This window comes from Camellia sinensis, chromosome 3, assembly GCF_055761805.1.
Source record: "Camellia sinensis isolate YWXY chromosome 3, ASM5576180v1, whole genome shotgun sequence".
Taxonomy (NCBI): Eukaryota; Viridiplantae; Streptophyta; class Magnoliopsida; order Ericales; family Theaceae; genus Camellia; species Camellia sinensis.
Genome location: NC_138963.1, coordinates 54,224,726 through 54,296,814, shown reverse-complemented (window position 1 = coordinate 54,296,814; position 72,089 = coordinate 54,224,726). Strand labels below are relative to the sequence as shown.

The 72,089-nt window shown below is 34.8% G+C and overlaps 3 protein-coding genes across 5 annotated transcripts; 2 read left to right on the top strand and 1 right to left on the bottom strand.

Moving 5' to 3' along the window:
- The first annotated feature begins 25,734 nt into the window (after positions 1-25,734).
- Positions 25,735-29,999, top strand: LOC114270467 (heat shock cognate 70 kDa protein 2). Its single transcript, XM_028211982.2, has 2 exons — positions 25,735-26,091; positions 28,053-29,999. The coding sequence occupies exons 1-2, from the start codon at positions 25,878-25,880 to the stop codon at positions 29,783-29,785; spliced, it is 1,947 nt and encodes a 648-aa protein (XP_028067783.1). The 5' UTR covers positions 25,735-25,877; the 3' UTR covers positions 29,786-29,999.
- An 11,314-nt stretch (positions 30,000-41,313) lies between these two features.
- Positions 41,314-42,126, bottom strand: LOC114270504 (uncharacterized). The gene has a single exon (XM_028212037.2). It carries the CDS (start codon positions 42,124-42,126, stop codon positions 41,314-41,316), a length of 813 nt encoding a protein of 270 aa, XP_028067838.2.
- A 5,062-nt stretch (positions 42,127-47,188) lies between these two features.
- On the top strand, positions 47,189-52,190 carry LOC114292814 (KH domain-containing protein At4g18375-like). 3 transcript variants are annotated; one of them, XM_082919755.1, is made up of 6 exons: positions 47,189-47,458; positions 48,260-48,499; positions 48,596-48,680; positions 48,750-48,862; positions 50,405-50,649; positions 51,866-52,190. In XM_082919755.1, the coding sequence occupies exons 2-5, from the start codon at positions 48,263-48,265 to the stop codon at positions 50,552-50,554; spliced, it is 585 nt and encodes a 194-aa protein (XP_082775881.1). In that variant the 5' UTR covers positions 47,189-47,458; positions 48,260-48,262; the 3' UTR covers positions 50,555-50,649; positions 51,866-52,190. The 3 variants fall into 3 exon arrangements, with proteins under 3 accessions (XP_082775881.1, XP_082775879.1, XP_082775880.1); XM_082919753.1 differs by having other exon boundaries at positions 47,191-47,458; positions 48,596-48,862; positions 51,866-52,186; XM_082919754.1 differs by lacking the exon at positions 51,866-52,190 and having other exon boundaries at positions 47,191-47,458; positions 48,596-48,862; positions 50,405-51,256.
- Positions 52,191-72,089: the final 19,899 nt, after the last annotated feature.

The window sequence follows — 72,089 nt, the reverse complement described above, 5'->3', positions numbered from 1 at the left end:
CACACTCAATTAGCAAATCCTTCAATATCGTTTTAAATTTTTAAAAAAAAATGCATATGATATTAATTTTGGCATAAATTTTTATTTATTATGTCCTTACTATAAAATAAATAAATAAATAACTCCATTAACGCAAAAATTAAAAAATAAAAATATTCCCCTTATTTGTGTGCTAACATTTTACACCAACCCCATCTTAATATATTTATTGGAGATGGTCCTAAACAACATCATGATTCTTGAAAAATTATTTAATACTCTTAGGTCATGTTTGTTTGAGCAGACACACTACAAGAAAAAACACCTTTGGCGACTAAATTTTTAGTCGCCAAAGGTCCTATTTTAGTCGCCAAATGTCAGAATTTCACTTTTACCGACTAAAAAGTTTAGTCGCCCGTGTTGTCGCCAATAAACGGTCGCGAATGCCTTTGGCGACTAAAACACTGTTAGTCGCCAATATATATGTCTTCAGCGACTAAATATTTCGTCGCCAATAGTCAATTTCTTTATTGGAAATTATACTTTTGCCGACTAAAATGTTAGTCGCCAATAGTTCATTTTTATTTTATTATTTATACCTTTGGCGACTAATAACTTTAGTCGCTGAAAGTATTTTCAGAAAAAAAAATTTTTTGCCTCCGTTGCTCCCAACAGGTTTCAAACTTGCGACGTCCCTTTGCACACGCCAAACCCTTTGCACAACACTCCCTCCACTATGCCAGTACATCATCACATGATTATATATGCAATATATATTATTTATATACTATATTAACCGCAATTAATACAAAATAATATTTATAAATATAATTTTTTAATTCAATATAATTTTTGTCAAAAAATAAATTATTTACTAAAAAAAAAATTAGGCAACTTTTGGCGACTAAAACCATTTTTTAGTCGCTAATTGTATTATTTTGGGCTACTAATTAGTTATTTGTCGCTAAAAAAACAAGTTCTCAAATAAAAATCAGCACTTTTGGCGACTAAACAGAAATTTCGTCGCCAAAATCACTACTTTGGGCGACTAAAATGGATTTTGGTCGGCAAAACCCCCACTTTCAGCGACTAAATTGTTTTTAGTCGGCAAAACTGCTATAATCAGCGACTAAACCTGTTTTTAGTCGCCAAAACCATACCTTTTCGCTACTAAATTATTTTAGTCGGTAAAAACCGTGACTTTTGGCTACTAAACAAACTTCAGTCGCTGAAAACCCTATATTAGGCGACAAAACTTCCTTTTAGTCGCTAAAAACATGCTGTTCGGCGACTAAACCATTTTAGTCGCTAAAAACCTCCTTTTCGGCGACAAATTCCAATTTAGTCGCCATTTCATGCACTTTCAGCGACGAAATTTCATTTTTTGGTCGCCAATTCTGTATTTTGTTGTAGTGACATGTGCTTGGGATTGGACTAATAGTTCAATAAAATTATTAATCCAATGTTTTGTTAAAAAATTAAAGTACAGACTAATAATTCATAAATCAAAAGGAGATGGAGAGAAGAGGTCAAGGAAGTCATGGTGGATGGATTCCGGTGCTCAAGCACAGAGGAAGATATGGAAGTCAAGGTAGATGGAGGAGGGAATCGAAGGCAGGGATAGTCACAGTATTTGTGGATGATTTACCAGACTCAATGAACCCAAAGAAGTTATTCGATATGTTCAAGAAGTTTGGTGTGGTCAAAAATGTTTTCATACCACAGAAGAGGAGAAAAGTGAGGAATACCAGATTTGCTTTTGTCAGGTACAATTGTACAATGGCAGCTAAAGTAGCAGTGCTGAAGGCAAATGGATTATGGGTGGACAATAAGAAAATAGTAGTGAAGCATGCGGATTATGGTAAGGAGAAGAGCGAAGCAAAAGGTTACCGTAAACCCATGACAAAAAGCCCATTTACTAAGGGAAGAAGAGTTAACAATGTTTGGAAACCAGTAACAGGTCGGAGATCTTATGCAGAGGTAGCCAAGACCATTACTACCAGGGGAGGAGGAACTGTTACAGTGAAGGCAGAGGAAATAGATAATTGGTGGGTTTATGAGAGTGTAGTGGTTCGTCTCAAGCCATCGTATGCCAACATTAGCTTAAAAGTAGAACTGCAGAGAAGAGGTTTGAAGGATGTATCCGTGAGGAATGGAGGGGGAAGAGATGTAGTGCTATCATTTAACTCCAACGAGAAAAGAAATGCTCAGCTGGAGATTATAAAAAAGTGGATAAATGATTGGTGTTAAGAGATAATTGAGTAGGAGCCTGGCTTATGGGTTCAGCAAGAACGTAGGGTATGGTTAAGTTGCTATGGGATACCATTAAATTTATGAAACAGGACTACCCTAAATAGAATTGGTAATATATGGGGACAAGTTATTTGTTTTGAGGGAGATCTGTGCAATCCAGAGTCATTTGTTAGTGGAAATGTTCAAATAATGACCACATGTATGGAGCCAATCAATAAGGTTATTAATCTGGAATACAAAGGAATATCTTATCCAGTTAGAGTGTGTGAGCACCAGATTGTCATAGCAAAAATAATTGTAAGCAAATGCAGCTGCAAAAAAAAGTATGAAGGGTTTGAGAAAGGTAGTTCGAATATAGACGAACAACAGAGAGGAGAGGAAAATGACAGAGAGATGGAAGATGATGATAACAGGGATAAGGAATCAGCAGATGAGCTAGAACAGATAGTGGAGGTGTCAAAGGAGGATTTGCCAGGTGGGAAAAGAATTAGAAATAAAGAGGATATGGAGATGTCTTGGAGAAGTGAAACGTTTGTTGCAGAGTCGGCTGAGTCTGTGGAAAATATGCCTGAGGGTGGGGCAGAAGGATTAATAGAGGTAGTTAGGAGGCCAGTTGACGGCTATACTAGGGAATGTCAGAAGAATGATGATCATGCTCCCACGCCTGGGTTTGTAAGAAGTATAAGTGGCTCAAGTGTTCAGAAACCTGGGGTGGACTTGGAGGTGGTGTTGGGCCCTAGCCCAAAATGGGAGCAAAGAGTTGGGCTTGAATGTAAGAATAGTGGATTAGAGGTAGTGAATGCTTAGTTGCTTTGTGGGACTGAAATGTTAGTTGGGCCTGTTCTAATTAATTCAAATTTATCCCAGACCCAGAAGGTTGAAGTGTGTTCAAAGTCAAAACTACAGAGAAAAAAAGGAAAGGTAAAAGAGAGAAAACAAGTAACAGGGAAGAAGCATGAATTTCTAAGTAATGGGTATTTGAAACTTGCAAGGAGGTATGGACAAAAAGGAGCTTCATCAAGTAAATCAGGTCCGAAAGGGGCAATTTGGAGAGCAGCCGCTGCAGCAATCTCTGTCTCAACATCAGTTGAGAATGGAAAAGATAGAAGGAGGTATATGCTCAATAAAGCTCAAGCAACATTACAGATGGGGAAAATCTTGGGGATAAATTATAAGGGCAAAGAAGAGGAAGTTGTGTCCAAAATTATGGAGCTTGAAGAAAAGGATAGAGAAAGGATAGGAGGGGAAAGTAATGCTGCTGTATAAGGTGCAGTATTTAGACATGGAGTAAAGTGTATTGTGTTTTCAATGAAGCTATTATCTTAGAATGTTAGAGGTTTGGGTAGGAAGGAGAAAAGAAAAAAAATCAGAAGGATTTTGAAAGATAAAGGAGTAGATATTGCATTGTTTCAGGAAACAAAGAAATCATCCATTTCAGAAGAGGAGGTGAGGGCCTTATGGAGTAGAGAAATGATGGATTTTATGTCAGTAGATTCTGAAGGAGCAGCTGGTGGTTTACTATGCATATGGGATCCAAGAGTCTTTTAGATTTCAGGTTGTTGTTGTAGTAGAAGATATATCCTTCTGTTAGGTACTTTATTTTACTCTTTTGAATGTGTTATTCTAAATATATATGCACCAAATAAAGTGGGAAATAGGGTTAAGTTTTGGGATAGTTTGGTGAAGCTTAAGGAGGAGTTCCCTGAACCCTGGTGCCTAGAAGGGGATTTTAATGAAGTTAGGACCATTGGAGAGAGAAGGGGATGCTTTAGAAAGGATAAGGGTATGAAGGAGCTAAATGATTTCATTGATAAAAGTGAGGTTAATGATTTACCCTCACTAGGAAGAAGGTATACCTGGTGTAATTCAAGAGAAGGGGAAAATGGAGTAGAATTGACAAGGTGTTAGTGGATCCCAAAAGGCTAGAAATGTTCAATCTCAAGTTGTGGAGGCTACCTAGATCAATTTCTAACCATTGCCCTTTACTTATGATGGAAGACGGTAGAGATTGGGGCCCTAGGCCTTTTCGGTTCTTAAATGCATGGTCATTACGTCCTAATTTTCTACCCTTTGTAGAGAAGTGGTGGAAGGAGCATGAAGTTAAGGGTTGGACTGGTTTTAAACTTTTTAGAAAAATGAAGGGATTGAAGCTTGCACAAAAATAGTGGAACAGTGAAGTGTTTGGGAATGTAAACACTAAACTGAAGAAAGCTGAGGAAAAGTTACATGAGATTGATCTTGTTACTGAGGTAAGGGATCTTGAAGAAGTCAAAAAAGTAAGAAGAAGAGAGGTTAGAAAGGAGGTGTGGAGGCTCAATAGAATGGTGGAGTGGATGTGGTTGCAGAAATCAAGACTTAATTGGGATTTAAAAGGGGATCGAAATACCAAATATTTTCATGTCATGGTGAAATATAGACAAGGGATGAATGAGATTAACTCAATAACTATTGATGATGGGATTATTGAAGAACCTGTCAGAGTTAAGCAAGAGGTACAAGCCTATTTTCAAAGACATTACTCAAAGGATTGGAAGTCAAGACCTGTACTAGGAGGGGCTTTCAAGTTAGTAAGCAGTAGTCCATTCTTTGATGGGCTTGAGGCTGAGTTTGTAAAGGCAAAGATAGAAGCTGATGTATATGACTGTGACGGGAACAAGGCTCCAGGCCTAGATGGTTTTAATTTGGCATGTATTCAAAAGATGTGGAAAGTAATGAAGAAAGAGGTGATCAATTTCATGAGAGAGTTTCATAGTAATGGAAGGCTTGTAAAAGGGATTAATAGCTCTTTTATCACTTTAGTGCCTAAAAAGGAAAATCCAGTAGGCTTATCTGATTATAGGCCTATTAGCTTGGTGGGTTCATTGTATAAGATTTTATCCAAAGTGCTCTCCTCCAGGCTAAAGGCAGTGCTGCCCTACATTATCAATGAAAACCAATCAGCATTCTTAGGAGGTAAAAATATTCTAGATGGTGTGTTGGTAGCAAATGAGGTGGTAGATGGGTGGAAGAAAGCTAGAAAAAAGGGATTGATCATAAAGTTAGACTTTGAGAAGGCCTATGACTCAGTGAATTGGGAATTCTTGCTTTCTATGTTGTCAAATTTTGGTTTTGGTGATAAGTGGATGGAATGGATCAAGGAATGTATTACTTCAACTAGAATTTCTGTTCTTATCAATTGTTCTCCAACTGGAGAATTTAGTCCACAAAGAGGCCCTAGACAAGGGGACCCGTTGTCTCGTTTTCTGTTTAATATAGCAGCAGAGGGGCTAAGTTTATTGTTGTCTGGAGCTCTTGAATTGGAAATAATAAAAGGGGTGAGGATTGGTTCAGGTAGTGTGGGTCTTACTCACTTAATATTTGCAGATGATTCAATATTGTTTTGTGAAGCTGATTTAGTTGAAGTAAGATACTTGAAAAAGATATTGAGGTGTTTTGAAATTCTTTCAGGATTGAAGATCAATTATCATAAAAGTGTAGTGTGTGGAGTGGGAGTGCAAGATCATTTAATGAATGAATATGCCTCAGTACTCAATTGCAAAGTGAAAAGCTTGCCATTTCAGTATCTTGGGTTACTTTTAGGGGCTAATCCGAGTAGAAAATCAACATGGAGACCTGTTTTGGATAAAGTTAGAAGCAAATTAGCAGGTTGGAAGAGGAGAGTGCTCTCATTTGCTGGAAGGCTTACCTTAATGAAATCTGTAATGTCCTCCTTACCTTTGTATTATCTATCTTTGTATAAGATGCCAAAAGGGGTAGCAAGAGAGTTTGAAAAAATTCAGGCAGCATTCCTTTGGGATGGGTCTAAGTTGAGAAAGAAATTACATCTAGTTAATTGGAAGGATGTATCAAAACCAGTGGAGCAAGGGAGTCTGGGGGTTAGGAGAGTGTTGGAGGTTAATAATTGTCTTTTATTAAAATAGTGGTGAAGGTTTGGTACTGAGTCTGATGCATTGTGGAGAAGAGTTATTTGCAGTAAGTATAAGGTTGAGGAGGATAATTGGATGCCTAAAATAAATTCCAGTAGTAGTAGCTCAAAAAATTAGAAGGACATTGTAGATGGCTGTCAACAAAATAGCAGTTTGGTGAGGACTTTCCTGGAAAACTGTAAGATAAAAGTTGGTAATGGTCACAGAGTTAAGTTCTGGTATGACAAATGGTGTGCAAATCTGTGTCTGAAGGAGGAATTCCCACTCCTCCATAGATTGTCTCCTAATAAGGAAGAATCTTTAAATTCAATGATGGTAAGGAAGGTGAATGCAGGACAGTGGGAGTTCCAGTTCAGAAGGGAGCTTTATGACTGGGAAATGGTGGAGGTTTCTAGATTGCTAACTATATTAGAGGCAGCCCCTACATTAAGGTTAGATGCAGAGGATATTCTGGTATGGGTAGATTCAAAATCAGGAAGTTTTTCAGTCTCCTCTGTGTACAAAAATTTGGCAACTGGTTTTGGTAATAAATGTCCAACAAGTAAGTTGGTGTGGGTGAAGTACATTCCTCCTAGAGTGCGATTCTTTGGTTGGCTTACATGGAAGGGCAGATTGAAGACTATAGATTTCCTTCGACGTATTGGTGTTCTTGCTGATAACGTTTCGGCCCTATGCATTTTCTGCAAATTAGAGGATGAGTCACTTAACCATGTGTTATTGCATTGCCCAGTGGCATGGAGAGTTTGGACAGAAATTCTAAAATGATGGGAGGTGCAACGTGTACTACCAGGCTCGGTGGAGTCACTACTACATTGGTGGGATGGGGTAAGACTCAACAAAAAGGAAAGGTTAATATGGAAAGCTCTACCTATTACTGTGTTGTGGGCATTGTGGAAACATAGAACTGATTGCACTTTTAAGGATGTTGCTCCAAATGAAGAAGGAGTCTGTGAAATAATAAAAGTCAAGACTGCTCTTTGGTTCAAAGAGGTGTTCAAGGATCATCAGTTCTCTACCAATGATTTCATTTCCAACCTGAGGCAGATTAGATTTTGTCTGTGTACTGGCAGTAGGCATATATATTAAGGTTGAAGTTGCAAAGATGTCCCTGTTTCCTTCATTCTTGGAGCTATCTGCTGCATATAACGAAGGTGTTAATTTTTTCCAAAGACCTATTCAGGGTTAGGTGATTGATCTGAAGACATAGTTGTAAAAGTTTTGAAGAGATCTAAAGTATTAATAGAAAACTTAGGAGAAGAGGGAGCAGAGAAACTGAGATCAGTAGCTGTGCATTTCATTAGCATTGGAAGTACTGAATGTATGGGTGGTTATTTGGGATCTTGTCACTAGCAATTCAGATGGAGGGGCTTGTTGCTTGGAAGTGTTTGTTGGGTGGAGTTTCATGGAAGCAGGGCCTCTGGTGAGTGTTCTTGAATGTTGGTGACTTGCTGATGTATTGTGCAGAAGTGTATTTGCAGCTGTGGGTATCTTACTGGTTTGTTTTGGTGGTGGTGAAGAAGGGCTGTTTGTTGCTAAAGAGCTCATGCTGCTTGTTACTGGTTGCTGCTGCAGTGCTATTCTGGATTCTACTGAGTTAGTGATGGTGTTTTGCTGCTTCTATTGCTTGTGTGCTCTGTTTTGCTGGATTTGTCTTTGCTCTGCTTAGTTGGTTTGCTGCTACGGGTGGGGTGGGTGTAGGTGTGGGCTGTTTATGCTTTGTTTATTGTTGATGTTTTGGTTGATGTTGGTGTTGGTTGCTGGGTGGAGTTTAATAGGTCGAAGGGGTGTTTGGTTTTTGGTTTATTCCAAAATATGGTAGTTTAGGGCTTTAATTCTTTGGGGGTTTTTTTTCTTGTTGGGTTTGGTTTCTCACCAACCCTTAGGGTCGAGCTTGCAAATGATTGGGCTCTCTGTTCGGTGTCAACTTAGTTGGGATTGAGTAGTTTGCTATGATGCTTTGTGCTCTTTCCCTCTTTTATTGATGTATTTGCATATGTAAAGTATGTGTTGTCTTCAATAAAAATATATATTTTATTTTTATTTTTATTTTTTTGCTGATAAAAAAAAAACGGGCTAATAATTCATTTGGATATGGTGTTCTACATATGATAGACTATTCAATCTCATATAAGGGATGAGATATAAATTGGGAAGTCAAAGTTTTGACTAACTTATCAAATGACCATAATATGGTTAATATATTGAATGTCTCATGTCCTATCCATTCTAATTCCCTATAAATATCGGATTGGATAATATTTTGTTAATCTCTCTTTATAATTCTAACTCAATCCAAACATAGGATAGGATATATAATCCAAAGGGGTTCGTAGTCTTATGACTATTAGTCATGAAAATATTAATCCAACCTAATCTAGTTCGCTCAAACAAATATAACCTTAGAATAATATTTTATTTTATTTATAAATTGACACTTAATATTTTATCTTTTAAAATTTTAATACAAAAGTGACGGATCTCATAATTTAGATCAATAATTTCTCATTTAAAACAATATCTAAACTTGCTCGAAGAATACATGATCCCTTCTTGACTCGTTATTATCTTCATTTCTCGATGCACCATACCCCACGCGTGCATATTAACTATGTAGTACAGATCCAAAGATGATTATGACAGCCCACATAAAAATCATATGAGCATGAATTTGTTGACATCCTTGTGTAAGAACATAATCTAAACTTTGATTAGTTTAAAATAACATATATTCCAAAAAAAAATGTATTATCTCATTTGAAAATATAGACTTCACTATTTCACACTAAAAGAAAATTGGACAGTGTTCAGTTCGGGCTTGTTGGCCTATCATGAATTTTATTTCACGAGTTTGATTTGATTCATTGATATTTTAAATTATTCTTTATAAATTATTCATACAAAAAATTAAATTAATCTGATAATTATGACTGTATTATTTTATTAGTTTTACCTTCAAAAAACTAGATAGATTATTTTTAAATATACACTTATCGTTTATTTTTAAAAAAATAAATATAATTAAATCATGTGATTAGAATTATTAGAACAGATTGAATCATTGAAATAGAAACCATGGTGTGGTGAGCCAACATGCTTAAACTAGACATCCCAGTCTAACCTTCTAAAAGTTTATATTTTGCTACACATTAATTAAATATGTGAATGTGTGAACAAAATCAAACTTCAATGATACACACAAAAGCAAACTATTTTAGCATTACCCTCATATAATGGACTTGGCATGTTAATTAACCAAAGTTATGCTCCTTATATTTTGGATTGACATATTATAAACATGGGTCTATTCTCATTTGATTTATTTAATTGTGAAATTAAAAGCTTATATCCAATTAATGTTGGTGGTGGTGGGTGGGTGCGTGGGAATCTAATTCCTTACTTATCTTTGACCTTTGCTCATTTTCATGCTAAAAGCAACTCCCCATGAACAGAGTAGTGTGTGTGTGTATATATGGATTATATAGTTGGAAAGGAAGCAAACATTGCAGCTTTAATTTCATGTACTAGCCTTTCCTCTCCCAAAACAAATGACTCGTATGTATATGTCTTTCATGCATTACTTTTTTTTATATCTTAGATCAACAACATATTAATGAGAGATGGATGATTGGAGAGGAGTCCCACTTTTTCTGTTACGTATACAGCTTTGCATTTGCATGGATCCTCATGTTGGCTGGGGGGGTTGTCATTTTCATCAGAAAAATGATTCATGACCATATGGAAGAACCATGTCTGTCAACCAACACACACTATATATATTGAGATATTAGTGGTGGTGGGGTGCAACGTTATGCATTTGTAATTTTACATCTAAATTTTTTGATGATTAGAGAACATATAAATTATATTTGATAATTGTTAGCAATTAACAGTATGCAGTATTTATTTTTTATTTTTTTTTTTTAAAAAAAAGTGTTACAAAATTTTAAATCTTGAATTGTGTTTATATATATATACATTAATTAAGGTAGTCACAAATTATAAAATTGTTAACCCAACATGTGTATAAAAAGATTAAGACATTAACCAGAAATAATTTTATTATTCATACTTTTAACATGCTCCTACACTTTGTGGCTAGATTTTTATTCATAAGCAAGTCAACGCAATATTTATTGTTTGCTTTAATGTTATATTAAATTATTAACCACTAACTTGTTTGAAAATTTAAGTTGTTGGAGCAACTTCAATGACACACTAAATTTCAAAGTCAAAGTCATTTTTAGTTATACTGTCATAAAAAAATTTTAAAAAAAAATTAGCTACAATAGTGTGATAAATGTTATGTCAGTTTGATTTTGTCACACGAGTAAAGGGCAATCATAATCACTAGATGATTTCTGAAAATAGGTTCGATGGTCAAAAATTAATATGTAAGTTAATGGTGCCAAAATAATAGGGGTGATATAGTTAATAAAAATGTTTTATTTTTATTTATTTATTTATTTTTCTAACATTACAAAAGTCATTTTAACTTTTACCACTAGTTGGTCTTAAAGTGAGAAACAACTTGATAGAATACAAAGAATATATTTAAAACACAATCATGTAATCAAAAAGTATATTGAAACTAGGAAATTAAAGTATTAAAAAAATTCTTGACCACAAGTAGATTGTCATTCATTAATTGGTGATAGCAAAACTTTTTTGCTAATAATTGCACATGCATCTGACATGAAAGTAGATGCCATACCATGAGCTTTGTTCACTACTTCACTTTATATAAACAAAGAAAGAAAGCAAAGGCTGAGTACAATTGTGAAAGAACAAGGCCACCGAGGGTAGCTCCTCCCTCTCATTCCTTCATTCAATTCAATCAAGTCTTTTAAAGATAGGTAAGTTTGCAAAATTGACATGTCATATCACCATGCCAAAGCAAAGTCATATATACAATTTAAAGCTGCATTCTTAGGCCACTCCTTGTTGGAAAATTCATCTACAAAAAAGTTTGGAAACTCTTCATCATTTACCTATATAGTTATGGTAGTTTTGGAGAATATTGGGTATGTACCCTAAATTTCTCCGCACGTAAACACCTCGTGATCGAATTTAGATCTTCGTGAACGACTACATAGGTGTGTGCTGGAAAAATCCTTCTGATACCTAAATTAGATTTAGGATCAATATCAAGAAAAAACACTAAAAAGTAAGTGTTTAGAATTGCACTATTCCTCCATAAGCTCTGAGGCTTTATATGTTTTCAATTTAATAGTCTTAATGAGTTTGTAATTCCCATTAAGAACACAACCCACTAGGAATATACTTCTTTAGGGATAAATTTTATCCTTAAGCACCCTAACCTTGTAGGTCATGACACTACAAAAAATTAAGGTTTTAAATATTAAAATTTAAGGATAAAATTATTTTTTAGAGACTAAATAATTTTGTTGCGAAAAGTGTCATTATTATATTTTTAGCAACAAAAATTAGATATTACTGATGAATTATTATCTTTTTGGGACCAAATTTTTTGTCTCAAAAAATAAATCATTTTGAGATTAAATTATTTTGTCCCTAAAAATCTATTTATTAGTGATATTTTCAAAATTTTGTCACTAAAAGCCTTATTTTTTACTTTTTAAGACAACCTTTCAACTATTATTCTTATGACGATGGAAATTGGTCTCTAAATGTCTTTTGCAACAAAATTGTCATTTTTTTATCTCTAAAACTCTTATATATTGTAGTGTGAAGTTGAAGCCTATCCACTTCTCTGACGACAATAGAGTTAGGCTAACTTGTTCATCCCAGTTGCTCCTACTACGCTTAGCCATTTCTTACTTAACTCGGGCCAAAGACAACTAAGGCCTCGTTTGGGAATAGATTATTTTAATAACTTTTTGATTTTTTAACTAAAATATGAAATAAAAAAAAATAGTTTAGTGAAAAGAAAATAAAATGTTTGACTTTTTAGTAAAATTGTTGACTTTTTAATTTTTTTAATAATTTTTTGGTTTTTAAACTAAAACAATCACTTGTCAAACGAGATCTAACTAACTGGCCGAGGTTCTGTGCTAAGCTTTATTCAAGCTAAATACTTTTTGACCTGGCATAAAACTTGTCTGACCCAACATCATCGCCGATCACCCATGTTTGCTTGGCCCATCACTTGTACTTCTAAGTTTGTGTGATGCCCTTACGGTACCAGATCCTAAAGCCCCTACCAGATCCTAAAGCTTTGGGCCTTATTGGGCTCTGGCTAGCCCAGTCCGATGAAAGTCTCCCTCTCGAGGCATAACGGCATTATTGCATAATAGTATTAAAATTTTCATAATACAATACTATTTGGTTGGGTTAGCAGGAGACAATGAATGTCTACTTAATTTTATTTATGGTCTTTCATTGATAAGTGACAAGATAGTATCACTATTCTACTCAATATTTATTCATATTTAGTGAGAGTGTATGATTGAACATATATATATATATATGTCGTTTGTGGTTTAAATTTCAATTTAAATGTAAATTTTACTCATATAAAAGTTAAATTGCACATTTTTTTTCTGACAAATAATAGTCTACCACATCCATTGGAAGAAAATAGTCGGTACATAATGGGTTAAAGAAACCTTTGTGCATATATATATATATATATATATTTGATCTAGTCCATATATAACTTTGATTGTTCTAAATGTAATTAAAAATTAACAAAAATTAGAAATTTTAAAAATTTCTATCAAAATTTCTATCAAATGTCTCATACGTGTTAAAAATAAATTGATGTATATTATTGATTGTTTTTGTGTATTATGTATATTACAAGGATTCCTATTATATAGGAGAGGATTTGGGAGTAGGTGAGGAGTAGGTGTAGGTGGTAGTGGAGGTGATAGGTGGAGTGGGTGGTAGTGGAGGTGGTAGGTGGAGTGAGTGGTAGTGGTAATTTACATTTACACAATTTACATTAACAGCCCCCCTCAAACTCAAGGAGGATAGGCACTAGCCAACTTGAGTTTGGAGAGAGTCACAAAACAGAAAAATAAAATAAAACAGGATAGGAGACACGGTATGGTCGTGTCAGACCGTTGTAGGAGACACAGTGTGGTCGTGTCAGACCGGTGTAGAAGACAGTTTACGGGGTCATGTCGGACCGTTGTAGCAGGACAGCTTACGAGGTCATGCCGGACCGATGTAGCAAGACAGTTTACGAGGTCATGTCGGACCGATGTAGCAGGACAGTTTACGAGGTCATGTCGGACCGATGTAGAAGACAGTTTATGGGGTCATGTCGGACCGTTGTAGCAGACAGTTTACGGGGTCATGTCGGACCGTTGTAGCAGACACTGTGTGGTCGTGTCAGACCGTTGTAGAAGACAGTTTATGGGGTCATGTTGGACCGTTGTGGGAGTACGCCATGAGTGACTTATACATGATACTGTGTATAACCCCCCCTCAAACTCAAATAGGTGTGAAGATAGAAACCTATTTGAGGTTGAAACAAAGGGATTGATAAAGCTGACCGGTGTAGAAGACACTGTATGAGTGTGTATATAGGCTGCCCAAAAGATATACATGGATGTAGATATCGAGCCCTCAAAAGTAGTGCCCTCAAAAGGTGTGCCCAATCTTTCAAAAGGCGTGCCATCAAAAGGCGTGCCATCAAAAGGCGTGCCATCAAAAGGCGTGCCCAGTTTGTCTGGCGTCAAGAGGCGCGCGATGCGCGTAGCTGCCTCGGCTATTTAACCAAGACGGAGCCTGAGGCCGAGGCAGAGGCAAAAAAACTTGCGAAATCCTCTGAAAAACTCTTCGTTGTGCTGAGAGAGATAGTCTGTAACACTCTGTTGCGAGAGATATTCTGTAACACTCTGTTGCCCAGAAAATGGCTTCGTCGTCCCGTGGTCTGCTGACTCTCTTTCCCGACCTCAACGAGTCAACAAGAGAGATAACTGGCGCGGTGGCACTGGAACCTCAACCAAGCGCCCCGGAGTTTGCTCCGTTGAACTTTCCGATGCGGGCTGTGGAGCAAAGAATGGCAGTGCAGTCGAATGTGGAAGCCAATCAGTATACATTGAAGTCATGTGTGGAAACCATGACTGCGGTTACAAACTTGTCGAACCGGCTGCAGAGTAGGGCAAATGAGGTGCAGCAGTTAAACTCCCAGCTGGCTCTGCTCCAACGCATGTATAAGGATGCGCGAGCAGAGATAAGTGTGCTAAAGGCGGAAAATAAGGAGCTGAAGCGGAAAGCCACCGTGATGTTCCGTTTTGGAGGTCCGCCATATGCTGCAGTGGAGGAGCAGGGAGTAGTGATCATGCCCAGTGGAGTGGGAAACACGGAGGCAACACCGGCAAGGGCTGCCCAGGACGGAGGCAAGAAGAAGAGACCGGCAGCAGAGTAGAGAAGAAAAAATGCCACTGTTTTGGTTTGTTGTTGTGGTGTGTTTTTTTGTTTTTGTTTTTTTTTTTTTTTGTGTAAAATTGTGATCGGGGTGATCCCTGAGATGAATAAAATATGGGTTGTTGTGCAAATTTGAAATGTTTGTGTTTTTTTTTTTTTTTTTGGGATGGGAAGAATAATAAGAATAATAAAAAAAAAATAATAAGAAAAAGGTATTAATGGGAAAGCATGCGCTGGTGGGTGGAATAAAAAAAATGAGTGGAATAAGGAATCATAAAGTGCATGTGGGGCGGTGGGTTGGAAAGTAAAAAAAAAAAAAAAAAAAAAGAGAGAGAGAAAGTGGGGGACAAAAGTGGATGTAAATAGTAAAAGAAAAAGAAAGGAAAAGAGAGGGTTTAAAGTTTGGGTCCACAAATATAAATAAATCTGGTGGAAGCCGCTGCTGTGCAGCAAGTAGATCTCGAACTATACAACCATGGCGTTCTGGGTTTTTGGATACGGCTCATTGGTTTGGAACCCTGGATTTGAATACGATGAGAAAGTGATAGGCTTCATCAAGGATTACAGGCGTGTTTTTGATCTTGCATGCATTGATCACAGAGGTACACCTGAAAGCCCTGCAAGAACTTGTACCTTGGAACCCAGTGAAGGAGCCGTTTGTTGGGGTGCTGCTTACTGTATATGAGGAGGCCCGCAGAAGCAAAAGGCAGCAATGGAGTATCTGGAGAAGAGAGAATGCGAGTATGATCTCAAGACTTCTATAGACTTTTACAAGGAAGGGAGAGAGAGACAATGCCCGAGAGAGAGAGATGGGTTGAGAGAGAGAGCAAATCCACAGATTTCTCACAAGAATGACCCACAGAGGCCACCATTTCAGTGATCCCAGTTCGTGAATCTCGGCCAAGTGGAAGCTCGTGTTGTGTGAGGAAGAGTTTGAGCTCGTTTGCGATGTTGGGCGTGAAAGATCGATGCTTTCGTAGCCGAGAAGCTCGTTATAAATCATTATTTAACAGAACGGGGAGAGAAATGGAGAGTCGTTCGTCGATGAAGACGTTCCTGACATTGACAAAGCGGCGAGCCAGCATCTGAACCAGCGCGTCGGCGTTGTCGGAGGAGCCGACTCGGATGGTGGTGCGGTTCAGCCTAGCGAGGCCGAGCCATCTCTTGCAAACGAGAGAGCAGGCGTCGTGGCTGGGCTTGGAGTCCAGCTTGTGGAAGACCTCGAGGATCAACTCGTCCAGTAGGACTGGATTTATCCGATCACGACCTCTCATTTTCATACATAGATAGATAGATAGTGATATGTATATGTATATGTATATGGATGAGAATGATGATATACAGAGCGTGGGGGTGAGGATTGAGGGAGATGAGGGAAGTTCTCGGAGAATAAATTAAAAGGAAGAGAGAGATCAGTGCATGTGTGTGTATGCCGAGAGGGAGAGAGAGGGTTGAATTGGGTGAGATCCGACAGGCGGTCAAGGCAAGGTCGCCGCCCTCCCGCCGGAAGGCGAAAAACACCAAGATCTTTAACCTTGCTCTGATACCATGTTAAAAATAAATTGATGTATATTATTGATTGTTTTTGTGTATTATGTATATTACAAGGATTCCTATTATATAGGAGAGGATTTGGGAGTAGGTGAGGAGTAGGTGTAGGTGGTAGTGGAGGTGGTAGGTGGAGTGGGTGGTAGTGGAGGTGGTAGGTGGAATGAGTGGTAGTGGTAATTTACATTTACACAATTTACATTAACAATACGGATGTGGGACTTATATAAGACTCACATGGTGTAGGTGTTACATTCATATAAAATATTTGATTAAAAATTTTTAAATTTTTAAATCCATAACATTATTTTAAAGTTAATGTTAGCGAAGTAAATAGGGGAAATAAATACAATGGCAAATAGCATTTAAAAAATAATAATAAAAATCTCGCACACCCATATCTCAATCACAATTCCCAATAACCAAATTCTTTGTGAGAGGTTAGGGTGGGGAAAAGGAGTCCAGATCCTCTGCCATACTTTCCTATGGGGTTTCCTGCAGTGCCCCAAAACGACGTCGTTTTGGGGCAAAAAAAAAAAAAAAAAAAGAAAACCGCAGAACAGAAGATAGTAAGCTTGCTCTTGCCTTAGAGCCAGCACTTTGGTGTCTTTATCATCGATTTCGGACTGCAATCAATTGAAGACGGTGTCCAGAGCCCGAAGCTTGCTCTGATTCTCTTGTACCTGAGCTTCCGAGCAAGACCCAATTGGGAAATCAAGAATGCAATTGGGGTTTTTGCGAAAATTCCTAAACCAATTCCTGAAATCAGACAATCTCTGAAGATGAGAGACCAGAGCTTTATCGGCAGCTTTAATGGTGTCTTCATTGAAAGGCGAATGGGCTATCTATAACTGAAGATAGTAAGCTTCAAACGATGAAATCGTAGCGAAAAGGGAAGAAATCAGAGTCTCTGCGAACTGGGTATCGATGGTTCGAATTGGGGAATATGGTTTTGAAGCAAAGGATTTGTGGGTTTGGTCTGGTTTGATCACAACGACCTTCTGATCGGTAATGAATTCTTCGACGTCTTCCTCGGCGAAGAATTCGAATGTTTTGGTCTTGAAAGCGAGTGCGAATTTCTGAAACATTTCGGAGATTTGTGGTGGCTTTGACGGACCTTCCATTTCTAGCATCTCTAATTCCCTTCCACTTTGCCTCTTTCAATAACTATATATATATATATATATATACATAGAGAGAGAGAATTCAACAAGTTCACCTCTGGTTTAGAGAGAGAAGGTAGACTCCAAAGCTGTGCGTGAGAGAGAGAGAGTTGGTCAAAAACGATGTCGTTTTTTGCCACGACAGGAACCATTGCAGGAAAGTATGGCAGAAGATCCGGACTCGGGAAAAGAGGGAGGCAAGAAGATAGTTTTCCCTTGTCCTGTCATATGGACAAAGAATGGAAAAGTTAGCATATCAGGACCACTACGATTGTTTAAATTACCCAATAAATGGAAGAATCGAATCAAATGGATCTCTTTAGCCCCGTTTGTTTTTGTTTGGGTTATAAAGAGGGATTTGGGATTGATAGTAAAATAGAATTTATTATTTTTGTGTTTGTTTTGAGAAATAGAAAGGAAATTTTTAATCTCTTCCGGATTATGAATCTCATTGGGGAGGGGATTCAGATGAGCCTCCAGTACATGGTATTAGAAAATAGTCTGCCAGATTATTTTTTTGTTTTTATTTTTTACATGTTGGGTATTTTTTTTTAATATTAATGTTTAATATTATTGTATTTTTTGTTAAGTAAAAATCATTGTTTTATTTTTATTTTTTTTTATTTTTTACATGTTGGGCATTTTTTTTTTTTTGAACATTAATGTTTAATGTTTTTGTATTTTTTTATTTATTTTATTATTTTATATTTATTTTATATAAAAATAATTTAACAATCTCTACACCAACAACTATTATCAAAACAAATACAATTTTACTTAATCCCCCTCACTATTAATCTTCTCACTGTGAATCACTTCCATTCTGAAAACAAACGAGACCTTTGAGTTGAGTTGATTTGGCTTTTAAATATATTGGTTTGATTTTGGTTTTTAAATCATCAAATCAATAAGATTGGATTAGTTCTTAATTTAGGCCTTATCTAAATTGAACCAATTCAAAAATTAAAATTATTTATATATGGGCGAATTATATCCTTATAGTTTGGGGCTCGTGTCACTTTAGTCCTTAACTTTTCAATTGTAACATATTTGATCCTGAATTTTGAATCTTGTTCCAAATAAGAACAATTAAAGATACCATACTCAATTTCTAAGACAAAGTCGTCAATTTAATAAAATATAAACTAATTTGACAAAAATAAATGTCAATTTTTTTTTTTTAATTTTTAAAACTTATTTTTACCCACCAAAGATAAAATTATGTAAAATTAATAAATATTTTACTTACACATTTATTTATTTATTTTACCAAATTAATTTTTATTATGTGTTAGGATAATGATCATGTAACAGATGATTGTAAGACTTTTAATATGTAATCGATATATTTAATAATGATATCAAAGTTGTCATCATTTTAACTTTTGAAAAAATAAAAACTAATTTAATGAAAATAAAAACAACCACCCATTATATGATCATCATCCAAACGCAGAATAAAAATTAATTTGGTAAAAATAAATAAATAAATGTGTAAAAGATTTATCAATTTTACATAATTTTATCTTTAGTGAATAGAAATAATTTTTAAAAATTTAAAAATATTTTTTTGACATTTAATTTTGTCAAATTAGTTTATATTTTATCAAATTGACGACTTTGTCCTTAAAATTGAACAATGGTATATTTAATTGTCCTTATTTGGAACAAAATTCAAAATTAGGATCAAATGTGTTACAATTAAAAAATTAGGAACTAAAGTGACACAAATCCAAAACTATAGGAACTTTTAGTGTAATTCGCCTTTTATAGATATTTATATTAATATGTTTTTACCTAATTGGTCTATTACAATGGATTTAATTGTACCTAATAATTTCTTACATATAAGAATTATTAGGTGAACTAAGTAAATTCTAGAAAATACTAAAACCTTGAGGGGAAATTATTGAATAATCCCGGAACACCACGTGACTATACTCCAAGTCAATCACTAATTATTTAACCCCATGTTATTTTCACACTCTCAACATAAATCGTGAGCCCTTACCCCTCTCTACCAATTAAAATCTTATGGAATACCACGTGTTCATACTCCGGGAATACTGAATAATCACCCAACCTTGAGTTACGATTTCGTAGTTGATTTAGAGGGTGTTTGGCATGTGCTAAAATAGCACATGTTATTTTAATACATTATTCTATTTAGGTCACAATTATCTTATTTAAGTCATATCATCTCTCTACCACATCACTTCAAACTCAACCTATATTTCACGTTTATTTGTAAAAAGTCAAAAAATATACTTATTTAAATCATCCCAAATACTCTCTTAATTTATATTGATTGTATTAATAGATTTAATTTGTATTAGTTGTGCTTATGTTTGAGTTAGATTTAATTTGGTGTGTTTGGTTGGACGGACTGGATAAGGGGGGGATTAGAATCCATCGGACTTGAGTCCTGGGACTGTGAATCCCCCGGACTATTTGGTTGGATTGAATATGTGTCCTGTGTTTGTTTTTCATGGGATTAGATGTCTGGAAAGGATTATTTTTAGTGAATCCAACGTTTGGTTGGACGGACTGGATAGAATAAATGAACAAAAGACTATTTTACCATTTTTCAATTGTTTACTAAGTAATAGCAATATTAAACATATCTTTAATATTTTAATTATTTTTAGCTAGATTAAATAAAAATTTATTTTATTTTATTTTTTACACAATTAAATAAATTTATTTTTTTTAAAATAAATAAATAAATAAATAAATAAAATATCAATAAAAATATATTTTTTTTAATTAAAATTTTAAATAAATTTGTTTTTAAAAATAATAATAATCAAACAATGAAATTAAATAAAACATCTATTAAATTTAAATAATGAAATTAAATAAAATATAAACAAAATTTTAAAATAAAATATCAATAAAATATCTATAAAAATTATTTAAAAAAATTAAATAAATAAAACATCAATAAAAAGTTAAATAAAATTATTTTATTTTTAAATTGAGACATTTAAATTTTATTGAATTTTATTAAATATAATACATAATTAAATAATAGAGGGTCAAAATGGTCATTTTGACCACCTAATCCCAACAGTGGATAGTCTCCCAAAAACTATCCCATACCCCCCCAGGACACAATAGTCCCCCATATGGGGGATAAGGAGTCCGGCCGGACATGGAGTCCGGAGGACTAAAAAAAAATCAAATGGCGGATAAGGAGCACTATTTGGATTACAATCCAAATAGTGGATAGTCCTCCCCCTTAATCCGGTGAATCAAACACTATTTGGATTACTACACTAAATAAAATTGTTTGTATGTTTAAATGTTTAGACTTGTTTATTTTAAATATTTATTATTGATTGATTTACTTATTTTTAATATAGTGAAATCGTAGGTCCAACTTAAACCAACCCGAGATACATTGGATTGGGTTGATTTGGTTCTGACTCCAAAAACTCAAAATCAATTATAACTGAATTGGTTTTAAATTTAGTGTCAAAGCGAACCAAACTAACCCATGAACACCTCTACTATAAACCATCAAAATCAAAAATAGGTGGAAGAGTGGAGGGAAAGTGTTATTTCAATACTTTAAACTATGAATTTATTTGTTACAGCCTTCAAAATTCGGCTACATACAATATAGCATCTTCAATGGTTGTTACTATAATACTATTACTATTGTTATAATTTGGTAATGAATAATGTTATTTTGCCAAATTATAATAATGATACTTCGATGGTCACTTGCTATTTTAGTAATTCTCAGTCAACTTTCCCTCTAAATTTGTAGGTGTTGTTTGGATATAAGTTTTTTTGTGATTTTATTTTTGTTTATTTTTTATCTTTTGTGACCTTTTTTTAACTATTTGTAAAAAAAATTATATATTTATATTATTTCCGACAAAACAAATATAAAAAATTAAAAAAAAAAAATTGGGAATTTTTTTTTTTAGTGAAATGGCATGTTTTTGTGACCTTAGTTTTCTTCTGTTTCAATTTTGTTTTTTCAACTGAATTTGGAGTCACAAATCTGTTCATATTTGCTAATATAGCATCTTTGGCAATTGCTATTCTACTTGCCAAATTTGAGAACAGAAATGACATATGTCATCTTTGGCAAGTAGAATAGCAAGCCATTGGAGACTTACTTTTTGTTACTCTTGCCAAATTATAGTTTTGGCAAATAATTTGACAGCTCCATTGGAGATGCTCTTAGTATTTAGGGTATATTATATCTCCTAAGATTTTTTTAATATATGAAGTAGTCCCTATAATTTTAGTAATTATATTTCGTCGTTTCAAATTTTAATTGCATAATAAATAATATCTTTTATTAATAAATTATAAAGTTAATTAATATTTTTTAATGATGTCATAAATAAATTTTAATTAACAATTTATATAATTGTCTTGTTTTATATGAGAGTAATTAGAAATTTCATTTTTCTGTTAATTTTGTTAAATAAAATTTTTTGACAAGGAATATTTGTAATTTACAAAATCACATAAGACAATTCATATTTTAAGCAAATTTTAGAGATATATTTATAATTTATTCGTAGTATTTAATAATAATATGTATATATATTAAATTATAGTTTTATTACTCAATAAGCTACTAATTTATTGTAAAAATGTTTCTTATTAAATATTATGTTAATGGTAGGTTGATTAAGGTATTGTTAACCTGTGCTTTTGAAATACATGATTAAAAAAAATTAAAATATTATATAATTTTTATTATATGCACTTTCATATATAATACATAATTTTTTAAAAAAATTTATAATATATTTTAAGATAGGGCACACCTTTTTTCTTTTTTTTTTTTTTTTGTTGTGTGTGGGAAGGCTGCGGAAAGAAGCCCAAAAAAGTGAAAGGCTTCCAAGAAGCCCAAGAAACTTGTTAAATTCATTATGCCACCTTGACTTATTTTCTTTCATTTTTTTGTAGGGGAGGACTATTGAAGCCCAAGACCGATGGTGACATTTGCCTTTCTCTTTGCCACACATAACAATGTAAACATACTCTTTCGGCCCAATTTTAGTGTAACCATACTTTTGAAGCCCAAGACCAACGGTGACATATGACTTTTGATATGGGCTTCTCCAATATCCATATCTATCCACCCACATGACATGGGCCGGATCCCCTCCCTTCCCTTCCAAAGGTTCACAAGCTATAAAGCTGAGTAAGGAATCTATGAAATTCATAATTTGATCCAGTTCAATCTAATCTGGTAGGTTTAGATTGGTTTTTTGAATCCGTGGTTCGGTTTCGGATTGAAGAATTAAAAATCCGTAGTTCACGGATTGGTTCCGGATTGAACCCCACGGTTTCGGATTGAAACCGATCCGGACCATATACGAATAGTCTATATTTTATTATACATCCTCCCTCATAATATCTTCTCTTATTCTATACAAAACCTAAACTCAAACCTAAACCCGCATAATATCTTCTTTTATCACCTTTGTTTGTTAGTTTTTAGTTTTAATTTGTAATAGTATAAATACTTATGGCGAAACTAGTTTTCTTATGGTTGTTTAAATTTTAGAACAGTATTTCGCTATTATAGAAAGACATGTTTCTATTGTGGAACTAATACAGCGCTATATTTATGTTTTTATGAAATTAAAGTGTTATATATATATATATATATTGTTATTTAATTATGTGAATCCGTAGTCCTAAACCGATTCAATCCGTATTTAAATGGATTGATTCGGATTGATTCCATGATTTAAACGAATTGGATTGGTTCCAATTTCCGTATTTAAATGGATTGATTCGAATTGATTCCATGATTTAAACGAATTGGATTGGTTTCAATTTTTTCAAGAACTGTAAATAACGAATTGATCTTGGTTTTATTCCAATTCGATTCAATCCGGGCCATACTCACCCCTACTATATACTTTAACTTTACATAATAAAATAAGGGTACCCTATGCGAGATATAATATTTGTGGGATTGACTTATAAATGTTATAATTAAATCTTTTAAATGTCATAACTTTAAAAAAAAAATTGGGTGCCTTTTAGCCACCAACAGCTTATATTAAAAAATGAGTCATAATAAATATCATATAAGGTAGAATTAAAAATATTTTTTATCATAATTAATATAAGAATAATGCTTGGGACACCTTTTTGGGGGTCACCCCCTCACCCCCTTTGTCACGTGAAGGGTGGTGATTGGAGGAGCAGGAAAAAAAAGAAAAAGAAAAAGAAAATATAACCAATGAGAGAGAGAGGGGGTCAAAGGGGGTGGGGGGAAAGGGGGATGAATCATTGTTCTTAAAATAATATTATAATTATCATCACAATGACCAATAGCTAATACCATAATATGTATAACCATGTCATAACCAAATCATAACTAACACTATAATAGGCTATAACTAAAAATCATAAGCAGTTAGTTATAACTAAAAATCATAAGCATTGTAACTGGGATATATGGTACACACCCATAGTCTAATTTTCCAAAATAGATTTATATTTTCTCATTTTTCTCGAAAAGGCAAACAACATAATCTTGCTCTAGATTTGATCTCCACCATACAATGGTAAACGGATCGAGTTGTACCTAGTAATCGACTATTCAAACTTGGATTACAAAAAATTAATTAATTTCAAAATGTGTTAAGCTTAACTTATTTATTTTAGTAAATTTTTTATGGTCCATACAAATTTATCGAGCCATGTAATTAGATTTCACAATTAACTTAAAAACTTAATAAATTTTAAAATAAATTAAATTTAGTTTGTTTAGATAACACACTAATTTCGTACAAAAATTTAAGAAATCGAATGACACAAATTTGCTTTAAAATCCTATTTTCTTACCAAAAAAGCCTTAATCCAAAAAATCACCCTTTGAAATATTTGACAAGTATAGAGATCTTTGTTTAATAATTAGTTACATTACATATTTTCCCCTCATGTTAATTCACAGTTAATTAGAGTAACACGAATTGTTGCCAAAAGCAAATAATATAAGTAATTATTTTTTTATTAATAATTCATTAATTATATAAATTGAAAGATAATTTATTTTTTTTACACTAACTTATATATTTTATCTTATTTATCTTTTTAATTTCACACTATCTGCATTATTCCGATCCTTGTAATTTTATTTCAAAAAAAATATCAATATAATTATATCAAAATTATAGAATTTTTTTGTAATTTTTTCAAATATGAAGGTGAATATAATTTAACCCAAATTCAATGCATTTTTCTAAGTGACTTGAGAAAGCAGGAAAAGTTATTGGTTGGTTTTGGAACACTGGAGGTGCCCCAATGGTGTTGTGATTGGTGGAAGAAGTAGAGTTCACGATTTTGTGTTGAATGATTGGAGAACAAATAGAACATGGAAATTTGTGATTGCTAAGGAGTACCACCACCTTATGCCCCTAGACCAACCAATAATTTTTCAGAAAACAATCAATTTGTTTGGTTTGCATTTTTAGGATGCACCTTTCAAAAAATTAAATTTTTTTATTTTTCATATTTTTTGATTTTCACTGAATTTTTTTCATATTATAGCAATTTTTTTTTTAATTTTTAGATATGCCTAATATAAATACATTTAAAAAGTATAATATTTGTATAAAAAAATTAGAAAATTCACTAAATACCAAAAATATTTTTAAAAAAAATACGAGAATTCAGTACATTTTTCCTATTCTTGTATATTTATTGATTTTTAAAATATTTTTTTTATAAATTTTTTACTTTTCGATACATCTAAATAAGGTACATTTAAAAAAAGTAAAAAATTATTTAAAATTTTAAAAATATTTACTTAAAAAAAAACATAAAAAATAAAATACTTAATTTTTAAAAAATTAAATTCAAAAAATTAAAATCAAACGATATTTCATAAAGACAATTAGTTTAATAATTGTTTAACACGGTAAAATTTCCGAATTCAATTCTCATGATAAAAAATTTAATTAGTGTATTTGGTTTGAGTTTTTTGGATTAAGTTTTTTGAAAATTAAGTTCTTTTGGTTTTCATATTTTTTTGTTTTTAGTGAATATTTTTAAAATTTTAAACATTTTTTTAATTTTTTAGATGCACCTTACTTAGATGTATCTAAAAAGTAAAAAAATTGTGAAAAAATATTTTAAAAAATTAATAAATTTAAAAAATATATTAAATTCTTGTTTTTATATTTTTGATATTTAGTGAATTTTTAAAAGATTTTTTTATAATTTTTTTACTTTTAAGTGTATCTAACAAAAAGTAAAAAAATTATTTAAAATATTAAAAAAATTAATAAAAATAAAAAAATATGAAAAATAAGATAATAGAATTTTTTGAAAAGTATTTTTGAAAAAAATGAAACCATTTGACTTGGTGGCCTGGCTAGGGGCGGTGAGTGTAATTTACACTAAACCATTTCATCCGAAAAGAATATTATAATTGGTCAAAACTGTTATATATCGTATCAAACGGTTGAGAAGAACATTCTTGAATAACTACAAACGCGGCAAGCAAGCCCGATTTAAACCACTCCCTCATTCTCTTCTCTCTATAACCGCCTCGATCTCTCTCCTTCCCTCTCTATATACCATCTTTTCTATAACCCTAGCTCTCGTTCTCTCTATCTCTCGCTCTCTCACACACACACTCATCGAAGAACAAGCAATGGCTGGAAAAGGAGAAGGCCCGGCGATCGGAATCGATCTGGGGACGACCTACTCGTGTGTAGGTGTATGGCAACACGATCGCGTTGAGATCATAGCCAATGATCAGGGCAACAGGACCACGCCGTCTTACGTCGGCTTTACTGACACTGAGCGATTGATCGGCGATGCAGCCAAGAACCAGGTCGCTATGAACCCCATTAACACTGTCTTTGGTAAGCTATTCACCCCTCTACATCTCAAATCTCTCTCTCTCTTTATATATATATATATATATATATTGTATGCGTAAATATGCAGTCAGTGTCATTGCAGATACGAGTTGAATGATTTTTTTATTTTTTATTTGTGATCGATCTTATTTTATCTTTGAGCGGTGTTTTTATGTAGTTTTTTAAACTTGTGAGTTGATAATTGTGTCCTGGTTTGTTTTAATCAAACTTTTCCGTGTTAAGTGCTAAATAAGTCATTTTCCTTTCTGAACTTTTTTTATCTGATTTTTTTTTTTTTTTTAATTTGTGTCCAAAAAAAAAATTCAGATTCGTAAGATTCTATCTATATAGAAGTGAAGTATAAAAACTTTTTTTGAAGGTTAATGTTTAAGGGATATCTACAGATACATTTAATGGGATTCAGAATATTAGCGAATCATATTTAAGCTGTTTTCTGTAAATTCTCTTTGATACACTAATAATTCCCATTGAAATCATGGATGCTATAGAAATCTTGAAAGCAAGGGGGGGGGGGGGGGGGAGAGAGAGGGGTTACCGTTTTTGAACAAGTGGAAGTGCATTTATTCATGATCACTCACCTCAGAGCATAGTTATCAGAATTTTGATTCGGATCTTACGATCCTATGATCTTACGATCTATTTAAGTACAATCGATCCGGATCGTGTAAAAAACTCCTTATAGGTAGGATCTTTCGATCCTGATAGTGGGATCTTATAGGATCGTAGAATCCCGATCCGAATCCGATCCTATCCGATCTAATTTACAAGCCTTATTTTGTATTGTATGACATATTTTATTGTAAATTTTATGTTTGTTGTCTAAATACCAATTTATGTGGTCAAAATAAATAATAAAAATTAAGTAGTATTGAATCAAATAGACTAAGAAAAACAAACTAGAAAACAAACATTCAAATATTGCGGTAATTTAAAAAAATTAAATAGTCGGAAAAACAAACATAGCTTTAGCAGAGTCTAAGGAGGGTAAGATGATTGCAATTTTATCCCAATTTTTGGAGAGATTATTTTTGTGACTTGAATCCGCTCCACCAGGGATGTTAACGACAAACCTTATCATTCGGTTAAGTTATTCTTTTGAGTTTTTAATATATTTTCATATCCAACTTTGTTAAATATTTTTTCTTCACTTTTTATGCATTATTGTAGATTGTAAAGTATTTTGTTATAGAATTTTTCTTCTTCTTCACCTTCTTTTTTGATGAAATACAATACTTTTGCCATCGAGTCTTCTATTGTATAATATTACATGTACATTTTACATAGAGTATTATATTTTTCATAATATCTTCACTTTTTTTTAATAGAATATAGGCTCATTTCGTGTATACTTTATAAGAAATATTTATTTAAATTAAATTATTATGTAATTTGTCCTTTTCGGTAGGATCTTACGATCCTCGATCCGATTCTACGATCCGATCCTATCAACACCTCCAACGATCCAACGTAGGATCCCGATTTTAACAACCTTGCCTGAGAGATTATCTGTGCACATATGATTTTCATTCAAAGGACATACTTTGGGTGGCCTTGTAGATTTTGTTAATGGAAAGCCCATATCAGCTTCAACTAGGTTTCTCCGTATTAGAGTAGGTGTTTGTGAAGTTGCTATTTTAGTATACTATTTTAGTAGGTTAAAATTTTTGTGTTTGGAAAGATGATTGGATTTTTTTGAAATTGGATTTGTTTGTGAGAGAAAAAATGAAATAATTGTAGGTTTGATGTAACATTTTGTCCTATTTTGTTCTTTTATGAATTTTAGCCTAAATTAAATTAAAATCTCACTTCCCAAACAACCCAGAGCATGGTTATCTTTGGACGGATAATTTGATGATTTTGAAAGCTTTTTTCTCTCGGTTGGTCTCACTGTAACTTGGTATTTTCAAGTTGTAATGCTTATGTTTATGTTTTCACATTGTCAGATGCAAAACGTCTCATTGGGAGGAGATTTAGTGATGCCTCTGTCGTGAGTGATACTAAACTATGGCCCTTCAAGGTTATACCTGGTCCTGGTGACAAGCCAATGATTATTGTCAACTACAAGGGTGAGGATAAGCAGTTTGCCGCTGAGGAAATCTCCTCTATGGTTCTCACAAAAATGAAGGAGATTGCTGAGGCATTCCTTGGATCAATTGTGAAGAATGCTGTTGTCACTGTTCCTGCTTACTTCAATGACTCACAACGCCAGGCTACCAAGGACGCTGGTGTTATTTCTGGGCTCAATGTCATGCGTATTATCAACGAACCTACTGCTGCTGCCATTGCCTATGGTCTTGATAAGAAAGCTACCAGTGTTGGTGAGAAGAACGTTCTCATCTTTGATCTTGGTGGTGGTACTTTTGATGTTTCCCTGCTCACCATTGAAGAGGGTATCTTTGAAGTGAAATCCACGGCTGGGGATACTCATCTTGGTGGAGAGGATTTTGATAATAGGATGGTTAACCATTTTGTTCAGGAGTTTAAGAGAAAGCACAAGAAGGATATTAGTGGAAACCCCAGGGCACTTAGGAGACTGAGGACTTCTTGTGAGAGGGCAAAGAGAACTCTCTCTTCCACTGCTCAGACCACCATTGAGATCGACTCTCTGTTTGAAGGAATTGACTTCTATTCCACAATAACCCGTGCTAGATTTGAGGAGATGAATATGGATCTCTTTAGAAAGTGCATGGAGCCTGTGGAGAAATGTCTGAGGGATGCTAAGATGGACAAGAGCACTATCCATGATGTTGTTCTTGTTGGTGGATCTACCAGAATTCCAAAGGTACAACAGCTTTTGCAGGACTTCTTTAATGGGAAGGAGCTGTGTAAGAGCATCAACCCTGATGAGGCAGTTGCCTATGGTGCTGCTGTGCAAGCCGCTATTTTGAGTGGTGAGGGCAACGAGAAGGTCCAAGACTTGTTGTTGTTAGATGTCACTCCTCTCTCCCTTGGACTCGAGACTGCTGGAGGAGTCATGACTGTTTTAATCCCAAGAAACACCACCATCCCTACCAAGAAAGAACAAGTGTTCTCAACCTACTCCGACAACCAGCCCGGTGTTTTGATTCAAGTATATGAGGGTGAGAGGACAAGAACCAGAGACAATAACCTGTTGGGTAAATTTGAGCTCTCAGGTATCCCTCCAGCCCCTAGGGGTGTGCCTCAGATTACCGTGTGCTTTGACATTGATGCCAATGGTATTTTGAATGTCTCTGCCGAGGACAAAACCACAGGGCAGAAAAACAAGATTACAATCACCAATGATAAGGGTAGATTGTCTAAAGAAGAAATTGAGAAGATGGTTCAAGAAGCTGAGAAGTACAAGTCAGAGGATGAGGAGCACAAAAAGAAAGTGGAGGCGAAGAATGCATTGGAGAACTATGCCTATAACATGAGGAACACAGTGAAGGATGAGAAGATAGGTGCTAAGCTCAGCCCATCTGACAAGAAAAAGATTGAAGACTCTATTGATCAGGCCATTTCATGGCTCGATAGCAACCAACTCGCGGAGGCTGATGAGTTTGAGGATAAGATGAAGGAGCTCGAGAACATCTGCAACCCCATCATTGCTAAAATGTACCAAGGTGGTGGTGGTGAGGGTGGTGCGCCCATGGATGATGATGTTCCTCCTGCTGGTGGAAGCGGTGCTGGGCCCAAGATCGAGGAGGTGGACTAGGTCAGTGGTTTCTGTTAGTGAAGTTACTTTTTAGTATCTACTACTAGTCTACTTCTATATGAGATAGTCTGATTGGGAATTTTGAATTGGATCCTGATGGCATTTTTATAATTAGGAGTCATCAATTTTGATTTTTCAAGGATGGTTTAAATTTTTGTTTTGCGGCTTTGCTTTTGTTTCAGACTTATTAATGAATAGTGATAAATTGGTGAAATAGTCTATTGTCTACAACTTGTTTTAGATCTTCAATATTTGAATATTATGCCTCTCTCTCAGTTTTTGGTAGTTCAGAAAATATATCCTTCTATGTCCTTGATTATGTTCTTGAACACACTGGATAAAGTTCTTACATGGAGTATTATTAATACCGTATTTGGTTATATCTGTTATTCTGAAAATTAAGTTTTTTTTTTTTTTTTTGGGGGGGGGTGTCTTTCTTTGTTTTTAGTAAATTTTTTTAATATTTTATGCAAAATAAATAAATAAATTAAATACACTTAATCTTTTTTTGAATGCGAAATACCCCTAATCTAGATAACTTAAAAAATATAATATTTTTGAGAAAAATAACTTTAAAAAATTCACCAAATACAAAAAATAACAAATACTTTCGTATTTTGTTGTGTTTAATGAATTTTTTAAAGATTTTTAACCAAATTTTATACTTTTAAGTATAAAGATTAATTGGATCTAAAAAGTTAAAAAAATTGATTAACATATTTTTAAAAAATCACTAAAAATACAAAAAATAGGAATTAAAAATTTTAAAAATTATTTTTGAAAACTTCAAATTCAATTGTTATATGCTAAAGATGGAGAAAGATACAACTAGTGGTGGGCAACGGCTCTTGTGGCCTGGCCAGTCTAGCCCAGCCCATTGGCCCTCAAGTTTGGACTAAATTGAGCAAAATTTTTAGGCCTGTTAGTTTTTGAGTTGGGTTTGGGACTCAACTTTATAGCCTGGCTCAGTCCAATAATAAATTGTTTATTTATTTATGCAATTAAAAATTTATATATACAAAAAAATATAGTAATTGTTTAATTATTTCAATGCTGACATGTAACTCCTACCATCTTTTACATTACTACAGTTTTTTTAAATCATTGTTGTATGATCAATAAATGACTATGTTTGGATTATATATTTAATGTATTTTGTTATTTTCTTTTATAAAAAAAGGCCTATATTTGTATTGGTTAACTGGGGTGGGCTTGAAAATTATATTTCGTTTAGGGCAAGTTTGGAATAACTATTTAGGCCCGATATTTGGGTTGGGCCAAACTTGAATAAATGTAAAATCTCTTAATAGGTAGTGCATGTCTAACCTAAACTTGGCTTGACTTGATTGATGTCCACCCTTAGATACAACACCACCACCAACCCCGACCTTTTTCACACTATCAGTTGTGTCATTCCCGCTCCACCCTTATTTGGCCACCAGAATGGGTCACAATACAAATCTAATATCCAAATCTGTCATTTCTTGAGAGTTAGGAAGAGAAGAGGAATAAGGCGTTGGGAAAATGTGTACAAAGGGTAAAATAGGTATTTTCAAAAATATAATTGCTAACATTAACAAAATTGGTTAATTGACCAATAACTGAATAAAGTTAAGGGGTTCTTGGTTATGTGGTTTAAAACCTCAGTGGAGAGATAATTCCCAAAACCAGATGCATAGGTAAGCTTCTATTTACATAAAACTTTATTTCTTATGTCTATTTTCTAATTGCACTCTTCTCCAAAATTCAAATTTTTTTATTTTATTTCATCACAGATTCTATATTTCCAAAAATACATGGGATGCCAAAAAAAAAAACTCTAACGCTGTGTTTGGTTGGGAGATTTGGGAAGGGAAATGAAAAAGGAAATGGAAATGAAAGGAAAAGGAGAAAGAATTAATAGAATTCCAAATCCCAACTATGTTTGGTTGTGTTGGTTATAAAATAGAATTGATGTCCTAAAAGGTATCCTATTTCTTTATTTATTTCTCACCCCCTTTCTTTTCCCATATATTTTTTTATTATAACCAAACATAAATAAGATTACATTTCTCATTCCTTTTCCAAATCCCACCTCAAAAACTCCAACCAAACACAGCATAAATGTCTATTTTGGAAATTCTTGTAGAATGAAACTATTCACATTCTAACATTATTTGAATCTCTTAATATAATCTTTTAAACTCTATTTTGTTAGAGTTTCATTCTGTGATAAGATATAAAAAAAAAAAAAAAAAAAAAAATACTTTATTCACATTTCACTTACTTTTTACTTTTTCTTTTTAAATTTTCTAATAAAATACAGTAGTAATTGGCCCTTTGTATATGATAGCGGGTTTCAATTCCTATGTTAATGTATTTAATAAAATGACAAGCCTATAGACTTGACCTAATGCATTTTTTTTATAATTTAAACAACAATAGTGTTGTTTGTTGTTATTGGCAAATGTCTACTCTATTAATTTTTTGGGGGGATAAAAACAAACTGTCATTTTTTACAAAGTTTCGTGCTAAAACTGATCCTATTTTTTGTCTATTTCTTTGTCCCGCTTGATTTGAGTGTTTAGACTATGTTCAGTGCATGCAAACTAACCATGTTATATTTGACTGAGAGAAACATCATTTATGCAGACAAAAAGTAACGCTATTTGTTTTCACAATAAAAATATTTTTCATAAAATTTTTTAAATAAATTACACTAACATTCATTGAATTTTTAAAAAAATACAACTAATTTCATAATTTTAATATAATTATATCAATTTCATTTTTAATAAAGATAAAGAAATCCATGCAAATGATGTGGCAATGCAAAGATAAATAAGGCAAAATATATACATTGATAAATAAGGTAAAATATATACATTTTAGAGAAAAATCAAATATAATTTACCAAAAAAAATTTAAATATTTTCATAAAAAATATTTTTCCATATATGGTTGCAATCTTGAAACTAATACACTAATAGTAATATTAATAGTGGTTAGGGCTGGGCAACGGGTTGTCCAACCTGCCCAACCCGCCTAAATCTGACCATACTTGCAACGTTTTGGTTGAGTTTTAGATATGAAAAAATTGCTAGTTGCAAGCGAGTTGTGGGTTACACTCAACGCACCCGCATTATTAAATAAATAAAAATTCTCTAACCTCCCACATAGGCTGTTCATTTTCTCAAATCTTTTTATCTCAACTTCATTACCTTTCCCCACTTTTATGAAGCCTTTGTGCCTATTGAAAGTACTAAAAAAACAATGTGGGATTAGGAATGGCAACAGGGCGGGAGATCACCTTCCCCGTCCCCGGTCCCCGATCCCCGATGGCCAAAACTTCCCCGTCCCCGTCCCCGGCCCCGATCCCTGACGGGGAACCTATCACAGTCCCCATCCCCGTCCCCAACGGGGATCGGGTTTCCCTGACTCCGAAAATTCCCCGATCCAACTCTATTTCAACATTCAACACCATCAACAGATAAAAAAAACAACACGAGATCATTATCAGCATCGATCATCAACATAGATCAATAAAAAAAACAACAGATAAAAAAAAAAAAATTACAGATCATCATCAACAGATCAAAAAAAAAATTGCAGATCATCATCAACAGATCAAAAAAAAAATTACAAATCATCATCAACAGATCAAAAAATCAATAACAGATAAAAAAAGAATAACAGATCTTACAGATCTGAGCTGATAAGGCCGGCGGAGGAGGATATCGGTGGAGGAGGGCAGCAGTGGAGATCGGCGAAGGAGATTGGCGAATGAGGACGGCGGTGGAGATCGACGCTGTGCTGCATTCTATAGCGGCTCTCTTCTTTCTTTCTCTCCCTCCTCCACATTTTTCTCACGACACGAAGCTCTCTCTCATCGCCAAAAATGGCGATCAGAACACTGAGTGAGGGACTAAAATCGGTGAGATATAAGAGAGAGAGAGTAGAGGAAAGAGCGACGCGGCTGTGAGGGAGGAGCAACGGCTGTGGTGAGGGAGAGTGAGCGAGCAGCAGCGAGGGAGCATCAGAGAGAGCGAGAGGCAAGTGTTTTGTGCGTGAACCTATAACCATAAACTCAGTCCAACAATGAGAAACACACACATATATATAGAGGGGTACAAATGTAATTTCATTTTGGGAAAAACAGGGCCGGGGACGGGGCTGTGAAGGCTATCCCGTCCCCGCTCGAAACTGATTGAGGATTTAATTTTAAATACCATCCCCGGCCCGTTGGAGATATTTTTCGAGAAAAAACCGCTCCCATCGGGGATGGGGGAGTGGGTCCCCGTCGGGCCGGGTTCAAATTGCCATCGCACAGTAGGATACAAAATAATGAAAACTTAAGACCAAATCAGGATTGTTTATATATATATATATATATATATCTATTAAGTCCACTTGTGGTTGTCCCGCATCGAAAATAAATAAATAAAAATAAAAATAAAAATACTTGAACCATTATCAATTCCTATAAAAGCGTATTCATCCTATCAATTTGCCTTAAGCAATACACTAATTATTTGTAAATTTACAAATTATTTACAAATAAAAATTGCTTGAAAGTAAGGTGCAAGTTTGACTTGTTTGGTAATTGAATGAGTAATAAATTATTGAGCTACATGAGTAGCTCTTTTTTTTTTAATGCACCCACCTGTATACCTGATTGACACACTCGTACAAACCTCAAATTACATTGCAGGCGGTTGTGGGTCCAATTTTTTCAACCCACATGGTTGTGGGCGGATCCAACCCGCAACCAGAACCAACCAAAATCATCCCACGACCACCGTAATAGTGATGGATGGTAACTGTCTAAAAAAAATTAGTGGTAGAGGGTAGTGGTAGCAACAGAGTTGTGGTGGTATTGTAATTCTAATGGGTAAGGCTTTAGCTTGAAATTTTTTCTCACATTTCAAAAGCAAAAAATCTTCTCTATTTAACTAAACTTGTTTTTTGTTAATAATAAAAAACATTTTTTATTAATTGTCGTCTTCTATCATACTAAACATTAAAAAATATAAATAATATTTTTAAAAGACATTTTCTAACAAAACATTTTAAAAAATATGAATAATTCATTCCCTCAAATATTGAAAATGAAAACACAATCGAACAAGCACGTTTCTTGCAAATTTCAAATTGAATGAACTTTTCTTCCCCTTATTTGCAAGAAAGCAAGAGAGACGTGGTATAGTGGGACCGTGAGACCAGTACCGTAGAGGCCTAAGGCTTTGTCTAAAAATCAACCCCACATTGCCTAAATTTTCCACAAGACAGCTATTTTTTCCAAAAGGTTGGGTAACCCTTAGAAGAAGTTCTTTTTTCTTTTAAAAAAAAAAATAAATAAAAATTATCTACTCCAAACTGACTAACCTAGTCATCTCTCCAACCACTGTGCTAAGAACATATAATTTTTACAAAATAAAACACTGATTTAAAATGAAAATGATTCTCACATCCAAAATCTATTTTATGTGAAACCTATTATTTATTTCACATGTGTGTCTCATTTTATAAATATCGTACGTTTGTGTTTATTCTTTCTCCAAACCCTCATAATTGCTAAAGTTTTATTTATTTTCAGCTAGACAAGAAGGTGTTTTACATTGGAGACAATATAGTATTGTCATTGTTTAATATTAGGCTTCTCTCAAGTTTAAATATGAACATTTTCTTATATTCGGTTGTAGATCCCACCACATGTTATGTTTCGATAATTTAAATTGTTTATTTTGTAAGGCCTTCCGTAAAAAATGAATGATTGATTTTCAAAATTAAGCAATCCTAATAACACTTCCATTATTAATTATTAAATGGTCAATTTTCTATATAGTTATGTCAAAATTATGGAGCTAATTGTATTTTCTTTAAATCTTAGGAGATGTGAATGTAATTTACCCCAAATATTTTTGTATTCCTATCCCTAATGTTTATGATTCATCCAATGGATTTAAATTGAACTTTGGCATCCAACAAATTGCCAATGGACTACTAGATGCCTAGCTTCTATCTGTATATGCTTATTGGTATTTTATCAGATGGGTCTAAATTGATTTTTTTTTTTTATTGAGTTTTGGGACATACAATATCAGTACATGGTTTCTCAATAATTTGTTTTGGACCACATAACCATATCATATCATATAAATATAAATTTTGAATTACAAAAGTTTGTCCTTTTTTTTGTGTTTTATCCTAATATCAAAATCCAAAGATGCACTCCTGTCTTTGTGTTGTTGTCATCTTTTCATGATGTTCATCTGCCTGCCTCTCCTTGACCTTCATTGTTTATCATCTAAAGTCTAAATCTTTCAATTATTAATTAAGCCATTAGAAAAAGAAAATAAATTATTGTAGTTTATTTATTAAGTGAAAAAAAAAAATGAAATAAAATGATTATATTTTCTCACTATTATGTTTTGGATGGATAAGAAAGTGAAATATATTAGAAAAGAAATGAAATGAACTTGCTAGCATATTCTTTTTCTCTAGATGTTATGGAAACTTTATAGCTAATCAGCATGATTTTTCAAACTCTTCCCAAATTTCACCACTTTTACTGAGAAATGAAATAGACAAAATAAAAGAGTCTTCTTCCTCACTATTTCTCAATTAATTTGTGAACAATAGTTATAAAAGAGCCTTGTCGCGGGAAAAATTATTTTTTGCTGCTGAGGCAAGCTAAGTTGGTTACTGAATTTGATTTTTTTGGTTAAAATAGTAAAATTTATAATCTTTTTAGCTCTTTTTAAAAGATAAGTGGATAAATGTCTCTTAATAAATTAAGTACAATAATACTCCAAAACCACCACAAAAAAAAAAAATCTCCCATCACAAAGCTCCAAAAGATAAATGATGTTAGTTTGGCTCCTACAAGCCATAACTTCAAATTTAAATATAGCAATTAAAGATTGACTTGAGGGGTCAGAACAATTGTGGTCTGTCCCTGCCCAAATATAAATATTGCAGTCTATAATCAGCTAGGAGTTTAATAAGAAGCCCCCACGTGTACACCTAACTATATAGTCTATATATATAGATGGTTGATGAAGGGTCAATTTTTTTTTTTTTTTTTTTTTTTTTTATGACTCAGGTATCCCCACAGCCGAATCATGGGACTAATCCTAAGGGCCCTGAAGTTAACAACCGGGCAAACCTCCAGTGGCCAGCACAATAACCCGTGGGGAGTGAAATTCGAACTTGAGACCTCCAAAAGGAGCAAACTCTCAAACTCTAAATTTTCTTCCCTCACCCACTGGCCACCCTTGCGGGTTGATGAAGGGTCAATTTGGTAGATAATAATAATGTTTCATGAGCAAATAATAATAATAAAATAAATAAATAAATAAATAAATAGAGGAGTGTGAGTGAGGACCACTATTGGGTCTTGTCTAGTCTCACATATGAATTTATGCTTTCTTCTTCTCACATTGAAAATTAAATGAGTGGCTCCAACTTTCATCATTCAGGCTCCAACTTTCATCATTCACCTAAATACATTCAAGAAAACTGGGCAAAGCTCAATAGTGGGGATTAACATTCTTCGTAATAATTTTTTTTATACAATAATTTTGCAATGGTAATTATTTAATGATAATTTTAAATCTTTAAATCATCCAATTGATTTTGTTTTGGGTTTAAATCACCCTTAAATAACCATTGTAATATTATTGCACTAAAAGATTATTGTAGAAAATCCTAGCCTGAATACTATGCTTGGTTTGTTTCAACAACATTATAAATTTAAAAATATATATTTTTGGTAAAAAATAATTCTTATGTCTGATTGTGACTTTGAAACTAATATGCTATGGTTGTATTGATGGTGGTGGTGGTGTGGTGGAGGTGATGATAGCGGGTGGTGGAAGTGGTAGGATAGGGTAATGGTGGTGACGGCAACTGTGGCAAGTTGTGTCGGTGGCAATGGTGGTGGGGTGGTAGTGGAGGTGGAGGTGATGGTGTGGTGACATTCGTACAAATTTAGTTTGAATTTTTTTTTTTTTAAATTAAAACTATTTTCTAATCCAATAAATATGTTGTTACTTCTATTTTTTGTTATACTAAATATTAAAAAATATTTTTAGTCGAAACAAACGGCTCGAGTTTGTTGAAAACGCATTCAGTGATTGATAACCCTATGGACATTTCTTGAATTTAGGCAAAAGCTCAAAGAGCCTCACACCCACCACATCACCATTTCTCATCAACTTTGTCACTTTTTATGGTTGAAGAATAGGACTTCACAAATTCACCTTTTTGAAAGTAATGACTGTTTTTCTCTTCATATACAAAGGGCAAACCAACCCTTCAAGGAATCATTTGATGTTCCTACATTATTCACTTTTTTACTTTTCATTCCCTATTTTTTTCTTTGGTCCTCTCTTTCTATTCATTCACAAGCCATAACAACCCCTCATGCGTAATTTTTGGGTTAGACTCCATCAAAACAGGTTTGGAATGCTCTATGTCTAACTCTCGGTTAAATCTTTTTAGTATTGTCACATCCTTTAAAATTAATTTTATAACCTATTTTTAAATAAACTACATTAAATTTAAATTGTGGTAGTGTAGCATCATAAAGAGGATGGAATGGAGAGTGGGACAAAGGATTCTAAAGCCCATAATTCTTTATTTATTTTTTTTATTTGAACAGGTAGAAGTGCATTTGAAAATGTTGATAACCTTATTTACTCCTCACCTAAATAGATCACAACTAATATGGAACAAATGCTAAGTGTGTCAATTTTCTTCTTTTTAAATTTGAAAAGTTGCAAGACCACATCTATGGCAGTTTGCACGCCACAAAAATTCACAGTTAAGATATCAATTATTATCAAACGAAAACACAGTTTAGTAATTAATACCCAAATAATTTATTTTTATTTGATAATTGATATTTGAATAAACAAAATAGTGTGAACTAAAAAAAACAATTGTGCACAAATGAAAGCACCATCATACTAAAGGGTAAAGGTACAAATTAGTTGTGCCATTTGTGCAATCTCTCACCACCCTCCTGGAAAGAGGGTTAGTAAAAGAGCAAGGATCCTCTAGAGTGATTTTTCTCTAAAATTTCCTAGAGTGCTACATTGTGTGGTTGAGATTTATTGGCAAGTCACATCAATTTTTCTGATATGACTTACCAGTAAATCTTAACCACACAATATAGTACTCTAGAAAACTTTAGGAAAATTTCACTCTAGAGGATCCTTAAAAATGAATTAAAGAGAAAGCAAAGGAAAATAACATTTTAGGACTTATATTAGGAGGGTAGTGAGAGTGAGAGAAAGCAAAGAAGTCTAAACATGAGTGTGTGTGTGTGCGCGCTCATTTTTGTTGATCTTCGCCTACTTTTCAACTAAAGGTTTCACAAACATCACTAAAGAAAAGAAGAGCATTGTCTGTCTGTAGATGATTCCGTGTTTTACGGGCAAAATGTGCACTTATAAATTATAATACTATGTTTTCTATGTTGTTTGATACACGTTATCATCTAGTGTTTGCCAACTCACTTTGTGATGGAACCATAACATATGATTATTATAATAAAAAAAAACTAAAATTTATCCAAAAAATTAAATTATAAATAGGTGGGGTGCAAGTTTTTAGTGTTCCAACTACAAAGATTTTCCTTCTTTTGTAATTTTGTATCTCATTTTCTATTGACATGTATTTTTCTTATCATTATATGTATTCGTAAACCTTCTTAAAATACCAACTTAGCATGTTGGCTTGTTATTTTTGGATCAATAAAAATAATAGTTATGAGATGAGTGTAACTGACTTGATTGGCCTTGGTCAATTGAGTGGAAAATAAAGTCAATTTGATCCATCTCTTTTTGTGTCTTATTAGTCAGAAACATTATGTAACATATCGTAGCGAAACTATAAGAGTCTCAAGCCTAATTTAAAAGAAAAATTTAAAAGATGCCCTTTTATATTTTTTACATTGTAGTAATTTTTTATTTAAAATTTATTTTTCCCTTTTTGAGATACAAATTTATTAATTAAGTTTATATATTCAAGTTTTATCAACATATCATTCACATGAAATTGTATATTTATATTTTTATAGTTTATCGTTGCAAATGAGGAATTTTTTTATGTTAACTGAGAGAGAAAACAATAAGGTTTTTTTTTTATTTTTTTTTTAATTACAGAGAGAGACGGTATAAGATAAGAGTTTTTGCTTTTTTGCCTATTTTTATTTTTTCCAATTTCATTTTGATAGTTGTTTTCAATTTTATGTGATATCATACATTTAATGTATATTAAAAAAATTGGCCATCTTATATGTGGAATTCTAGGCGAACACTTGAGCGCCGGTGCAAATTGTTAGAAGGTCAAGAAATATAAACTGAATGAGTGGAACCCTTTTTATTATTATTATTATTATTATTATTATTATTATTATTATTATCATTATCATGAGGAATGCATAACTGAGGTATGCAAAAATAGTAGTGGTGCCAAAAGATCAGAAAATGAACCTTGGAAAGAATGAGAAGAGATATGACACTGTGAACAAATGAAGTGTTAGGATTGGACTAAAATAATTAATAAAGAAAAAATAGATTAAAATAGTTAATAAGATAAAATATTATATTTAAACTATAATTATTTCATTTTTCTTTCACAACCATCAAATCAACTATAATAGAAAAAATAAAAATAAAAATAAAAAACTAACTATCTTACCAAACACAACTTTTTTAGTCAGACTAAAATAATAAAAAAAAAAACAAAAAATTAACTAAAATAATTTATTCTCCAAAAGGCTTTTGACAAAAAAGTAATGTAGCATCATCATTCACAAAAATAATTACTAGTTTAGGATACCATAGGTTTGATTGGGGATGAAAAAATAAAATAAAATAAAATACCCCACAAGTCTCCCACTAGAATTAAATAACATTATAGCATCAATTAGTAATGTCAATTTTTCAAAAATGTTTTTTTTATTATTTATATATATGTTGTTCTCGTCCCATATATATTAAGGTGGGATTTGATAATTGTTCGATATGTTTAAGAATTTTCATTATGGTAAGGGAGAAAGTTTTGTGTATTTCAAAAAATAAAATAAAATAAAAAATAAAAACCTGAAACAACATCATATTACCCTTATTTAACAAAAAGCAAACAGATTTTTAGTCTTGGCTTGTTTTTAGCCAAAGAACAAGCTATTACCAAACAAGGCATAAGTAATTACCAAGCCAAAACTCAATAGTATCATGAAGAGGTAGTGACGAATGGAATAATTCACTATTGACTTATCCTTGCGGTTTGGGTTCATGACTTTCGAATTTAAAAAATGTAAATTTTAGCCAATTAAGATAATCTGATTTGTTTGTTATTTTTTCCCAATACCCAAACAAGAACCCAAAATCCCTTAAAACACACCTCTATATTCTCTGTTTGAAATTTAGAATAATTACACGGATGTAATGAATCTATAAATCTGACAAATAAACAAAAAAAAAAATATTAAAAAAAAAAAAAGCAGCAAAAACCATTAATGTTATTACATGAAAGATCTATTTCTCTATAGGTTTGTTCCTATCAAGTGGAAGTACCTGTGTAGAATCAATTGAATGGCATTGTTGATGAGCCTCTCTTTCTTTGTTGTTGTTGTTCTTATTACCAACAACAATTCTAATAAAAGAACCATTATTAATATCTCTCTCTTCTATGGCCAATTTCTCAGCTTCTTCCATCAATTTTCTCATCAGTTTCTCTTCAGCATCTCTCAAGAACTTGAATTTCGGAGGTGGTGAAGAAGATTCAAAGAGAGGATTGAACTCCATAGGTGTCTCAACAGCAACAACAATGTCACTCAAGCTTCTAGTTCTTGACCTCTTTCTTGATCTTCCATCATCAGATTCCAAATCTTCCTTTGTCTCTTCTTTGATTGTGAAGAGAAATCTTGGTGGACCACCACAAATACTGTGAAGCCTCATTAGCTCTGACTCCGCACTTCCTTCTTCTTCTTCTTCTTCTTCTTCTTCTTCACCATCACCATTAATGCCTCTCTCCTTGGCTGCTGCTGCTGATGAGCCCAACTCAAGGTCTTGTTCATGGCCATTATTGGTGATGATTTGTTGATCAGTTTTGTTGCTTGTAGTGTTCACTGAATTGGGTTTATTCCAGGAAAAGAGATGGGAAAGTTGTTTGACATAGTTGGTGATGGTGTGGTAGTACTTATGATGATGATCTTCAATCTCTTCTCTGATGGTGTTGTTTCTATTCTTCTTCAACCATAACAAATAGTAAAACTCTGCAACAAGAGCTAAGATGATGCACCCAAGGACAGAAACCAAACCAATACCTAAACCACTAAAAGATGCCATCTTAGGCCAAGAAAAAAAATTCATCCATAGAAAGACAATTAATTTTGGATGGAAAGTGCTTAAGAATCTTCCCAATGGCCTTGCTTTGGGTTAATTACACTTAATGCCCCTATATGTTGGCTAAAATTCAATTTTGACCATTTACTATTAATTATGGCAATCAACTCCTTGGATTTTAAAATAAAATTACTATGTCACTTTTCTGTCCATTTAACATTAATGAGACTAACAAAATTCACACGAGTCATACAGACGGTTTTTATGGACAATTAAAAGTGCAGAAGTCAAAATGAAATTTTAGTGAAATTTCAAAGAAGACTAATAGAGTGCTTCTATTAGCCTTTATATTTTTTGTTTCATCCCTTACCTTTTATTGACTCTTGTTTAAATATTTTGATTTTTTTTTTCTTCAAACACTCACCTTAATCCCAATTATATCCTCATCCATAACCTTTGAACCCTAACCTTAGTCACCACTTCCATGCCTAGCAACCCCTCTCTATCCTCTCCTTCTAGTGGCAGCAGCTGAAGGTGAAAGAGGTGGTTGATGAGGTGATGTTAAGGCCTCGTTTGGCAACCAAACTTTTTAGTCAAAAAGCCAAAAAGTTACTAAATTAATCAAAAAGTCAACAATCCATACTAAAAAGTCAAAGATTCTCTTTTCTCTCTACTTTTTGCACATCTTTTTATAAAAAGTCAAAAAGTCATCACAAACATACTAATTTTTTTTAGCTCATATTTTAACCAAATAGCCAAAAAGTTACTAAATTAACATGCTCTCAAACGAAGCCTAAGTTAAGGTTGGGGTTTGGAATGTTAGAGATGAAGACAAAAGTTAGAATTTTATGTTGTGATGGAATTGTAAGTGAAAAAAAAAAAAAAAAAAAAAATTAGTAAAATGTTAGATCAAAAAAGAGTGAGGGCAAATATGAACACACAAACTAGTGAGACAATAAAAACGATTTTACAAATATGTCCTAAAAAAATGTCATGTGCAACTCACTAATATTAGATGGACAGAACGATAACATTACAATTTTGAGTAAAAAAATATAATATAAAATTTTGATGAAAATTGTGGCAAGTGTAACTAACCCACTTACTCTATATCAGCAATTTACACTATTGCAACTAAAACTCAGAGTATGTAAGAAGAGAAGAGACAACCCCAACAAATCTATCATAAAAATCTTGATCAATGTCATTGTCTATTATGAAAATAAAGACCCAAAGTCCAAAGTAACAACTTCATGAAGAACTATAGGTTTCTTCCAAGTGAAGCTGCAATGATACCCAAGGCTCCAAGAAAATCCTAAAGGACCCTCAACCACCTCTCAAGTAGAAGAAAATATGGGACAATTCACACCACTTTCACAAAATAAATAAGTTTTTAAAAAAAATCAATTTAGGGATTGAATTGTCACTGATGTTGACTAAACAAGTCCTAATTGGTAATTAGGTATGCTTTCGACCTTTACTGATGAGAGGGTTCAAATCTCTTTTTTGTTTTATTAGTCCATCACTACAAGAAAAGTGGGTATATGAGACGGGACTATTTGCGACGGTACACTTGCCGTCTCAAAAAGTCACTTTTTGCGACGGCAGAATATGCCGTCTCAAAAAAGCAGAGCATTTGCGACGGCACAATTTGCCGTCTCAAAAAATAAGAGCATTTGCGACGGTATTTTCTGCCGTCGCAAATACTCTACTTTTTTGAGACGGTAAATTTGTGCCGTCGCAAATGCTCTGCTTTTTTGAGACGGCATTTGGTGCCGTCGCAAATATTCTGCTTTTTTGAGACGGCATATTCTGCCGTCGCAAAAAGTGACTTTCGTGTTTTTTGTTAATTTTTAGTTAATATTTTTAAAATTTTGAATATTTTTTTTTAAATGCACCTTAGATGTATCTAAAAAAAAAATTATGAAAAAATATTTTTAAAAATTAATAAATACATAAAAATACAAAAAAAAAATGTATTGAATTATTGTATATTTGGTATTTAGTGAATTTTTAAAAGATTTTTTTTACAATTTTTAAAATTTTTAGGTGTATTTATGTTAGGTGTATCTAAAAATTAAAAAAAAATACTTAAAATATTAAAACAATTCAGTAAAAATAATATAACACGGAAACACAAGAAAGTATAATTTTCTCAAAAGAGTTTTTGGAAAACTCTAACCTAGCATAGTGATTGTTGTTTTGAGACAGCTTCATATATATACAGTCACAAAATGGTTTGAATAAATTCTAGTACTTTTTTCTGTCGCAAAAAAAATTTAAAAAAACAATGTCTTCTTACTCTTTTGATATAACATTTCTCTTTTCATTCATTTTTCCATCTTCATGTCTCTCTGTCTCTATCTCTCTCTCTTCTCTTTATCTCTTTCACTCATCACTCTTCTTTCTCTGTCTGTCTGTTTCTCTCTCTCATTTTCTTTTTGTGTCTCTCGCCTATCTCTCTTCTCTCTATTTCTCTCATCTGTTTTCTCTCTCTGTCTTTCTCGCTCATCTCTCTTCTCTCTATCTCTCTCATTTATTTTCTCTCTCTCTCTTATCTTTTTATCTTTCTCGTCCCTTTCTCTTCTCTCTCTGTCTTTCTCTTTTTCTGTGTCTCTCTCTCTCGCTCATCTCTTTTCGCTCTATTTCTCTCTCTTTTTGTCTATCTCTCGCTCATCTGTTGTTTCTCTCTCTTTTTCTATCTTTCCCTCTATTTCTATCTCTCTCTCTCTTTCTCTCTCTATCTCTTTTTCTGTCTATCTCTCTCTCCCTGTCTCTCTCTCACTCGTCACTCTTCTCTCTCTCTACTTGTCTATTTGTCTATTTCTCCCTCACTATGTTTGCCTTGCTCACTCTCTTACTCTCATCTTCTCTATTTATCGAGCTCCTTCTCGATTTATCGATCCACTATAAACGACGTCGTCTTACTCTTTTGAACATTTCTCTTTTCACCCATTTTTTCATCTTCCTATCTCTCTGTCTCTGTCTCTCTTCTCTTTTCCTCTCTTACTCATCACTCTTCTCTGTCTGTCTATCTCTCCATTTCTCTATGTGTCTCTGTCTCTCTTCTCTGTCTCTCTCTCACTCATTACTCTTCTCTGTCTATTCGTCTCTCTCTTTCTCTCTGTGTCTTTGTCTCTCTTCTCTTTCTCTCTCTTACTCATCACTCTTCTCTGTCTGTCTGTCTGTCTATCTCTCTTTTTCTCTGTATCTCTCGTCCATCTCTCTTCTCTCTATCTCTTTCATCTATCTTTTCTCTCTGTCTCTATTCTCTCTCTATTTTTTTTTCTCTCTCACTCATCTCTTTCTGTCTCTCTCTCGTTTATCTCTTTTCGCTCTTTTTTTTTTCTCTTTCTGTCTCTCTATTTGTCTATATCTTTTCACCAATTTTTTCATCTTTTTCTCTCTATTTTCTTTCTCTCTCTCATCATCACTCTCATCTCTCTGTCTGTCTATTTGTCTCTCTCTCTGTGTCTTTCATTCATCTGTCTCTTCTCTCATCTCTTTTCTCTCTGTCTCTCTATGTGCGTGTGTGTGCCTCTCACTCATCTTTCTCTCTCACCACTCATCTCCTCTACCACCTTCACCACTACTGCAAACGCCATTTCACTACCACCACTACTACCACGGTCGCCATTTCACCTCTACGGCTACCATTACTACTACCATCGCCACCACTTCACTACCACCACTACAACTACTACTACTACCTTTACCTCTCTTTCACCCCTGCTACTCCATTTACTCTACTACTACCACAACTTTACCACTAATCTCCTTTGTCATCACCACCACCACCACCACCACCACCATCTTTTATCCACCACCTTCACCACTACTGTCAGTTCCTCTTCTCTACCACAAAATATTACCTCTCTTCTCTCTTTCACTCATCACTTTTCTCTGTCTGTCAGTCTTTGTCTTTGTCTCTTTCTCTTTCTCTCTCTCTTTGTCTCTCGCTCATCTCTCTTCTCTTTATCTCTCCCATCTCTCTATCTCTCTTCTCTCTTTCTCATTTATCTTCTCTCTATCTCTCTATCCGTCTCTCTCACTCATCTTTCTTCTTTCTTCTCTCTTCGTCTCTCTCTTTTTCTATGTCTTTCTCTCGATCATCTTTTTTCGCTCTCTTTCTCTCTCACTCTATTTATCTCTCGCTCATCTATTGTTTCTCTTATTTTTCTATATGTCTCTCTCTATCTGTTTCTCTCTCTGTCTCCCTATATCTCTCTCTATATCTCTTTCTCTCTTTGTCTCTCTCTCACTTATCACTCTTCTCTCTCTCTCTTTCTCTCTCTATGTTTGTTTGTCTGTCTTTCGCTCTTCTCTCTCTCTCTCTTTCTCTCTATGTGTCTGTCTGTCTGCTTGTCTCTCTCTCCCATTGTGTTCACCTTGCTCACTCTCTCCCTCATCTCTTCTCTATTTACCAAGCTCTCCACTACAAGAAAATGCACTTTTAGCGATCACTTTGTCTCTCTCTCACTCATCACTTTGTCTCTGTTTATCTGTCTGTCTCTCTTTCTCTCTCTCTATCTCTCTTCTCTATCTGTCTCTCACTCATCTCTCTCTCACCACCCATCTTCTCTACCACATTCACCACTACTGCAAATGCCATTCCATTATTACCACTACTACCACTGCAAATGTCACATTGACCACAAAAAATTAACTTTATTTGAATGAAAAATATTATCCCTACTTCTACCAAATAAAAAAAAAATAATAATTTTTTATTCAGTAAAATAAATATGAAACAAATAAATTTTCAACCTTACTAAATGAAAAAATAAAAATAAAAATTCATTAACTATAAAAAAAATTATTTTAATAAAAAATAATTTTTTTTAGCATTGACATCCTCTGTTGCAAAAAAAAAAAAAAAAAAAATCATTTTATTATTTAAATATTTATTTGTAATGAAAATAAAAATAAAAAAAATCCAAAAAAATTTCCAGCCCCCTCTTTTCATTCCCGCCCGGTTCCCCCCTCCCTCTTTCCATTCCCGCTCCCCCCTCCCCCTCCCCCTCCCCCCCCCCCCAAAATCCCCAATCTGTTCAACCAAAATCCCCAATCGGGTTCTCCCCCAAAACCCCAACATCTTCAACCAAAATCCCCCCCGAAAAACCCAAAATCCCCAATCTCTCCTTCCGTTTATCTCTCTACCCATTTGTCTCTCTAGGTTTTAGGGTTTTGAGTGTGAGAGAGATGGGGCAACAGTCTTTGATCTACAGCTTCGTGGCTAAAGGAACAGTGGTTCTCGCCGAACCCATACGTTTCTCATCCGCCCCTTCCTTCTTCAGCTACCAAATCCACGGCCTTCTTAAACTCTCACAAATGGGTACGTCTCTCTCTCTCTCTCTCTCTCTCTCTCTCTCAATTTTCAGTTTTCTGATCCACTTAATTTACGATGTTTATCGTAAAATCTCATGTTCTGGTGCATCACAATCCTATAATTGAACTAACTAAATTATTGTTCATCTTTAATTAATTTGCTATTACTTCTATGTTGTTCTTAGGGTTTTAAATTAATTCTATGTTGTTCTTAGGGTTTTAATTCATATAACTGAAAACTCTGACAATTTTATATGCGTTTAATGGATTTATACTTAAACTGTTTTCTATTTAACATTTTTTGTTCCACAAACTTCAATCTTTATGGTTTTTCTCTAAATTTTGATGCCATTGATTTTTCCTTTAGTTGTTAAAATTTGAATCCGAACCAAGTATAGTCGGTGAAAAATAGCCAAAATGGGGCTTTCTTTTTTTATGGACTTCTTGAATCGTTGAAAGAGTCTTCGCTCTTTGGATTTGTATCCGATAAACTATTTGCTAGATTTTTTTTTTTTTTAAATTTTTTTTTTAATGTGTTGTAACCTTGTTTGTCTGAAACTGTTGTCTTCTCACAGTTTTCTTTCTGTCTCTCTCAAGAATTCTTGTTTTGTTTAACTGAGTTAACCATCTATCTCTATTAAAGTTCTAATTTTTTTTTTCAGTTTCATTAATGGGTCTTATGAATTTTATACAAATTCAGATCCTCTCTTTTCTACCTCTGTTGACTCTGAATTTTTCTGTTTCATTTGATAAGAATTTTTCTGTTTCTACCTCTGCCTTGATATTTTTGCACCACTTTTTTTGGCAGTCCATGGATGACATGAAATCCATAGCAGTTGAAGCGGTTTTATTGCTGCAAGGGAAGATAAATGACGAAGATGATGACACTGTAACTATCCGGCTTCTTGTTCCATCTAAAGTTATTGGTTGTATAATTGGAAAAAGTGGTTCAATCATAAATGAGATCCGGAAGAGAACTAAAGCTGATGTCCGTATCTCCAAAGGCGAGAAGCCTAAGTGTGCTGATTCCACCGATGAACTTGTTGAGGTATATTTCATGCTGTTTCCATAAGCTTTTAATATAATTCGTATTTTTGTGTAGTTTTACCTTGCTTTCCATTGACATGTTTTGTTCTGCATTCAGGTGGTTGGGGAAGTTAGTAGGGTGAGGGATGCACTTATTCAAATTGTTCTGCGGCTTCGAGATGACGTCTTAAAAGACAGGGAAGGTGGTCATAATACTTCTGCTGGTGCCGATTCTATGTATTCTAGTGGTACTGATTTTTCTATGCCTTCAGTTTTGCCTAGGGTTCCCCCAGTTGCTCCAATGGGTTATGAACAGAGAACTGAATCTGGGAGTGGCTTAGGCATGCTTTCTTCAGGCAGCCTTTATGGATATGGATCTTTATCAGTATGTCAATGTTGTGGCATTTAATTTCTTTGTTATTTCCTTAGTGTTATGGTCATATGATATTTTTAGATCTTGTTATTCATTTTTTTTTCCAGTTACAAGTTTTCTTTGGTACATTTATGGCAACGTGCTTGCTTATTTTTCTATATTGTTTTAATTTTGTTACTTAGGCATTGTTTCCTAAAACTGAAAATTAACTACTGAAAACTTTAAAAGTTGAATTTTTTAATTTGAAAAACTGTTTGGTATCTACTGAATTTTTTAATTTGCATTTAATTTCTTTGTTATTTCCTTGGTGTTATGGAGAACATTGCTGGTTTTGATTTCTTATATGGGGCCTTTTTTTGATTTCTGAAAGAAAAAATGTATTTTCTTGGGGAAGAGGTACAAATGGACAGCTTGGGCATGGGGAATCAGTTGACCGGTAATAACTTTTGGACTAGCCCAATATTTTGACATTATGAGTTTCATATGATACTTTGTATTTGGCTTTGGGCATGGAATGCCTCTGAAATGGTGTTGAAACAACTCATTGTTTTGTTATTTTTGATGTGCTTATGTGTGATATGATAAATTTGGTGAGAATCTTGTGATTTTGAATTTTCACTAGTGTTTTTAATTAGTATCCCAATCAAGGAAAACATTATATTTCGGCTGATTTGGTGGAAATGAGATGACATTTTGTTTCTTGTATGTGAGTTCAACCAACCCAATCAATCACGTGACATCGATTATGGAAGCCATTGGCTCTTTGGTAGGGCCTTGATGGATTCTTTTCTTTTTGGAAACATACACATTAAGGGGCTGATCCCCATGAAACAGACATTGTGGGCAGAGTTTCCCATTCTACTAAATGAACATGCAAACGCCACACACACATGTGCGTATGTAGCATGAATCATTGCTGTCTCAATATTATACTTAAAAGCGTTCACTTCCCTTCAAGATCGTAATAGAAACAACATAAATACTTTTTATCATAATACAAGAAGGGACATGTAAGAGTGTTTAACAGTAAGCAGTTTCTCAGTTTTTTTTTTTGCCTTCTTTTTGTTGGTTTGTCCTTGTTGAAGATCTTCACAAATTCAATGGTGTGTGCACCCGTTTTGCGCCTTATGAATATATTTTATATAATATAATTATCAATTCTACATTGACATATGCACACAAAAGAATTGGATTCACATTCACACCATTTGGACTGTATCATCTATGCATGCCAGGAAATAATGACTGAAGAAGCCAATCTGATTACCACAGTATTTTATGCCACAGACGTGGATATTAGATCCTTCCTTGTTCTTCTCTAAATGTTAATTACTAATTTCTTGGCAGTTAGTGTTGCATATATAAAATTTTTCTTTCCAATCTATAATGTTTGCCCCTTTGTCATTCTTTTAAGTTAAAGATTTTGACTTGGTGATTGAAATATGGATGACTTCAGACTTTCATGGTTAATATGTGGCTAGATGTATATATGTATGCAAATATTATTTCGTAGGCTGCTGAGCTCATATAATGGTTTTTGTCAAATGAATTCAGGTGAAACAGGATCCAATGGAAGTAAACTCTGTGTTTATTCCATCCACCAAAGGTTCAAGCATTTTTCTGATTGGTTACTGGAAATCATGGCTATGGGAGACTTGGATGCTTTCTTTCCTGCTGCAACATGTGAATATGCTCCTATTGTAGATGAGATTTGGAAGGATCCTGCCATCCAGGAAACCTACAAGAGAAGGAAAGAAATTCATTTGCTTCCAGATGTTGCCAAATATTTCTTAGATCGGGTATGGCGTGTCTGCATCATCTTTTACTCTATCTCGTGATGATGACATATTTATTGCTTAGCTGTAAATTGTTCTTGCCACTTGTATATTTTTTTTTATTATCACTTGTTTTTATTTTCCCCCCTTATTTCATCCCTTGTTCTTAAGTCTGGAGTGAAGTTGAAGTTAATGTTTACTAGCAGCATCTTCAGGTTCCTGGTTTGTTGAATCAGTTTGTGAAAGGTTTTTCAGTTTACATATAATAATTTTCTCATTAGCTTTTATAAGTTCGCCTGCTTTTATAAGTTCACACGTATTAGGATTTGGCTCATAATCATTTTACATGCACGAGAGATAAGTTTAGCCCATCTTAGTTCAACCATGTGATAAACTTTTTTGAGTACACATGTCATAGTCTAATGCATGGAAGAAAAAAGAACCAAAGGACAAATGTCCAGCTCATGACAGATGGGCTTCAAAGCTGATGGACAATACTTAAAAACAGATGGGCCATTTCTGTATTTTATAGTAGTGTATTTATTTCATGTAAATAGTCAAACTGTGAATGTGTGGTGTAGTAAATAGCCATACTTCTTTGTTAAGATTCCAAAAAATAGAAAAAGATACTGGCAGGTCAAAAGTAGCTCACATATCCTTGAGCATAGACATGTTCTTAACTTGTTCATCACTTGAGATTTCTTTTAAATCCCATACTTGGTTCTTGTAATAAATGAACAAGGTGGAGTGAGCACCTGCATTTTTTCAATGTATCATTACTGGTGTTTAAATAGTTGGAATGTGTGGAACACCTGCTAATAGATGATGGAAGCGGCACTCATTAAAAGAAAAAAAAGGGGAGGTGGAAGAGGCAAGATTAAGTGTTCTTACGAGTAAATCAAATTCTAGGGCTTGAAGCTACAAACTAGTTATTCATATTTAAGTTTCAACAAGCACTGCATAGTGCAATACAAATGATATTTAAGCATACACGTATTTGAATATGATTGGAGGACATTTGAAATTTCTCAAATATTACAAAGTCTGTCACTAACACAGTTCTTTTCTGGCATATGAACTTTGTACGTTATGAACCCTAGTTCTTATCTTTGCTCTGTCATTATCATGGGGATTTGTGTATTAGCTTTTATCTCTTTATGATTTTGATGGTATTTATTACTTTGTTCTAGATTTTCTTCAAAAAGATTATAATTTGCAACTGTTATCTATTTATTTGTAGGTCAAGAGGATAAATTTTGCCGAGGGGAAGATCTGATTCTAGAAGGAATTTGCAGCTTGATTTTTGAAATAGGCCCAAAATTGAAATCTTGTTGGAAATTTTTTATTTTTTTATTTTTTGTAAGAGCATTTAAATATCCAAGTGTGTTGATTGGTGAATTTTAGATTTTATTTTATTATTTTATTTTTTTTTAGGATTGGGGTGAATTTTATAATTTAAATACGTTTTTATGAACATGTACAGTTTAATTGTTCTTTGTAAAATATTGAATTTGATGGTTTTATCAATTTTTATTTTTATTTTTATTTTCTGTTATGATGTTTTTGTGAATGGAATGTAAATAATCAGTTCAGAGCATATTTTATATTAATTAAATTATGAAATTAAGTAAAAGGGTGGCGTTTTTATTCAAAACGCCACTATATCGTGTGACGTCATCAGTTATATTGGACAGAATTATTTAAGCAGATTTAATAGTATACCGGCGTTTATGAAAACGTCACTATAAGTATCAGTGACGTTTATAAAAGGCCTTATACCTATAGCGACGGCGTTTTGTCGTCGCAAAAAAACAATTTTTTTTGGCTGAAATGTAATGCTTTTAGCGACGGCTCAGGTTGCTGTCTCAAATACACTTTTAGCGACGGTATTTTTACCGTCGCAAAAAACCCTTTAGCGACGGCACTGCTGTGCCGTCGCAAAAAACTGAGATTTTCACCCATTATTGGCGACAGAAATTTGCCGTCGCAAAAAATGCATTTTCCTGTCGCAAAAACCTTTTGAGACGGTGTTTGGGGTATTTGCGACGGCATTTTGCCGTCGCAAAAAATAATTTTTTTTGTAGTGCATTAGTTTAAGGACGACATTTGAATTTCCAGTTTATCTTCTCGGAAACTACTTATGATTTCACACTCCAAATCCAGGCATTACCGGCCATGGCCCACAAAGACTTAGCCCAAGTCACACGTAAGTCTAAACATGAATCTAAAATTACAAAGAATAAATGTGATAATAGTCCAGAAATAAATAAATCAAAACCTAATCCAATGACAAGTCACAAGTATAAATGGTTAAACCAGCCATAACCAACTTTCAAAAATAAATACTAAATGGAACACAAACTGTCACGACCCAAACCCGGCCCTATGGGTTTAGCACCGTAACCGGCCAATAATCCGGGATTACCGAAGGCCTGCAGAACAGTAATACAGTAAAACAGAGTACAGGGCCTGGCGGAAGCCAATACATTAAGTAAATAGTGTCCATTGAGCTGTGACAGTCTGTATACCAAAAGATTTTTCATGCATTCACATACAACAGTACAGTCTATACAAAATTTACAGTCACACAGTACGGGGACCTAATCCCCGGATAACAGTACGGTAAGCCTTCAGTCTATACAGAACAGTTAGACAGTATGAAGACAGGCGGGGGAAAACAAACAAAACACCCTCAAGCCATAGCATGGCAACTCGGAACCTCGCAGTGAGGCACAAAGGCTGGCTTGACAAAACTGGAGTTACCCTGACGCTCCTAGCTCCGATCTGGTGCCTGTACACCTACATATATATATGAGCAGTGAGCTAAAGCCCAGTGAATAACATAAAGCGTAAAGGGGTTTAGAATGAATGTCCTTACAGTAATGAAAACAGTTCAATTCAATCAGTATTTCAGTTGTTCAGTACAGTAAACAGCCATATGTGGTACATCCATTAGCATAACAGTGACAGTAGGTCTTAAAAGACCGAACAGTAATGATGGCCATCAGTCAGTAAACAGTAGTGGCTCCACGAGGGAACCGACAGAGATCTCTGTAACAGTAACAGTAACAGTAACAGTAAACAGTAGGTACTAAGGATGCCACAGTACAGTTCAGAAATAAAGGACATACATTCATTCAGTAATACCAGTTCAGTAAACAGTTCAGTTCAGTATTCAAAAGATATCAGTTGAACATATCTTTACACAATTGTTACTCACAGAGTTCTGGGCTACAGTATGCTAGAGCGTATCTCCCCAGTTGCCAACCCTACACAGTTCACAGGTTGAACACACACTAAGCTACACAGTTGGGAAATATCATAACTTAATCCCTAAATTGCCTTGGTGTGTTCTACAACGATATCCTCATCTAAATGTCTTAAACTAGGCCTAAGAATGCCTAGGATGGGATGAGGATGCAAAAATACACTTAGAAAACATTTCGCAAAGTTTGCTGAAACTAGGAGCCTCGCTCGAGCGGGACTTTCTCCGCTCGAGCGTAAGTCCAAAATCAAAGGCTTCGCTCGAGCGAGGAATCCTTCGCTCGAGCGGTCTGCAAAACAGTAAAAATACTGGATGCTAAGATTTTGCGCGCGATGGTCGCTCGAGCGGAGCCCTGGACAAAGGTGCTCGCTCGAGCGGGTAATCCTTCGCTCGAGCGAGGAAGCCAAATCTGGAATTTCCAGATCTGCCTCCCAAGCTCAAACCAAGCATTCTACCACTCCAAACTCGACCTCTTGGGCCCAAATTCTGGAAAACATAACTAAATTCAATGTATAACAAGTTTCAAAGCTCAATTTATGAATTCAAGCCCCAAAGGTGAGTCAATTAAAACCATATTCAAACCCATTTTCAAGAATATGAAGAACATGCAAACATGCATGGATTCAAACCATTTCAAAGCTTCGATTTGATGTTCTAAAGAGCCAATTCTTTTCAAAACATGATGAAATCATGGACTACACTCAAGATATGAACATGCATGTAACATTTTGCCATGAAAACAACTCAAAATCCAACAATACTACCATGCATGCAAAGATTGGGCTTCAATTCACCATTAATGAACCAATTCATGAATTAATTCTAAGACAACAACAAGAAGATGGATGTCCTACCTTAGTCTTGTAGAATTAGGAGTGAGGGAGCTCAAATATGCAAATACACTTCAATTTCCAAGCAATTTACAAGGTAGAACTCAATTTCTCTCCCTCTCCCTCTCCCTCTCTTGGTCGGTTAAGCACAAGAAATGAGCTGATGCAATGTTTGATCTAGGTGTATATTGAGGCTCAAGTATATTGTATTGAGTGGACCACTCATGTGGCAAAATGGTAAATAAATCAAACTATGCAATTGATCAATATTAATCTAATTTAATCATACCTAATCAATTTTCAGATAATTATACCATAAAATCACATTAATTCTGAGGATCATAGAACATCAATCGGTTTCTAATTCGGCCGCCGATATGGCCTTCAATTAGCAGTTTAAACATATAAGCATGAACAGATAATCATACAGTCAAACAGATAGAATGCAATTTAATTAACATATACTCAATCAATTCGGTTTCCAATTTCAGTCAGTCAGTTCAGTACTTTAATCAGTTCAATTATCAGTCATAATCAATTCAGTTTAACGGTAATCGATGGTTATCGGTAATCAATCAGTCATAAGTCGGTAAATAGTATGAGGGTTGTTACAGTCTCCCCTCCTTATAAAGAGTTTAGTCCTCTAAACTCGAGTTACCTTCATTCTGGAAGAAAACAGGATTCAGTGGAAACAGTTCAGGATATCGTTTGGCCATGTCATCTTCCCTTTCCCAAGTGGCATACACGCCACCGTGGTTTTGCCAGTCAACTTTCACTAACGGGATCTCTTTGTTCCTCAGTTTCTTGATTCGTCTGTTTACAATCTGTATAGGCCGTTCCTCGTAAGTGTAGTCATCACTCAACACTACGTGGGTAGGCTCTATTACATGGAAGGGATCCCGGAGATAATCTCTTAACATAGAAATGTGGAAAACATTATGCATGTGTTCCATTTCAGGAGGGAGCGCGACTTGATACGCCACCGGATTAATTTTCTCAATAATCTCATACGGTCCGACGTATCTTGGTGCTAACTTGCCTTTGACTCCAAAACGAGTCTGGCCTTTCATTGGTGTCACTTTCACAAACACGTGATCACCCACTTCATACTCTCTGTCTCGTCTTCTAACATCTGCATAGTTTTTCTGTCTACTCTGTGCAGTTTTCAGTCTCTGTTGTATCAGTTTCACTTTCTCAGTCGTTTCATACACAATCTCGGGCCCGAGCAAAGGCCCATCTCCAACTTCTGCCCAGCAAATTGGAGACCTACATTTCCTGCCATACAATGCCTCGAAAGGCGCCATACCTATACTCGAATGGTAGCTGTTGTTGTAGGCGAATTCAGCCAAAGGTAAATGGCTTTCCCAATTTCCCTGAAAATCAAGGACACACATTCTCAGTAAATCCTCCAGAGTTTGGATGGTCCTTTCTGATTGGCCATCTGTCTGAGGATGATAGGCACTACTCAGCCTCAATTCAGTACCCAATGCAGTCTGTAGGCTTTGCCAAAACCTCGATGTAAACTTCGAATCCCTGTCAGAAACAATAGACACAGGCACTCCATGCAGTCTCACAATTTCATCAATATAGATAACAGCCAATTTGTCCGCATTATAGATTGTCTTGACAGGTAAGAAGTGAGCAGATTTGGTTAGTCTATCAACAATAACCCAAATTGAATCCATACCTTTTCTGGAGTGAGGCAATCCGACGATAAAATCCATCGTGATATGCTCCCATTTCCACTCTGGTATGGGTAGGGGTTGCAATAGTCCGGCAGGTCGTTGATGTTCAGCTTTGACCTGTTGGCAATGAAGACATTTGGATACAAAATCAGCAATTTCTTTCTTCATTCCCGGCCACCAGAAATTCTGTTTCAGATCTTGGTACATTTTCGTATTCCCCGGATGGATAGACAATTTCGAATTGTGGCCTTCTTGCAGAACTCTTCTTTTCAGTTCAGTATCATTTGGTACACACAGTCTTTCTTGAAATTTCAGTACATTATTCTCAAATTTGAATCCCGGTCTCGGTTTAGATTCTCTTTCTTCGATGATCTTTTTCAAGAAGTCATCCAGTTGCTGTTTCTCTTTAATCTCCTCAATCAGCGCCGGTTGAGCAGAAATAGCAGCTAAGATTCCACCTTGTTCTCGTAAAACAATTTCGATTTCAGATTTTTCAAGGTCACAAAGCAACTCTTTCTGTCCTGTAAGCAAACAGGCTAAGTTTCCAATCGATTTCCGGCTCAATGCATCGGCAACGGTATTGGCTTTTCCCGGATGGTACAATATCTGTAGGTCATAGTCTTTAATCAGTTCCAGCCATCTCCGCTGTCTCATGTTTAGTTCTTTCTGTGTGAAGAAATACTTTAAACTCTTGTGGTCGGTGTATACTTCACATGTCACCCCGTACAGATAGTGACGCCAGATTTTCAGTGCAAATACTACTGCAGCAAGTTCCAGATCATGGGTCGGGTAGTTCTTTTCATGCGGTCTCAGTTGACGGGAAGCATAGGCAATCACTCTCCCATTCTGCATTAAAACACATCCCAAACCCTTATGAGAAGCATCACTAAATACAGTATAACCATCCGTACCTGAAAGTAAGGTAAGAACCGGTGCAGTCACTAATCGAGTTTTCAACTCCTGAAAAGCAGATTCTCTTTGGTCAGTCCAGTCAAATGATGTCCCCTTCTGAGTTAACTGAGTCAATGGTAGGGCAATTTTGGAGAAATCTTTGACAAATCTTCTGTAATATCCAGCCAAACCCAAAAAGCTTCGGACTTCAGTCACATTTGTTGGTCTAGGCCAGTTCACTACAGCTTCAATTTTCTGCGGATCAACAGAAATTCCATTTTTGCTAACAACATGCCCCAAAAACATAACATGGTCAAGCCAAAATTCACATTTAGACAGTTTAGCATACAGTTTCTGTTCTCTTAAGGTTTGTAGGGCAAGTCTCAGATGATGTTCATGTTGTTCTACACTTTTGGAGTAAATCAATATGTCATCGATAAATACAACAATAAAGTCATCAAGGTATGGTTTAAAAATTCTGTTCATGAGGTCCATAAAGGCAGCAGGGGCATTCGTGACTCCAAAAGGCATAACCAAAAATTCGTAGTGTCCATACCTTGTTCTAAAAGCAGTTTTATCAATGTCTTCCGGTTTAACCTTCAGTTGATGGTTTCCTGATCTGAGATCAATCTTGGAAAACACTTGTGCACCCTGTAACTGATCAAATAAGTCATCAATACGTGGCAAAGGGTATTTATTTTTCACAGTTACCTTGTTCAGTTCACGGTAGTCTATACACAACCTCAACGAGCCATCTTTCTTCTTTACAAACAAAACTGGTGCACCCCATGGTGAGGTACTGGGTCTGATGAACTTTTTGTCTAACAGTTCTTGCAGTTGCACCTTCAGTTCTTGCAATTCAGTTGGAGCCATTCGGTATGGAGCTTTAGAAACTGGTTGTGTTCCGGGAATCACATCAACAGTAAATTCAATCTCCCTGTCAGTCAAATCTCCTGGAAGATTATCTGGAAGAACATCTGGAAATTCTCTGACTATAGGAATGCAATTCACATCAGTTTTAACACTATCATCAGTAGACACAGTCAGTACAGAACACAGATATCCTTTACACCCCTTTCTAATTAATTTAACAGCTTTCACTGACGAAATCAAATACGGAGGAGGTACTACTCCACTCCCATTAAACACAAATTCAGGCAAACCAGGTGGACGGAAAACAACTTGCTTGGTCACACAGTCAATAGTGGAATGATATTTTTGTAACCAATCCATCCCTAATATTACGTCAAAATGATCAATGTTCAATGACAGTAAATCAATAAACAGATGCATATCCCCAACAATAATTTCACATGCGGGATACATATATGCACAGGTCATAGATCCTCCTACGGGTGATGATACGGCTAGCAGATAGTTCATGGGTTCTAAGGGTCTATTCAATTTCCGTGAGAAAGCATGCGATACATAAGAATGTGTAGACCCCGAATCAATCAGTACATATGCATTTTGAGTACAGATAGAGAGAATACCTGACACAACGGTCTCGGTATTCTGCACATCTCCCGGTACTAGTGCGAACACTCGGCCTTGCCTCATAGGCTCTTTTCCGGTAGCTTTAGGGTTCGGTTTTGGTGGAGCGTTTGATGCTGCGCCGCTGGCTGCAGCTTTGCTATTGCCCTGAGGAGCAGAAGGACAATCTTTAACCATGTGGCCCACCTTGCCACACCTGTAACAGGCTCCTGATAATTTGTGACAAATCCCTTTATGCTTGTTACCACATACAGAGCAGGGTGGAATGAACCCACTCCCTTGGGTGGGGCTAGTCATTGATCCCGTGTTCTGTTTCTTATTGGCTGGGTTGTGCTTGCCTTTCTTAAATTTGAAACTCTGCCTTTTTCCATGCCATTCAGTTGTTGGTGTTTCAGATTGTTTCACTGCTGCAATGTTCGACTCGGCCATCAATGCCCGGTCGAGAACACCCACAAAAGTCGGTAGTTTCAAAACATTTATCCGGTCAAGTATTGCCACATTAAGGCCACCTTCAAATTTTCTGGCCTTCTTATATTCAGTATCCACCATGTGCGGTGCATAACGGGCAAGTTCAGTAAATTTGGTTTCATACTCTGCAACGGACATTGTGCCCTGCTTCAGCTGTTCAAATTCAGTCACTTTTCTATTCCTGACACACTGAGGGAAGTACTTTTCAAAGAAGGACTCCTTGAACTGAGCCCAAGTCATAACAGTGCTTGTATCGCGGATCAACATCCACCACCTTCTAGCTTCTTCTTGTAGGGTGAAGGTAGCTAGCAATACCTTATTCGCTTCCGAGCACGGAAACACTTCAAATAATTTTTCTGTTTCAAGCACCCAAGCTTCAGCCTTTAACGGTTCGAGGCCTCCCTGAAAGGATGGCGGTTTCATCTTGCTGAATTTATGGGTGAGAGCAATAATATCCCCATCATTCACATTCACATTAGGTTCCGGTTGTACCGGAGAAGGAGGAGGTGGGGGCTGTTGGTTCTGTTGATCAAGTCTAGCAGTTATCAGTTCCATCATTCTTTCCATTCTTTCCATTCTTGCCTCAGTAGATGAGGACTCAGGTTCATTTGCATTATCCATTTCACTATAAGCAGTTATAACAGTTTTAAACATAAGCAGTCATTTGTTTAACAGTTTACCACATTAGCATGTATTCAGTCATAACATAACCACACACTTATCATGCTCATGAGATGCCCTAATAACTTTTCTAGGACACCCTATAGCTCATTTGGACACGTGTGTGCGGTATAACTCGTGGTAAGTATCGCTCTGATACCACTCTGTCACGACCCAAACCCGGCCCTATGGGTTTAGCACCGTAACCGGCCAGTAATCCGGGATTACCGAAGGCCTGCAGAACAGTAATACAGTAAAACAGAGTACAGGGCCTGGCGGAAGCCAATACAGTAAGTAAATAGTGTCCATTGAGCTGTGACAGTCTGTATACCAAAAGATTTTTCATGCATTCACATACAACAGTACAGTCTATACAAAATTTACAGTCACACAGTACGGGGACCTAATCCCCGGATAACAGTACGGTAAGCCTTCAGTCTATACAGAACAGTTAGACAGTATGAAGACAGGCGGGGGAAAACAAACAAAACACCCTCAAGCCATAGCATGGCAACTCGGAACCTCGCAGTGAGGCACAAAGGCTGGCTTGACAAAACTGGAGTTACCCTGACGCTCCTAGCTCCGATCTGGTGCCTGTACACCTACATATATATATGAGCAGTGAGCTAAAGCCCAGTGAATAACATAAAGCGTAAAGGGGTTTAGAATGAATGTCCTTACAGTAATGAAAACAGTTCAATTCAATCAGTATTTCAGTTGTTCAGTACAGTAAACAGCCATATGTGGTACATCCATTAGCATAACAGTGACAGTAGGTCTTAAAAGACCGAACAGTAATGATGGCCATCAGTCAGTAAACAGTAGTGGCTCCACGAGGGAACCGACAGAGATCTCTGTAACAGTAACAGTAACAGTAAACAGTAGGTACTAAGGATGCCACAGTACAGTTCAGAAATAAAGGACATACATTCATTCAGTAATACCAGTTCAGTGAACAGTTCAGTTCAGTATTCAAAAGATATCAGTTGAACATATCTTTACACAATTGTTACTCACAGAGTTCTGGGCTACAGTATGCTAGAGCGTGTCTCCCCAGTTGCCAACCCTACACAGTTCACAGGTTGAACACACACTAAGCTACACAGTTGGGAAATATCATAACTTAATCCCTAAATTGCCTTGGTGTGTTCTACAACGATATCCTCATCTAAATGTCTTAAACTAGGCCTAAGAATGCCTAGGATGGGATGAGGATGCAAAAATATACTTAGAAAACATTTCGCAAAGTTTGCTGAAACTAGGAGCCTCGCTCGAGCGGGACTTTCTCCGCTCGAGCGTAAGTCCAAAATCAAAGGCTTCGCTCGAGCGAGGAATCCTTCGCTCGAGCGGTCTGCAAAACAGTAAAAATACTGGATGCTGAGATTTTGCGCGCGATGGTCGCTCGAGTGGAGCCCTGGACAAAGGTGCTCGCTCGAGCGGGTAATCCTTCGCTCGAGCGAGGAAGCCAAATCTGGAATTTCCAGATCTGCCTCCCAAGCTCAAACCAAGCATTCTACCACTCCAAACTCGACCTCTTGGGCCCAAATTCTGGAAAACATAACTAAATTCAATGTATAACAAGTTTCAAAGCTCAATTTATGAATTCAAGCCCCAAAGGTGAGTCAATTAAAACCATATTCAAACCCATTTTCAAGAATATGAAGAACATGCAAACATGCATGGATTCAAACCATTTCAAAGCTTCGATTTGATGTTCTAAAGAGCCAATTCTTTTCAAAACATGATGAAATCATGGACTACACTCAAGATATGAACATGCATGTAACATTTTGCCATGAAAACAACTCAAAATCCAACAATACTACCATGCATGCAAAGATTGGGCTTCAATTCACCATTAATGAACCAATTCATGAATTAATTCTAAGACAACAACAAGAAGATGGATGTCCTACCTTAGTCTTGTAGAATTAGGAGTGAGGGAGCTCAAATATGCAAATACACTTCAATTTCCAAGCAATTTACAAGGTAGAACTCAATTTCTCTCCCTCTCCCTCTCCCTCTCTTGGTCGGTTAAGCACAAGAAATGAGCTGATGCAATGTTTGATCTAGGTGTATATTGAGGCTCAAGTATATTGTATTGAGTGGACCACTCATGTGGCAAAATGGTAAATAAATCAAACTATGCAATTGATCAATATTAATCTAATTTAATCATACCTAATCAATTTTCAGATAATTATACCATAAAATCATATTAATTCTGAGGATCATAGAACATCAATCGGTTTCTAATTCGGCCGCCGATATGGCCTTCAATTAGCAGTTAAACATATAAGCATGAACAGATAATCATACAGTCAAACAGATAGAATGCAATTTAATTAACATATACTCAATCAATTCGGTTTCCAATTTCAGTCAGTCAGTTCAGTACTTTAGTCTGTTCAATTATCAGTCATAATCAATTCAGTTTAACGGTAATCGATGGTTATCGGTAATCAATCAGTCATAAGTTGGTAAACAGTATGAGGGTTGTTACACAAACCGCCCACAAAATAAAATAATTTTAAATAAAATCCAACCATAATGTATGCACAAAACCGACATAACAAGCTAAAACAAAATAATAAATATCCTAGAGGTCCATGCAATCGAGTCCCCGCTACGCTATGAGTCCACTTTAAGTCCTTTTAATACCTGGAAGTGATAAACAACTAAGTCAGCTGATAGCTAAGTGAGTAACAGCATAGATAGTAAATACAGTTTTGAAAAATAGGGTTCAATTCAAAAATAAGATATATATTACAGAAACTAAATTGACATACAGTTTTGATAAAGATAATCTGTTTCAAAAAGAAAGTTTCACAATTCAACAGTTAAAATACTCATATCTCTCAAGAACATGATAAATGACATTCTCCACTTAAAACAGATTACAACATGATCATCAATAATTTTATAGGTACCAAGAATAACACGTAACATGCCACAAAGTTCTCGAGACAATAAGCCTATTGGATCCAATATTGAACCAAGAGTGATCATCGGGGTGGCAACTCAGATCTTTTCTCTAAGACGATCTAATTGAAGGTCACCTAGCCTAGCTCAGATCTTTTCCTTACAATTGTTGAGCACTAGCAGGGCCGGCCCTAGACGTAGGCCCACCAGGCTATAGCCTAGGGTCCCTCAAAATAGACTCAAAAAAGGGGATCCCTTCTTATTATAATTTAGTATAATATATTAAATATGTTTTAAGTCCAAAAAAAATTAATGAAAGTCCAAATTAACTTAAAATAAATTGACCTATTCAAAAATTGAAAGGCTCATTCAAAAAAATTAGCATTGTTATCCATCGACAATAGACCCAAAAAAGGCTCCCCTCCTATTATAGTTTAGTGTAATATATTAGGCATGTTTTAAGTCCAAAAAAAAATTAAGAAATGCCCAAACTAATTTAAAATAAATTAACTCATTAGAAAAATTGAAAGGTCCATTTAAAATAATTAGCATTGTTATTCATTGAAAATGACTTTGCAAAAAAATTAGATTATGCAAGTATGATTGATTTATTTGCTTCTAAAAATGTAAGAAAAGCGAGAATCAAACGATATTTATTAGTTGTTGTAATGTAATGCTATGTATCTTTTGTGATTTTGACACAAATCTTTTGTCCATTACCTTTAATTTTTTTTTCATTCAATGAAAAAAAATGTGAAGGGTCCTAGAAATTTATCAGTTGATTATCGGCTTTGAGCTCCGGAAATCTCAGGGCTAGGCCTGAGCACTATAGTCATCACAGCCTAACCCAGATCTGTTCCTTAGTGGCCTGAGTCACCACACACAGTAGAATAATTTTCCTAGACTTTTATATACAAATGGTCCCAATAATCAATACAATTCAATTTCACAAAACATGATAGTTTACCATTATAAACATGAGACCATGACAAACACTTTACAGTATGTCAAGTTTACATATATTTCAGAAATAATTTAATTTCATTGATAATATAATAATTTTATCAAAATGGTTTAGTCCTGAAACAACAATTTAATTTTTCAACAGTTCTGGATAGGAGAACATTTATAAAAATATGTAGTATGCAAGTACTCACCTAAACAAGGTATAATATAATCCTCGAATAAAGTATAAAATCCCAACTAATGTCCTGAACCAAGTATGAAAAATTACACGTCACTACTAATTTAAAGATACTAAAAAGAATAATAAACTAAGTACCCCACACTAAAGTACACTAACACAACTTAACCCCACTCACCGCTACTCTTAAATAATACCTAAGTTCATGTTCTTCAAGGTCTTAAATTACTCTTAAATTACTCATGACATGGGTTCAGATCGAAACTTAATTAAAAATAATTTTAAGATAAAATAAACAAATAAATAAATGTTACAAGCTCAGTCTATTAATTTTTGTTCAAGTTAATACAATTTAGGAACAAATAAAGTTAAAGGTTATTGGAGCTACAGTTGTGTGTAGCATATTAGTCGCTTAATTATCAAGTCATCAACCATGAGAGAAGAGTTAACTACCATTTACTTTTATCAATTTTTTTTTTTAATTTTAAAATTGTACATTTAAATATCTTGACTATAAAAAAAATTATATAAATACTCCCATCTTGAGGGGCAAATGTAAAATACTTTTATAATTGAGGATCTAAATGTACTATTTTAAAGTAAAAAAATAAAAATAAAGTTACATTCAATAATTGAAGGGACAAAATATAATTAACCTAAAAAAAATTAATGTAAAAAATTATGGCCAAGGAAAGATCATGTGACATCTTTGAGCCTAACGCTTTTGGTAGATTAGTTGAATTACTTTGATTCGAGGCATTAATCGTCTCAATGCGGCAGGGGCAATCATAGTTTATCAAAAATATTCTTTCCAATTCATTACCAAACTAAACATGAAAATGGGAATCCATTCTTTTCAATCCCATTAATAAGTTCCAAGCACAATAAGGTGGTGTTTGGGAAGCAAGCTGGGGGTTAAATTAGCCACATAAGGATTAAAATGGCTTATTTAACCAAAAAAAAGACAAAAGATGCACAGGAAAGAGGCAACAACACTGGACAAGCAAAATTTACGAAACTACCCCATGAAAGAGGGGCATGCGTCCTTTCACACAAAAAGTAAAAAAAAACAAAAAAAAAATATTTAAATTTAGTTTCAAGTTATGTGTTTGGTTATGAGTTTTAAAAATAAATTATTACTTGTGTTTTATTTTGTATTTGGTTACGATTTGAGTGTAAAGTTGTTTTTAAATTTAAAATATTAACATTTTTAATATTTTAAATTAATTGAATATTTAAATTATTTAAATTTTTTGTTTTAAATATTACTTTATTTAAATATTATTTTTATTTTACAATTAATTGAATATTTACATTATTTAAATATTTAAAATAAAATTAAAAGTAAAATAAAAATTAAAACGCAAATTATTGTGAGTGAATAAAAAAATGATAAAATCGTAAATTTTAAAAAAATAACGACAAAAATACGCCTCATTCAAAAACATTTTAAAAAAAACATGAAAACATAAATTACCATTCGTCACGTAATTTACAAATAAATAAATAAATAAGTTATTGTATACCAATAAAAATAAAGAAGGCAAAAAACGTAAATTAAAGAACAAGAACTAATTAATGTATAAAAAAAAAATAAGAGACACAAACATAAATTTAAAAAAAAAAATTTAAGCAAAATATGCCAAATCCAAACCAAAAAAAAATATAAAAAAAACAAAAAAAAAATGTACGCAAAATACGCCAAATCCAAACCAAAAATAAAAAACTTAAAAAAAAAAATTAAGCAAAATACGCCAAATCCAAACCCAAACCCAAAATAAAAAAATAAAAAATAAAAAAAATTTAAAAGCAAAATACGCCAAATCCAAACCCAAAATAAAAAAATAAATAAAAAATTAAGCAAAATACGCCAAATCCAAACTAAAAATAAAATAATTAAATAAATAACATTTAAGCAAAATTTGCCAAATCCAAACCCAAAATAAAAAAAAAAATTTAAAAAAAAGCTAAAAAGGGCATATTGGTAATTTAATAGGAAGACACCTCACCAAAGAGCCAAAAAGTCCTTCCCAAACTAGGCTTTTTAGCCCTAAGCTAAAATAGCCAAAAAAGTCAAAAAGCCAACCCACTTCCCAAACGGAGGCTAAAAGAGAATTTTCTTGGAAATCCACTCCTTTACTTTTCCTTTATAAAATCCAATTTTTAAAAGGATTTGATTCTAAACACATATCTATATAACAAAACAGTTCTATTTTTTACTCGTGATAGGACTTTTGTCCCTTTGTCAAAATATGGATCATTAGATTGATTCAATTCAAGGGCTGGAAATGTAATCACCTTACATTTTCAACACACACACACACACACACACACACACACACACTCTGTCTCTCTCTCTCTCACATTCCTCTCAAATTTTGAACACACTCCTCTTTCAAATTTTGAACACACACCCATCTCTCTCTCTCTCTCTCTCTCTCTCTCTCTCTCTCTCTCTTTCTCTCTCTCTACCTCTATCGAAGCCCATTCTCGTGCTTCTCTATCGGAGCCAACCCTTGCCGGTGACCAAACCCCAAACCTTAATCTCAACCTCTTCAACAACTCCACAACCACCACAACCCACTTGAATGCCTTTCCACTGAACCGCCCCAACAAACCCATCTCAATCACCTACTCCAAGATCGGCCATCCGCCGCCTCCAAATCCCAAGATAGTGTCTTCAACTTCGCAGCTAGCCCCACCATCTTCCATGAGATCGTTCTCAAGAAGGCCGAATCCAAGCTCTACAATTGACGCCATAGAGATGAGCCACAGAGGTAAATAATTTCTCTCAATTATCCAAAAAGCAGAGTCAGATCAGCAAACCCTCTTGAAAAACCTAAGTGATTCGTGATTTGGCTCAAGATTAATTATATCAGTTCCCAAACAATTAAAACTAACAATTTTGTCACAACCCAAACCCGCCCCTATGGGTTTAGTACCGTAACCGGTCAGTAATCCGAGATTACCGAAGGCCTTCTTAACAGTAGTACAGTAATACAGAGTACAGGAGCTGGCGGAAGCCAAAACAGTAATTAAAATATGTCCAATGAGCTATAACAGTCTGTATGCAAAAAGAATTTTCATATATATACACATTAATAACAGAACAGTCTATACATACATGTACAATATATACAATCATTCAGAACAGGGACTTGATCCCTATTTAAAACAGTACAGTACAAAAACATTCAGTCTATACAGAATATAACCAAGAAGGGGGAAAACTAAAACACCCCAAAAGCCCTAGCTTGACAAGCTCGGAACCTCGCAGTGAGGCACAATGGTTGGCTTTGACAAAAGGGAGTCTAACCCACGCTCCTAGCTCCGGTCTGGTGCCTGAACACCTACATATATATATGAGCAGTGAGCTAAAACCCAGTGAATAACATAATGCGTAAAGAGGTTAAGAATGAATGTCCTTTCAGTATTGAAAACAGTCAATTGATTCGGTGTATCAGTCATTCAGTCATAACAGTCATATGTGGTACATCCATTAACAGAACAATACAGTAAACAGTAGGTCTTGAAAGACCGAACAATCAATGATGGTCATCATAACAGTAAACAGAAGTTCCAAGATAGGAACTGACAGAGATCTCTGTAACAGTAGCAGTAACAGTAACAGTAGTTGCTAAGGATGCCACAATACAGTTCAGAATAGAGGACAAACATTCATTCAGTTAACAGTAAACAGTTCAGAAAACAGTTCAGTTGATCATTCAGAAAATATTCATTTTCGAACATATCTTTACAACATTGTTACTCACAGAGTTCTGGCTACAGATAAGCTAGTACGCGTCCTCGAATGCCAACCCTACACATTTACAAAGTGAACACACACTAAGCTACACAGTTGGGAAAAATAATAACTTAATCCCTATCTTGACTCGGTGTGGTTCTACATCAATATCCTCATTAAGATGCCTTAAACTAGGCCTAAGAATGCCTAGAATGGAATGAGGATGCAAAGATGTACTTTAAAAACATTTTCAGAATTTTCAAAAAACAGAGGTCCCGCTCGAGCGTGGTTTTACCCGCTCGAGCGTACAGGCAAACACAATACTCCGTTCGAGCACGAGTTACCCCGCTCGAGGGGACTGTAAAACATGCTAAAAGTACTGGATGTGTGAAAATCACGCCCGATTGGGCGCTCAATACCCGCTCGAGCGTGTGACACAATTCCTCGCTCAAGCGTCCAATACCCTGCTCGAGCGAACTGTAAAACAGTATAAAGTGCTGGATGCACGAATTTCACGCTCGAGCGCCAGTCACTCCGCTCGAGCGTGAGTCCAAAATCTGGAATTTCCAGATTTGAACCTCAAGCTCAAAAACAAGTTTTAAAACACCAAATTCGATCCTCTTGGGCCAATTTTCTGGAAAACTCTTGTAAACTCATAATATAACATGTTTCAAAGATCAATTTGAAAAATCAAGGCCCAAAGGTAGTTCAATTAAACTCAGTTTCAAACCAATTTCCAAGAACATAACTCAAACATGATATGCATGAGTTTAAACCAATTCAAAGCTTCAATTACTTGCTTAAATGAGCCTCAACTTCCAAAAACAAGATGAAAACATGGACTATAACAATAATATGAACATGCATGTACCAAATTCCATGTAATCAACCTCAAAATGCAACAATGTAGACATGCATGCATGATATATGCTACAATTCAACATTTTAGGACCAATTCCAGGCTCAACTCTTCAATTTATATTGAACCATGCAAGAACTAACTTAAATACATCAATGAGAGGTTGAATATCCTACCTTGGGTCCTCAATCACAAGACTAGAAGCTCAATTTGGCAAATACTCTAACAATTCTTCCAATTTCCAAGCAAACCATCAAGTTGAACTCAATTCCCTCACTCTCTCTCACTCTTGGTCGATTATGTACTCAAAATGGCTGGTGCAATGCTATGAAATAAAGGCTCAATATGTTTTATATGAAGTGGGCCACTAGGCATAACAAAGTGGTAATTAGTCCATCTTATGTAGTTTAACTTATTTTAATCTAATTTAATCCTACCAAATCACATTTCAAATAAGTATGCCATAAAATCACATAAATTATAATTAACATGTATCACTAATCAATTTTAGATTCGGCCGCCGATAAGGCCTTCAATTTGCAGTTTAAACATAAAATGTGAACAGATAGTTTAACAGTCGAACAAATAGAGATGCACTTAAACAGATACAAACAATCAATCAGTTCAGGATTTCAGTCAATTCAGTCAATTATCATAATCAGTCTCAGTTTAACAGTAATCAGTGGTTTATCAATAATCAGTGGTGAGGGTTGTCACAGTCTCCCCTCCTTATAAAGAGTTTGGTCCTCTAAACTCGAATTACTTTCATTCTGGAAGAAAACAGGATTCAGTGGAAATAATTCAGGATATCTCTTCAGCATATCATCTTCCCTTTCCCAAGTGGCATACACGCCACCATGGTTCTGCCAGTCAATTTTCACTAACGGAATCTCTTTGTTTTTCAACTTCTTGATCTGTCTGTTCACAATTTGAATGGGTCATTCTTCATAAGTGTAGTCATCACTTAGCACTACACGGGTAGGCTCAATCACATGGAAGGGATCCCGAAGGTATTCCCTCAACATAAAAATGTGGAAGACGTTATGCATATGCTCCATTTCAAGAGGAAGCGCTACTTGATACGCCACCGGATTAATTTTCTCAATAATCTCATACGGTCCGACATATCGCGGCGCTAACTTGCCTTTAACCCCAAAACGAGTCTGGCCCTTCATCGGTGTCACTTTTACAAAAACGTGATCACCTACTTCATATTCTCTGTCTCGCCTTCGGACATCCTCATAACTTTTCTGTTTGCTCTGTGCGGTTTTCAGCTTCTGTTGTATCAGTTTCACGTTTTCAGTCGTTTCTTGCACAATCTTGGCCCAAGTAAAGGCTCATCTCCAACTTCTGCCCAGCAAATCAAAGATCGACATTTTCTGCCATACAATGCCTCGAAAGGCGCCATACCAATGCTTGAGTGAAAACTATTATTGTAGGCAAATTCAGCCAACGGTAAATGGCTTTCCCAATTTCCCTGAAAGTCAAGGACACACATTCTCAACAAATCCTCCAGAGTCTGGATGGTCCTTTCTGACTGGCCATCTGTCTGAGGATGGTATGCACTACTCAATCTCAGTTCAATACCCAATGCAGTTTGCAGACTTTGCCAGAATCTCGATGTAAACTTCGAGTCCCTATCAGAAACAATCGACACAGGCACTCCATGCAGTCTAACAATTTCATCAATATAGATTACAGCCAATTTGTCCACATTATAAATTGTTTTGACAGGTAGGAAATGAGCAGATTTAGTCAGTCTATCAACAATAATCCAAATTGAGTCCATACCTTTACTGGAGCGAGGTAAACCAATGATGAAATCCATGGTAATATGTTCTCATTTCCACTCCAGTATCGGTAAGGGTTGCAGTAAACCTGCGGGTCGTTGATGTTCGGCTTTAACTTGTTAGCAATGAAGACATTTCGACACAAAATCGACAATTTCTTTCTTCATTCCCGGCCACCAGAAATTCAGTCTCAAGTCTTGATACATTTTCGTATTTCCTGGATGGATAGACAATTTTGAATTGTGGCCCTCTTGCAGAACTCTCCTTTTCAGTTCAGAATCATTCGGTACACATAATCTTCCCTGAAATTTTAGCATATTACTTTCAAATTTGAAATCCAGCCTCGGTTTAGATTCCCGTTCTTCGGTGATCTTCTTCAAGAAGTCATCATGTTGCTGTTTCTCTTTAATTTCTTCAATCAGTGCCGGTTGAGCAGAAATAGCAGCTATTGTTCCACCTTGTTCTCGCGAAACAATCTCAATTTCAGATTTCTCAAGGTCACAAAGCAACTCTCTCTGTCCGTTGAGTAAACAGGCTAAGTTTCCAATCGATTTCCGACTCAGTGCATCGGCAACGGTGTTAGCTTTCCCCAGATGATACAAAATCTGTAGATCATAATCTTTTATCAGTTCTAACCACCTCTGCTGCCTCATATTCAGTTTTTTCTATGTGAAGAAGTATTTCAAACTCTTGTGGTCTGTATACACCTCACATGTCGCCCCATAAAGGTAGTGACGCCAGATCTTCAGTGCAAACACTACTGTAACAAGTTCTAAATCATGGGTTGGGTAGTTTTTTTCATGCGGTCTCAATTGTCGGGAAGCATAGGCAATAACTCTCCCATTCTGCATTAAAACACATCCCAAACCCTTATGAGAAGCATCACTAAAAATGGTAAAACCATCCGTACCTGAAGGTAGGGTAAGAACCGATACAGTCACAAGTCGAGTTTTCAACTCTTGGAATGCTGATTCTCTTTAGTCAATCCAGTCAAATGATATCCCCTTCTGAGTCAACTGTGTTAGTGGTAAGGCAATTTTGGAGAAGTCTTTGACAAATCTTCTGTAATACCCAGCTAACCCTAAAAAGCTTCAGACTTCTGTAACATTTGTTGGTCTAGGCCAATTTCCCACGGCTTCAACTTTCTGTGGGTCAACTGAAATGTCATCTCTACTAATAACGTGTCCCAAAAACATAACATGATCAAGCCAAAATTCACATTTACTCAATTTCGCATACAATTTCTGTTCTCTTAGGGTCTGTAAGGTAAGTCTTAGATGATATTCATATTCTTCTCTACTTTTAGAATAAATTAGAATGTCGTCTATAAATACAACAATAAAGTCATCGAGGAATGGTTTAAAAATTCTGTTCATGAGGTCCATAAATGCAATAGGTGCATTGGTAACTCCGAAAGGCATAACTAGGAATTCGTAATGTCCATACCTCGTTCGAAAAGTAGTTTTGTCAATGTCCTCTGGTTTAACTTTCAGTTGATGATATCCGGATCTGAGATCAATCTTAGAGAACACTTGAGCACCCTGTAATTGATCAAATAAGTCATCAATACACGGCAATGGATATTTATTTTTCACAGTTACCTTGTTCAGTTCGCGGTAATCAATACAAAGTCTCAGTGAGCCGTCTTTCTTTTTCACAAACAAGACAGGTGCGCCCCACGGTGAAATACTGGGCCTGATGAACTTCTTAT

What these genes read in the sequence shown, in the direction of transcription:
- LOC114270467 (XM_028211982.2), top strand. Translation starts at nt 25,878, where the DNA reads ATGGCTGGAAAAGGAGAAGGCCCGGCGATCGGAATCGATCTGGGGACG. An exon ending in CCCCATTAACACTGTCTTTG is followed by an intron (nt 26,092 to 28,052) that starts GTAAGCTATTCA and finishes TCACATTGTCAG; the next exon opens with ATGCAAAACGTCTCATTGGG.
- LOC114270504 (XM_028212037.2), bottom strand. Translation starts at nt 42,126, where the DNA reads ATGGCATCTTTTAGTGGTTTAGGTATTGGTTTGGTTTCTGTCCTTGGG.
- LOC114292814 (XM_082919753.1), top strand. Translation starts at nt 48,263, where the DNA reads ATGGATGACATGAAATCCATAGCAGTTGAAGCGGTTTTATTGCTGCAA. An exon ending in CCACCGATGAACTTGTTGAG is followed by an intron (nt 48,500 to 48,595) that starts GTATATTTCATG and finishes TTCTGCATTCAG; the next exon opens with GTGGTTGGGGAAGTTAGTAG. An exon ending in ATGGATATGGATCTTTATCA is followed by an intron (nt 48,863 to 50,404) that starts GTATGTCAATGT and finishes AAATGAATTCAG; the next exon opens with GTGAAACAGGATCCAATGGA.